The 72,089-nt window shown below is 41.8% G+C and overlaps 1 long non-coding RNA gene across 1 annotated transcript; it reads right to left on the bottom strand.

Annotated features, from left to right (window-relative positions):
* Window positions 1–13,121: 13,121 nt before the first annotated feature.
* Window positions 13,122–48,543, bottom strand: LOC110342406. The gene is made up of 3 exons (XR_002384464.2): window positions 48,470–48,543; window positions 25,106–25,399; window positions 13,122–16,465 (listed from the first exon to the last, which is right to left on the bottom strand). It is a non-coding gene; the product is annotated as an uncharacterized LOC110342406 (long non-coding RNA).
* Window positions 48,544–72,089: the final 23,546 nt, after the last annotated feature.

A 72,089-nucleotide genomic window follows, 5' to 3' on the forward strand; every position in this document is an offset into this window, starting at 1 on the left:
GTTAGCAGTCAGCATCCATAAGCTGTGGGGTTCTGGAGTGTAAATGTAGCTCTTATTAAGGAATAGCTCTTTCTGCCATCATCTTGATGTCTTCAGGCACACCATGTTTCTTACCACCTTCTGACTGAAGCTGTTCTCTCGGAGCTGTGAAACAGGATTTTCTCATTATGGGAAGACATTAGCTTTTCTGCTATCTTTGTCCAAGAGACCAATGTCTGACAAGTACAGGGAAAACAGGGGTTAGTGCTGGTTATTCTAAGGAGAGACACGTTTTTATTCTTTCTCAAAATCAGTGCATTATTAGAGGTACAAGAAGTAAAGTCAAGTGCTGATTGATGAAGAGATCCTTCGTCAGCAACCTTCAAACCTTGTAATATCTAGCAACTGGTGATGTTAAAAATACACCTTTCATCTCAAAAGGGCGAAGACATGCTCTATTTGAGGACACTATTTCAGTGACCATGGACTGTGAACAGAGCAAAATTTCAAATAGTTCCTAGCTGTAGGCAGCCAGAGACAATTCAAACTTGTCATATTGGCCGTGATCACAGATTCACGTTAAAACCAAACCCTGCTGGTAGAGCTGTTCAGCTGTGGATACCTTCACACATTTCCCTGGGTACCACACCTTGAGACTGCTTCGGAGAAGGGTGATTTCATAATAGCTCTCAAACTGCAAATATGTATATAATTTAATCCAGAAAGCCTTATAATGTGACCTCATTTGTGATCTGTATTGATAATTGGTATATTTAAATGTTGTTTATTCTTCATTCAGTGGCTGATGGAAGAAGAGGCAGACTCCCATGGTTAAATACTGAGCTGAACTCACGAAAGCCAGTAACAGAGAGGGAGGACTGATGACCAAAGGGATTAAGACTGGGATGGTTTAACCCCCAGAAACAGCTGACCTGACAAAGGTTAACTCTTGAATCCCAGGCATCATGCCTGGGAATCCAGCATGGGACTGATCAAGACCCCCTGAATGTGGGTGTCAGTGAGGAGGCCTAGGTAATCTATTGAGCCTTGAACAGTAGACCAGTACTCATCCCGAGTATACACACGGACTTTGGACTCTGATCCAACAATGTGAGATGCACTCTCACCCTGAACTCTTGGGGGAGGGTCTAGGACCTGCCCTGGATGAAATGACAGACTATGGACACCCCCATGGAGGGCCTCTCCCATCCTGGGGAAATGAGGGGATATTGGCGGGGTTGGGCAGAGGGCACGGGAAGAGGGGAGGGAAAGGGAGAGGGACCTGGGACGGATTTGTGAAGCAACCTTGTTTCTAATCTAAATTTAAACTGAAAAATAAATTTAAAAAAGAAAGATAAAATAAATAAATAAATGTTGTTTATTCTAGAATTACTTGTAAAATGAAAAGATTAAAAGTAGCCGAAGTGTCTCTTTATGGTATAGACAAATAATTAGCCAGCACATCTACGTAGTAGACTAATTCTCTCCAGTTTCTATTTTCCTTTATTCCTTTTTATTCCAGAAGTGTTTATTTACTGAGTCTCTAGTAGCACTATATAACCACAATGTCACATGACACTTGGAAGGCCCCTGCCCACCCAACCCCATCGTTCAAGGGCAAGAGAAGCAAGGAATGATCAAAACACAGTAAACACCAGGAGAAAGAATTTTCAGTGGATGGAAAGGGGTATGATTTCTTCTGAGCACCATCATGAAGACATTGGGGAAGCAAACCGAGCCAGATGTTGAAAGCCTCTGGCACAGCAAGAAGCGGGTAGACCAACTGTACAGGGCTAGCTCAGACAGCAGTGGGAGGGACCAACACGGCTAGCTCAGACAGCAGTGGGAGGGACCAACACGGCTAGCTCAGACAGCAGTGGGAGGGGCCAACTGTACAGGGCTAGCTCAGACAGCAGTGGGAGGGGCCAACTGTACAAGGCTAGCTCAGACAGCAGTGGGAGGGACCAACACGGCTAGCTCAGACAGCAGTGGGAGGGACCAACTGTACAGGGCTAGCTCAGACAGCAGTGGGAGGGGCCAACTGTACAGGGCTAGCTCAGACAGCAGTGGGAGGGACCAACACGGCTAGCTCAGACAGCAGTGGGAGGGGCCAACTGTACAAGGCTAGCTCAGACAGCAGTGGGAGGGGCCAACTCTACACGGCTAGCTCAGACAGCCGCGGGAGGGGCTGGAGTGTGAGTACATGAAAGGTTGCTGAAGAATGGGAAACCCCAGCAAGTGACCTGGGCTGTATAAGCCATGGACTGAGAGGACTGGCAGGTGACCATCCATCCCATCCTTGTGAGTCCAAAGTTCTATATGTAGCTTATCTTTTATCATAACTAATGAAAACTATAACTATAACTATCTGTCTTTGACTCCATCAAAGACCATAGAAGGATAATATATAAACACTAGAATTGACAGAGACATCTTGCTGCCTGGGCAGTTACCTGAAGTTTCTCTGTAATGTTGGGGCCTATTCATGTGTACCTTTTACATGCAGCCTGAATCATGTCATCCAATGCTTTCCAAATGCCTGTGCTTTAACCACACCCTAACGATGATAGTCAGTGCAATAGGGAATACAATATATTTATTTACCAGAGACAGAAAGAGAGAATCAGAAGCATGGCCAGCTTTCAAATGAGGAGGTCCTCTTTCGCTTCTTTTTATCTCTACCTGTGCTAATTTCCTCATCCATACCCGCCCTCATGGGCAGATAACTTTGTGGGGTTTACTCCTACAACACCCTGTAGCATGAGGTGAGGGACACTTGTCTACCTGTGGAATCACACCAAGAGTTCTGAATGTGTGGCATGTCACACTTCAGGATTTCAGTTTAGGCGTGCTAAAGCTGTGCTTCTCTCAGAGACCAGGCTGTCACTTTCCAGCGTCCGTTTCAAGATCAAGGTCAACTGCTGCCCAATACCTTTTAGGCCCTTCCTGGCCACACCTCAAAGTTCATGTGGTCCTTTGTGGTTTGCAGCTTTTCGAGGTGCATGCCTTCACCTAAACATCCCCAATAGCTGTGAATCACAGTTCTACAAGAATACTGCAGAAAACTGTTAAATCTTTGAGACCAATAGAGTGCATTGGCCTTGGGTAGTATTTACCCCTGGCGTAGAAATAGACATTGAATGCCCATGCCACAATATGGGAGGCTCTCTCAGCCGGGACTCTTGGGGGAGGGCCTAGGCCATGCTCTGAATGAAATGACTGGGGATAGGAATGGAGATTGGGTGGGGAGAGCAGGGAAGGGAGATGGAACTGGGATTGACATGTGAAACAAGATTGTTTCTAACCTAAATAAAAAAATTATTATTATTATTTTTTAAAACAAAAGAGTGCACTAGCGGTGGCAGTGCTGTGGGTCGTTGAGACGGGGATGGAGATGAAAACGTCTACCTGGACTGCCCAGGTGAGGGAACCAGGGAGGCCTTCCAGCCATCAGACCATTTCCTCCAGACAGTCCTACTCAGCAGGAGCAGAAATCACAGCTTCCAGCCAGATGTTCTGTTAGTCCATTGACTCAAAATACAAAAATGCTTTCGATATTTAAGACTGCGATGTCCTTTAATATTTCCTATTAGCGGCAGCCTAGCTGAGTCTAAGTTGGAACAAAAATGACTCCAGGAATTCTTTGTGAATTTGAGATGTTAGGCCAAGAGCTGTGAAAACCAGAGGAAGAAACAAAGGACAGAGCATCTCAGTGTGAGCACTGGGCTTTCTCAGCTGCTCCCAGGTCCCAAGGAATGGCTAACACATCCCGCTAATCACTGTGTTTCCACAAGCAAAGAAAGAAGAATAGCTCAGATTGATTTCTAGTAAATTGCTCACAAGTCCATCACCAATGACGGTCTGTTTCAATTATCTGCACTTGCCTGCATCTAATATCAGAAGCCCAACCAGAAAATCGGGGCATTGTGAACATGTCTCGATGATCCTCCAAAGTCTTCATATGGCTTTGCTTTTCCTAAGCAACCCTTAGGCTCAGCAGCTTCTTTGTGTCTTTTCATCACCAAGGATATTTCTTTGATAATACTTACTACCCATGAATTATTTGTCAAAAGGGGAAAAACTATATGTAGTTTAAACTGGTTCCTCTTAAACAGTTTAAAATGCTGCATGCTGAGTTTAATCAGGATAATTAATTCTTGAAAATAGCATATTTAAGATGTTACAAATGGTGCATACAGGAAATTCTGATCTAACGCAGAATTTCCATTCTACATGAAAACCATAGCCAGCTGAAAGATGAAATCAAGGCAAATGTGGTAGCTTTGATACTGAAGATCAAGGGCTGTGAGATCATCGAGGAGGCAGGCGGAACCTCTGTCTGAACGAAAAAGAGAAATCCTCAGAGATTGGAGGAAGGGAGGGCAGTTAAGATGGGCACCAGCTTTGAACAGGATTCTTCTCTAAAAGGGAAGGAAAATGTTAAATGCTAAATGTTAAAGAACCCATTCTGCCTTAACAAATGTAATTTCTCAGGAAGAAAGCATTCAGGCTAAACGCCAGGTAGAGGTTACGTTTAAAGGTGATAGGCAAGCAACCCCTGCATATTTGGTTGCAGTATCTTTGAAAAACACCCAACATGAATCTCAAGGGCAAGGCTGGGCTTGCATGATGTCCTCAGAAGGCTTCCGGATGTAGAACTCTTAGATATGGCAGCATTTCTCCCAGTCATTAGCTCTGGGTCTTTTGATTCTGGTACATTAACTTTTTCTCAAAAGTTTTAATTATTTCCCCTAATAGGTAGAGATATTTTATGAATCTTATTAGTGTTACACATAAATATTTAAATTTGGCTTCTTGGAATCTTATTAATGTTACACATAAATATTTAAATTTGCCTTCTTAGTCAATAATCACACAAATGTATCCCATTACTAATGATTTTAGCATAAATTTGTCTTTGTTCTTCTCTCCCCTCCCTTCCCCATCCCAACTCTCTACTGGATTACATAAGATGAATCATATTCAGGTACAGTAGCTTCAGTCCTATTATTTAGTATAAGCTTTGCTAATAAACTTCCTAAACAATTCATAAATGACACATAACATCAAACTACTATACTCTGATCTCAACAGGGCAAAAAATTAACCATTTTCTGGTACAAGGTTCAAGAAGGAGAAGAGAAATGCATGTTGCTCTTGAAGGAGCTATAATACTATCCTCTATAAGTTTTCAGGTGTTTATAAAGCACTCATCTTTCCCACGCATTCCTCAAAACAACCAACAATGGAAATCTGAAGCTATTTTCTCTATAATGATGTTCTTGATTGGCATGACTGACATTTGTCTCTTCAAAAGTGTTCATTTGCAGTCATACACACACACCCCTTGCCTCTTTGATACCACATGAGTCTGAGGCGCCATATAGTATTTGTCAACATATTGAGTTTAATCAGTATGAGGGTCTCCTGGTCATTAGACTAAGTAGTGGCAGAGCCTAATTCTTTCACATTTTTACTTGCTTCTTACTCAGCCTCAAGCTTTCCCTTCTCAAAAATTACAATATTTCTCCACATTATGCTCAACAAAAGTTCAAATCTTTGTCTGCAGTCTGTTGAGTACTAATAATCTCACTGCCAGCTAGGAATGTCACCACACTCTTCCTCTCCATTTATCTCGTAGCTCTTGGGTTCTTCTTCAGAGTGAGCTATTTAATGTGCTCATTTTCCTACCTTGAATTTCACCAATGAGTCCTGAAGAACATAGATAATTTAATCTAATTCTAGCACAGTAAGAACTCAGATATATGTAGATCAACTAACATATGCTAAAAAAATCCCAATAAAATAAAGGCCAGGCTTGGGACTCGAGACTGTCACTCTCCTTCAAAAGTAGTAGATGACAGAAAGCCATCAGTAGGACAGTCTGACTGCACATGAAGCTAGCAGGTAGCCCTTATTTATTTGCCAGTGAAGTGAGATGATGGCTTATATTTTTCCAATGCCTCGTTTTTTAATTTTTTAATTGGCCTTTACCCTTGTTGCTTTCCTCATTGCCATGACCAAGTATTTGTTGAGAAGCCAGCAATATAAGGAAAAAAGGATTTGTTCTGGCTTTTAGTCCAAAAGGATTCCACAACGGTGGGGACAACATGGCAATAGGAGAGAGAGAGAGAGAGAGTTCACAATACAACTGTAGTCAGGAAACAAAAATGAATAGAAGTGAGGCTAGGTTATAAAACCCCAAGACCTTCCTCCAATCATCCATTCCTTTAACAAGACTTCACTTCCTACAGGTTCTACAACTTTCCCAAAGGTCACCACCATGGGGGACATTTCACATTCAAAACCCAACACCCTTCCATTTAAGGAAATAAAGTCTAGTGTAAGTAGTTGAGCATGACAGACACTTCTAGATGGTGATACTTTCAACTCTTCATTCCTTGATAAAATACCTAAATTTTTTCTTTTTTATGGACCTAGGAATTCCAGACATTCTTTAAATTAGGTTGGTCTCCTCCATAGTTCTCAAAGGCAGGTCTCTCACTGCAGATCATAGATAACCTTTCCATGTTGTTTCTCTATTAATGTGTTGAAGAGTCTGGTATTATTCCTGGACCCTCAAGCAAGAATAAGCTCAGAGGGCCTGGGGGTTAGCAAAGCACATTGATTACCCAGTCTCAAAGTGGAGATAGACTCAACTAGTATCCAATGTGATCCATTGTAAAGTTCTCAATGTTGAGCTTAGTAACTGAAAAGACACTTTCATCATTTCTGGATAAAAAGAAATGTCTCAATATCTGCTTAATCATTTATTGGTCATATGCTTTTGAGGTAACATAACTCATCTCAATTTTTTTATAATTCTTGGGCACCATACAGAAGACAAAGTTCTGTGAGGTTCTTGTGTTCCAGCTGTAATTGGGTGTCTAGAATCAGCTGATCCAGGTTAAATTCCCATCCTTAGAAAGTGAAAACAATGGACTGAGAAGTATGGAGAAACATTTACCATTCACTACTGTTTCTTAAATGCCAAGATGTGGCCAACTCCTCTCTCTGGAAACACTATAAATGGGAATAATATCGATCATTATTATGTCTGCCTGACAGGAAGTCAGGAATGCCACACGCATATAAGCTCTTCCTCCACTGGGCAATTCTTTTGTAGACAAGAAAACCAACGACATATGGTTTGGTAATCTTTTTAAAGGTAGAGCTGTCAACAGAAATCAGCCTTAAAACATAGGGAAATGTTTTTTGTTGCTGCTGCCTTGTTCAAATAAGCAGAGCTCTCCACTCTCAGAAACCTGAAAGGATGACTCACTCATGTCTTCCAAGGCACTTCCTCAATCAGCCCTGTGTGTATGTGCGTGCATGCATGTGTGGGTGTGTGCATGTGTGCACGCATGTGTGTGTATGTGGTGCAGGTCTGTACGTAATTGTGTGAGTGCACATGAACCAAAGGTCAGCTGTGGGTATCATTCTTCAGGGGTTCTCCACTCTGTATTTTGGGTCTCTTTTAGCCTGTGGTCACCAGGTAGACTGAGTAAGGATGGCTGATCAGCCAATGAGTCATAGGGATCTGCCGGCCTCTACATCCTCATCACTGGAAGTGAACGTATGCTCCAGCATGCTTGGATTTTATACATAAGCTCTGGGGATTGCACTCAGGTCATGCTTGGCAGAAAATGATTTACTGAGTAAAGTGCATTTCAGTATCTCCTTATGCTTTTAGCTTCATTCAGTGTCATTAACCAAAAGATAACCATTTGCTTTATCTGCATTATCTTTATTAGTGGGTAAATTTGAATATAATTTATATAACACTATACGGGAACTGATAATAAAACTTAGTGTGTGACATTCTGAAAGAATTAGCAAAAAATACGTAAGCAAATAGCAAAAAAGGTTTCAACATCCTTAGCCATCAAAGAAAAGCAAATTCAAACTTATTTGAGATTTCATCTTACCCCAGTCAGAACTACTAAAATGAAAGAAAAAAAGGGGGGGGAATGTCAACCAGTGCAGGCCTGGATGTGGGTAAAGAGGGACATTTATTCACTGCTGACGAGACCGCGACCTGTGCAACCATTGTGAAAATCAGAGTCCTCAAAGATCAAGAAATGGATCTCTAGTACGATCTGAGCACAACTCTCCTAAGCATACTTCCACATGACTTCGTATCATAACTACAGAGCTGGAAATGGCGCACCCTGGTTAACCCAGCTCAAACCCAGAAAGACAAACGCGCATGTTCTTTTTCGTATGTGGGTGGCAGCTTCGAGTCTTTGGGTAAGTGTTTTTAAATGAGAGCACTCATTGAAACCACGCAGCTGTAGGAAACCATAGGGGTGGAGGTGCTGTCAGGGAACCAAGAGAGCAAGCAGGTAAGGTGGGGGCATGGGAAACCACGCTGCTGCATTGAAGAGTTCAAGCAAGATGGGGATGGGTAGACGGGGAAGGGGAGGGAGTGCGGGAAGAAACAGCTAACGCTAAATACCTCCGGAAAAGCCACATTAAAAATTCTACTACTGTAGGCACTTCTTAAAATACACGCGCGCACACACACAAACTGAGTTTAAATGGTCTAACCCTATCATCGGAGGACGATGCCTCTCATAGGCACCATGCGCTAATCAAATTAAAAAGCAAATGCCACGTATAGGTTGCCTCTTTTTTATACTTATTTTTATTATCTTTAAAACAATTTGGAGCTCATTCCCAATGGAGCTGGATGCAGGCAGAAGGACCTTGGTCCTGCCCAAAATGATGTAACAGACTCCCATGATTTCCCATGAGAGGCCTTGCCGAGGAATGAATGGTGCACGGAGTGTGGAGATAGTAGGGGAGTGGGATTGGGTTACCATTTTTGTGTCATTGGCCTCTCATAAGATGCAAGGGGAGAAAGTCATCAACAGTCTTATCCAGTTAAGAATCCTGCCAGAATAAAAAGAAAAAAGAAAAAGATTGTTGGCCTACTAGGATATACCACTGCTATAATAGTAACATGACTGCTATTGCAGTAACCAATCACTTTCTCATTATATAAATCATGATCTACAAGACAGAACTGTGGTATGCTATTTATGATTTATTAAAGCTTGCCTGAGGATTCAGAGTAGTTCAAAGCCGCACTGACTACATGAAACTGATCCAGTCCTAACAGAAACAGCTCACACAAAGATGATCTCAGCCCTTGGGATCACAAGCCTTTAATCCCAGCACTAGGGAGTTGGAGACAGGAGTGATATGGCTGGGCAGAGAAAGGAATAGAAGGAGGAGACAGGAATTCCGAGCCTTTTCCCTCTGAGGATTTGTGAAGACTGGATTGCCATTTCATCTGGGTAGAAGTAAGGTCTACTGGCTTGGCTGCTTTGCTTCTGTGATCTTCAGCTTGAAGTTTGAACCCCAGTGTCAGCCTCTGGATCTTTTATTTATTGCATTACATAGAACTCATGCTTGGTGTCATTATCTGCGCCAAAATGCCACGTCTGCCTAGGTCAGATTCCCTAGGGGAGAGCTTAATGCTATTATTCTTCTAATTGGGCATAGTAATAGTCTGTCCATATGATGGGGGATGTCCTTCTAAATATGTTTCTCTTATTGGTTGATGAGCAAAACATTGATTGGCCAGTAGCCAGACAGGAAGTATAGGCAGGCTACCAGAGGAGGAAAATTCAGAGAAGACAGAGAGAGTGAGCTGCCAGAGAGATGCCATGTAGCCACCATAGGAATAACAGGTCTGGGCATTCTCCAGGAGGCTAAGCCATTTCCCAAACCATTTATGATTGATATAAGCTTCTGTGTGTTTATTTGGGCCTGAAGGGTGGCCAGACTAGGCAGAACAGAAACTCTGTCTAAACCTGTAAGTTACTATCTTTATACCACAGATTAGTGAATCTTTCGCTCCTCATCAGCTGGTTTTTGTTTGTTTGTTTTTTGCAGTAGGTGACAATTAGTATAGAGGTCCACAACTATTCCACACGCAATGAATAAAGGACTATAGAGAGCTGGACTCTAAACAAGATGATGTCACAGCCTGTCCTCCAAGCCACAGGGAATTCTGAGGAAGATAAAGCTGAAAGATTCTGAGAGCTGGGGTAGTTGATGTCTTGAGTCAAACAGTGTTTGCCTGATGTGCTGTACATGTAAGCTCACAGTGGCTGTAACTGAATGCCCGCAGTACTTGACTTTAATCAAGGAAGCCTGATTTCATTCAGTCTCCTACTCAATTTCATCCTTGTCCTTCACTTTTACTGACATTGAGAGCTGAGACAAGATGAGCAAGAATGTTTGAAACTGAGCATAAATGGGTGCTTCAGTGAAGTTATTTGAGGCACAGTTTCATTTTGTTACCCTGTCTGGCTTTAGGACTCACTTTTTTTTTCTCAAAATTATGGCAATCCTCATGCTCCAGTTTTCCAAATGCTGAATTTACAGGCATGAGCCACTGCACCCTGGCTGGTATTTCTTATTCTCCTTTCTTTCTTTCTTTCTTTCTTTCTTTCTTTCTTTCTTTCTTTCTTTCTTTCTTTCTTTCTTTCTTTCTTTCTCTCTCTCTCTCTCTCTCTTTCTCTTTCTCTCTGTCTCTCTGTCTCTGTCTTTGTCTCTGTCTCTCTCTCTCCCTCTCTTTCTCTTTCTCTGTCTCTCTGTCTCTGTCTCTGTCTCTGTCTCTGTCTCTGTCTCTGTCTCTCTCTCTCTGTGTGTGTGTGTGTGTGTGTGTGTGTGTGTGTCTGTGTGTGCAGCCCTAGATGTAGGCCAAGCTAGCCTAGAATTCAGACTTCCTCTGCCTCCCACATTTCAGTTTAAAAGGTGACATTCTCTTTCTCTTTGCTAATGAAAATGCTGTTGCTACTATACATGATAGAACTTAGAAATTTTAGCCTAAGAGCAAGCTAATGCATTAAGCCCTACAGGAGCAAAACAAAAACAAGAACAAATAAAACAAGGTTCCACTCATGAACTGAACAAGGACACCAAAGAGACTATCAGACTGGATGGGGAAAGCCCAGGAGGCATCAACCCTACAGAAAGAACTAAGGGCCGGAAGCTGAGTAAATCAGGGAGAAAGAGGGTGGCAGTCACCATTAAAGAGCACTCCGATTGGTTGGTTGGTACCTTACAGCCCTGAAAACATACATACGTGTTACATTGACATGGACTCAACAGATCACATTTAGGAACACACATGTATATGCAAACATGTGCAATGACAATTGACGAGAAACACAGGTCATGGATGTGAAGCAGAGTGCGTAGGTGTGTACAGAAGGGTGTGGAGGGAGAAACGAGAAAGGAGAAACTTTGTGATTAAAATACAATCCCCAAGGTAGACAACAAAAGAGTTTAGAGTTCTGCAAAACAAAATTCAATGATAGCTAAAAGTTTGGAAAAAAATCTCTAGAAAAATAAGGCAAGTAATAGTTTTAGAATTGAGCAGGAAATATTGATTCTGGCCAGATTCCCAGCTCTTCATTAGTTTAACTCTCAAGAGAGCAAAGAAACTTAGGAAGACCGTAACTGATCCAATGGAAAATGAGCAGAGGAAAAAAGATATGTTACACACAACCTATTATTCTTTGCAGACAGATAAAAGAGTTTTTTCTTCTCAAAGACATTAACTAGGGTAACTTTAAATGGCTCTTTCTATAAATGCGACTGGCAGAGTGACAGGGTTAAATATGCACTGTAGGGAATTTTACCGGCCTAAGGAAGTCAGAAAATATGTTGAACAACATGAGGCAAACATCTTACCTACAGTTCTTCACCTTAAGGGCTTGCCAAGGAAGAAAGACATGCTCTTTTGTGAGAATGGAAACTTGCTTGAGAAACTATTTGAAGTATTGGAAGTAAACTACACTTGCAATTCATAAGCTTATAGACTTGAACTCTACCCATTCAGCGGTCTTACGTAACTGTGGTCTCTGCTCACTACCATACTGTCTGCTAGACAAGATGTTTCCAAAGGTATAATAGTGGAATGGTTGATCTGAACTAACCAACCACTTTGTGGCTGGACTTGAAGGACGTTGCGTGTGAATATGGACATACATACTATAAGCCTGAGCAAAAACCTATGGCTAGTGATGTCCCAGGCAAAAATCTGAGAAGAAATACTTGCTTAGCATTTGACTCTATTTGTATCACCCTCCACCTAGGGAACAACACAGAAAACAGGCAGAAACGCTGTCAGAACTGGAGGATGACGAGAAATCCTGTCAAACTTTCTGCTGAACAAGACGTGTGGCTGTGGCTACCTGCACAAGACCTGTCCCTGCTTCTCCCACAAGACAGGAAAGTATGAGAACAACTGGGAACTCCCAGCCTGGGCTCTTGAAGGAAGGCCTAGGCCGTGCCCTGAATGACATGACAGACTCTGGAGATCCACCATGGAGGGCCTCACCCTCCCTGGGAATCAGAGTGGAGATTGGGTGAGGGACTGAAGGGCCTAGTGGGGAGGGATGGTGAGGAGGGGAGGGAGAGGGAGCTGGGATTGACTTGTGAAACAAGCTTGTTTCTAACTTAAAGAAAAAAAGAACTAAAAAAAATAAAGGAGTCAATAGGAGTGGGTGAGATAAGAGAAGGTAACAAGTAGTGAATGAGTTCACAATTCATGGGATACATATAAGAAATTGTCAGAGATAAAAGGATAATGTTAAAATTAAAACTATATGTATATATATACATTATATATGTATATAATATCTATGTTCCAGCTAGAGTAATACTAAGACAAAGTGATTCTAGGCTTTTTTATTATTCAAATTATTTATAATTAAACTACGAAAAGAAAATGATCATTTTGGGTAAAGTCACTGTTTCATATTTTCAGTGAAATAAAAATTCGGTAAAGCAAAAGATAGGAAAAGCATTATTTTCTAAATATTAATATGAATGTGAACCGAGCATTCATGCCTTCCATTAGTTAGTACACTTGGCCCCGTCTGTTCTCAGCTTTGTGCCCTGGCTTGTCTGTCTTCAGCTTCTGTACTGTCACTCACACAGTATCAAAGGACAACAGAAACAAGGCATCAAGACAGATAGAATAACCCACAGATGAGGGTGAGATGAGCAGGCACTTAGCAAACTAAACTCCGTAGCCTCTGGGGGAAAGTATTTTATCCCCTTGTATGTGTTAAAATAAGTACGGCCCTCCTGGTATAGAACACACTTTATTGAGCATATATTTTGTATCTCTTTATTAGTCTAATTCTTTCAGTGCTGGAGCACAACACACCATTATTTCTCCATAGACCAGTTCAGTGCCACTGTAGTATGAAGCATCTATAGAAACACATAAAGAAGAGGGGTTGGTTGGCTCTATTTCAATAAAACATCAGCTACTAAAAGGCAGCCCACTCTCAGTGACACAGAATTTACAATTGTTAATATGATTTTAATCTCAAACTATTACATTTTCTTGATTGAACTATATCATGAACTCAGTGACTTTACTTGAAGTATCATCGATATTTTGTCTATAGACACTTGGTACTAGAAGGGCTTATTTGTGGATTAGTGAGTACTTCTTTTTGGGGGGTCTTCTATTCCTCTGACCCAGTGGTTCTCCATCTTCCTAATGCTATGACCCTTTAATACATACAGTTCCTCATACTGTGGCGACCCCCACCCATACAATTATTTTTTATTGTTACTTAACAACTGTAATTTTGTTGTTGCTATGAACCATAATGTCAATATTTGACATGCTGAGTATCTAATATGCAACTTATGTGAAAGGGTCATTTGACACAGAGGTTGAGAACCACTGTTCTGACCTGTTCCAAAGGAAAGCATCAAGTGTGTCATTATGGATGTTTGTTAAAGAGAAAAACTTGGGGGTTGATCTCCAATCTAGTGTATGCCTGTGTCACACAAACAGACATCCTTTATGGTTATAATAGTCTGAGAGGGACTGCGAAGTCATGGCATTCACTGTGTGGGGGCCACACCCAAAGGACTGGGATGAAAAAGGAAATAACGGAAATGATGGAAACTTTCACGATACCAAGAACATCAGAAGCATGTGGAGGTTGGGAAAGCGTGCTGCAGGTGCCCAAAGGTTGATTTAAAAAGCCATGTAACAGCTGAACAAAGCTGAAAGGAGGAGCCAGCAGCCAAAGGAACTACAAACAGTCTTTTGTAGACAACAAAGCACTGAGAGGTAGGGACCAAGAAAGAAATGATGCTGTGGTCCATTCTCTTTTCAGGTCACCAGAGTTTCTAAGACTTTCTACAAGTGGTCGGTTCTGCTCCTTTGTAGCTCAATGTCTTATAATTGAGACTGAGTCAGCAGCTCAACCTACAGGAAAATTCCATAGTTCCTGGTCAAAACTTAATACTTCTTCTCATGCCTATACTAACTCCAAGTAGTAAATCTTAATAATTCTTTTAAAGAGGAAGAAATACAGAATTTAGGTGAAAATACAAGCGCAAAATAAATATATGCATATATGCATGCAGCTAAAACTATGCAGGAGACTGTTATTACTGGGCCAGCATATATCCAAACAGGAGGTCTTTATTTTGGTAAAGAAGCTAATGGAATGTTTCTCTAGTTCATAAAACCCCCTTTTAAAGCATTTGTGAAAGGTAACCATTAGAGAGACTACAGGAATCTACTCTACGATGGAAAAAGTAACATCTTGAGATTCTTTATTTGCTTAGCTCGTTCTTTTTCTTTCTCCTGTACTTACAGAAAGAAAATCAGGATTTTCTCATTTAATAGGTTAATAAATCAAGGTTGGCTGTCTCTCCACAGTCTCCTAAGTGTACACACTACCTGGGTGGCCTCAAACAGAAGTAAATGGCACATTCAGATGGGATGAGTGACTGACTACATGCTTCGCACTTTAAACTGGGAAACTGAAAGTAAATACTTGTGGGTTTTTATTAAAAACCAGGATATTTTCTCAAGTACTATGTTTACCAGGAACTTTGTAGAGTGTTTATAGCAAATATTTATAGTACTTTCCTTATTTCCAGCGTTTCTTTGAACATAAGTGAATTTTGGCATATACCAATATAGCTTGCTACCTTAGCTTAGATAAAGCATACATTTTCAGTTGCACCACTTGATTTATAATATTATAATAGTAATCAAGCAATATTTTCTTCTTCTTTTTTAATCAGCCAAAAAAACTGGAAAATACATGTCCATTCAAGAAAAACCTTAATATCCTCATAAAGTACATCTTACATGATTTCAACTAACACATACTTACATATACCTTAGTGTGAGCTCAGCTTCTTTATATATTTTTACATCTAACAAGCCTGTCATTCATGAACAATGATTCCTATTATAAAAACAGTAATTTCATGGGAGTCTAAGATGTCTGAATGGCTGTCATAACCTATAACCCCTCTCCCAAAGCACCCTCCATTCTGTATCAAGTGGTTTGCCTTTTCTATCTCAAGCAAATCTTGGGCCATGATATAGGTACTCTCCAGAGCCCAAGGTACCTCTTTGTGACCTGATACTTAGAAAACCATGGTTCCATAAGATGCGTGGAGCCCCATATGGGGAGTTTGGGAAATTCTTTCTATCAGGGTTTAAGCAATTCATTTATTTCCCTGATTAGTTTCTTCAAAGAACATAGCAAGTCTGGATAGACATCGTCTAAAGTACGTCCGTTGCCCATACACTTCCTCATTGGTTGCATGCTACATAAACCATCATGTCCAAGCCATCATCATTTTTCTGTTGGGCTAAGGTCACAATCTCCTTACCCAGTTCCTCTCTGGGTCTCTCCAAATCCATTTTCAAACAGCCATCAGGATGTCCATTTTTTTTTATCGCGTGCAAGATTGCGTGTTTCGTCTGATTAAAATTCTTCTGAAATTTTTAGTACTAAATAAATTAAAAACAAAACCTTGTGATGAGATACACTTTGCCTGAATCTTTGTACCCCCCCCCACACACACTGTATTTCATCTACGCTGATCTCTGTGCCGTTTGGCATGCAAGCTGGAATCCCTCCTGCACCTAGACCTTTGTACACTCTGCTCCATCTCTCAAGGCCAATCCTCTTCCCCTGCTTCCTGTGTCGTCCCAATAGTGCCTTCACCTTTGTCTCCCTTCCGGATTCAGCTCATGTTTGTTTCGTCTTCAAAGTGTTTTCCCTATGCAGCAGTATTTCTCAGTCACCGTGTTGCCTGTACCAAAAGTCACTAAGACTCCTCCAAGGACGTTTCAACCCTGAGAAGCGTGACCTTTGCGTGAGAACCGAGCAGGCAAAACAGAAACTCTCTGAAAGCAATTCCAGTTGCAACCGCATTGCCGAGTCAAGGGTCTGATGAATCCCACCACGGTCTCTCTTCGTTCATGTCCCTTTCCCCATGCGTCATTTCCATCATCCACCTGTCACAGTCACGGTGCATGCTTCTTCGATTTGAGCGATAATTCTACGAAAGAGGTGGGATTTCATACCATTCGCTGTGGTGACCCCCAACTCCTAACTACTAGTGGGCCTGTAAACGGAGTGAAGGTTTCCAAATCAAGAGACTGGCAGGCAGAGCGACGGATCTGAAAAACAGCACAGAGATGCCGTCACGTGGAGGATACACGGGTAGGGAGTGAACGTGAGTGTGATAATTTTTTTTATAAGACAGAGAAGACGAATCTTAAGGATAGAAGAGACATGAGCATAAATCGCGGATCACAAAATTTCCTTTTAGGCCATTAATGTCTATGAGTGGATCTGAAAGCTCCTATGTGACCCCTAAGATGCGTCAGTCATCTCGGTCTCGGGAAACATCCTGCCTGCTTTGCTGACATACTGAAACTGGCTATTTCCCCCTTGTGTGTTAGCACAGTGAAGCCTTACCTCGGACCGGATGCTCCCTCTTTTCTTTGTTTTTGTTTTTTATTAGCTCTCTGAGCATTTTATACAACTTGTTTTAGCTGTGTCTACTCTTCCCTCAACACTTTTTGGATTCCCTTTTGGACACAGCCACCTTCATAGCTTTGCGGTTTTTGTCTTTCTAGACAAATTAGTGCCTGAACATTCTTAGATGTGTGTTCTTCCACGGGGGAGTGCTTTATGCGCCAAGTTTTCTTAGCGAAAACTGTCTCTTCCTCTCCCAGAAGCTAACAATTGCTAAGAGCTCCACGTGAGGGATCGAGTCTTGTGCCCAACTCTGCTCTCCATGTTGGAATTTGGCAGAGGGTTTATTCATATTATCCCAAGCACTATGTACAGGGGTCCCTACTGTGTCAGGAAGAAACTCTTTCTTTGTGTGGTGACTCAACCATTAAAGCTAGGCTTTATAGATATAGTTATAGAGATATAAAATTTATTATTTTATATTGAATTATCTTCATTAAATAATATTCTGATGGACCAGCAAGATGCCAGTGGGTAAGGGTGCTTTCTGTAAAAGCAGACAACTGAGTTCCTTCCTGAAGCTCACAGAATAGAAGGGCAGAACCAAGTGCCAAGAGTTACCCTTTGACTTTTACATGCGTGTGGCACACACACACACACACACACACACACACACACACAGAGGGAAGGGAGGAAGGGAGGGAGGTAGGGAGGGAGAAAGAGAAAGGATGGATTAATGAATAACTTTAAAATTTGTGAAGAATATTATAGAGTTTAGCATTATCTTGACAATCCTAGAGTTGTATACATAAAGTGTTTTAGTCTCTTTTTATCTTTTTTATTTAAATTAGAAACAAGCTTGCTTCACATGTCAATCCCAGTTTCCTCTCCTTCCCCTCCTCCCCCACCCACCCACCAACCCCCAAGCCCTCCACCCAATCCCCTCTCCACTCCCCAGGGAGAGTGAGGCCCTTCATGGGAGATATCCAGAGTCTGTCATTTCATCCAGGGCAGGGCCTGGGCCCTCCCCCATGTGTCCAGGCTGAGAGAGCAACCCTCATTGTGGGATGGGCACCCAAAGTCCATTTGTATGCCAGGGATAAATACTGATCTACTACCCAAGGCCCCGAAGATTGCCTAGGCCTCCTCACTGATACCCACATTCAGGGGGTCTGGATCAGTCCCATGCTGGCCTCTCAACCATCAGTCTGGGGTCCATGAGCTCCCCCTTGTTCAGGTCAGCTGTTTCTGTAGGTTTCACCAGCCCAATCTTGACCCCTCTGCTCATGACTCCTCCCTCTCTGTCACTGGGTACCAGGAGTTCAGTTCAGTGTTTAGCAGTGGGTGCCTGCCTCTGCTTCCATCAACCACTGGATGAAGGTTCTAGAATGGCATATATGGTAGTTGTCAAACTTATCATCAGGGAGGGGCATTTAAGGTAGCCTTTCCACTATTGCTTAGATTGCCACTTGGAGTTATCCTTGTAGATCTCTGGAAATCTCACTAGTGCCAGATCTCTCCTCAAACCTATAATGGCTCCCTCTATTATGGTATCTCTTATCCTTCTCTCCTCTATTCTTTCCCTGATTTAACCTCCTTGCTCCCCCATGTCCCCCTCTCCTCTCGTCTTCTCCCCCTCTCTTTCTCCCATCTCCCTCTCTCCTCTCCCCCTGCTTCCAATCCACTCAGGAGATCCTGTCCCATTCCCCTTCTCTGGGCTACCATGCATATCTCTCTTAGAGTCCTGTTTCCCAGACTCTCTGGCAATGGGCTTGTAGGCTGGCACACCCCGATCCATGTGTTTTAGTCTCTTTTATCACCTTGATATGCTTAAGAAATCTTGAAACACAGGAAACAGGATTTTCAAGGTTCTTGTAGCCACTTCTCTTTAATCTGTAGGAGTTATGATTTAATTGGCCAGAGATGTTGCTAGGATATTAGATCAGTTTGTTTCTTTCATTTGTCTCTTTTTGGTTCCTGACTGGTTCTAATATATGCCTCATGTTAAAATACATAAAAGTTTAGCAGGAGAAATTTTAAATGACTCAAAATATCTACCTATTTTTAGGAATGATCTTTCAGTCAGCCTTGGCTTTTCTACTTGATCTGTCTCCAGTTAATTTCCCTTGCTTCATTCCAACTGTATTTGCCAATACTCGGCAAATTCAAAATTATAAGTTTCCGTTTAATGGGCCCTCCATTTTTCTAATCGTTCTGTAGTACTCCTGTGTGAATACTAGAGTCGGAAGGGCTCCTTAAAAATAGTCTTATCAAGTCCTCCTTCATTTGCTAGCAAAAGATTTGAGACAGGGAAGTGTCTGGAGTTAAAAAGAAACAAATGGCACCACAAAGCAAGACATCTTGGCATTCTGAGCTCACTGAAGGAGACAGGGAAGGCCTCGGGAAGACATTCTGTCTCATCTTCTCTCTTTCCATGTTTCTCCACAAAAGGCATCAAAGAAATCAGAACTTCTCATTCTCAAAGTTGTTCATAGATATTACAACCCTTGTCCCCCAAAGCATGGCAAAACCTAAAACAGTCCAGAGCTCTCCTATCCCATGATCCGGGAAAAGGCCTGCCACACAGAAAAATGAAAATGAATCTGAGAAGAAGCCTCGGTGCATTTCTCTCCTCACAATTTGGCTCTGCCTTCTACATTACTGCCAATTCCTCATTAAACCTAAAGACCAAAATTAGTTTTCCCTGAAATGTAGTGTCTCCATTTCTGAAAGTTTTCATGATGTAAATTGTCATAGAATACGTAAATATGCATATATATGTGTGTGTATGTATGTGTAACTAACATGTACATAGTAAGACACCATCTGGCTAACATCATATACTGTGGCTCATTAATACTGGCCAAGAGCGCTGCTCCTCACAAATATCCTCACTGCACTTGAGTTTTCCCCTTAGGACACATCATAACTCTTTGTACTCAGGAATATTAGTAGGCAATTGAGCTCTATGCTTGCATTCAGGATAGGAAAGTCAGGGGCACATCTGCATAACCCTTGCACTCAGAATATGCTTACTAAAGATGTCTATAAAAAGAAACACACATTAAACAAAGTCATGTCCTAATTAGATGACAAAAATATAAATGAAGCCTTTGCAGAAACAGAGCCCATCCTTAGGAAGCAGAAATAGTTCAGTGCTGGGTAATTCTGAGCTAAAAGCAACACAGTGACATATAAATAACAAAAATTGACCGTATTGGAGAGTCAATCCAAAGCTTAAGTCAAGCTCAAACAATGAGGACTTGGAAGCAAAGTAAGATTGAAGGAGCCATATGTTGCTAAAGACAAGAGTCTTGGTGAACACTGGGGGACTTTTCATGCTCAAGATTATGATATTTACTTTTATACCTGTAATGTACTTCCTAATATACATATATGTGTGCATATACATATATATATATGATAGATGATAGGTAGAGATTATATAGAACATATATATTTATTTATATATATGTACACTCATACATGCATACACAGGGGGATTAAACTACATATCTACCTAAACAAAACCCAGCTAGTTTACTTTCATTTTACAAAGGATATGAGTAAGAAATCTAAAAGTGCATAATGTTTTCTACCAGTAGATATCTAGACATTCTGCCAGATAGTTATCACCAAGGCAGCATGAGTGTCAAAGTCAGTATCCATGTCTGTGACTGAACAGGTTCTGCATGCAAGCTTGTGACATTTTGCTTTCTGATATTTTGCCAGACATCCATGTACTTTGTCTACATTAGATAGTTTTGAATATTCATTTTATCCTAAACACAAATTGTTTATAATTTTCAGTCTGATGACTAATCATGTTAGATGCGGTCACTAAAAGTCTGCTCTACCAGGTTCTTAGAGAAGTCCTAGAGATACACAGGGAAAGAGCACATCCACACCTAAGCCCAGAGCCACCACAGGTCAAGGAAGACAGTGTCAGTCAGAGCCACCACAGGTCAAGGAAGACAGTGTCAGTCAGAGCCACCACAGGTCAAGGGAGGCAGTGTCAGTCAGAGCCACCACAGGTCAAGGGAGACAGTGTCAGTCAGAGCCACCACAGGTCAAGGGAGACAGTGTCAGAGCCATCACAGGACAAGGGAGACAGTGTCAGTCAGAGCCACCACAGGTCAAGGGAGACAGTGTCAGTCAGAGCCACCACAGGTCAAGGGAGACAGTGTCAGAGCCATCACAGGACAAGGGAGACAGTGTCATTCAGAGCCATCACAGGACAAGGGAGACAGTGTCAGTCAGAGCCACCACAGGTCAAGGAAGACAGTGTCAGTCAGAGCCACCACAGGTCAAGGGAGACAGTGTCAGTCAGAGCCACCACAGGTCAAGGGAGACAGTGTCAGAGCCATCACAGGACAAGGGAGACAGTGTCAGTCAGAGCCACCATAGGTCAAGGAAGACAGTGTCAGTCAGAGCCACCACAGGTCAAAGGAGACAGTGTCAGTCAGAGCCATCACAGGTCAAGGGAGACAGTGTCAGTCAGAGCCACCATAGGTCAAGGGAGGCAGTGTCAGTCAGAGCCACCACAGGTCAAGGGAGACAGTGTCAGTCAGAGCCACCATAGGTCAAGGGAGACAGTGTCAGTCAGAGCCACCACAGGTCAAGGGAGACATGTCAGTCAGAGGGAAGCTGAGCCTCCCCCGAGTTATGCGAATTTTCTACTCTGCTTTCTTTTGAACTAGTATGTAAGGTGTTACTGATGTGCAAGGATTCTCCAAAACCTCCATCTCATAGATTCATTCAGAATCTTCTGGAACTTCCCATCATCAGAATCATCTGAACCCATAATGATCATATTTCCCTTCATCCATACATGAATACCGAAGATGTGTTTCTCTTGTGAACTCTCATAATACCAAATGGGGATAAAAATTATGTAGATAATTTAGAGACTGAAAGAGATAGCATTCTTGGAAGAAAAAAAAACAGGTTCAAAGACCTAGAAGCACGAACACAGTGTTTTAGAAGAATTGAAACAAGCTAACAGCAGTAAACATACCTACTGCTCCGTGCAGCAGACTCTGTTCTAAGTTCCCTTCCTGTTATCACATGTAACCTGCACACCAAGAATGGTCCCAGATTTTTCCTCAAAGAGCAAATGAAGAGCACTGAGTCATGGAAAGTCTAAGTCATGCAAGAGGAATGGAAAGAAAACCCACAATCCACAGCTGAGCTGTCCGTCTCCCCATCATGGACTCTGACCATGCCCCTGACCAGGACTCCTTCATCTCCTGACATGGATCTTAGAAGGGAGTAGGGTTAGGGGTGCCAGATCCTGTAATGGCTCTGCATGTAACCTCAAGCTTCTTTCCTATTGTAAGAACAAGAACCAAAGAAAGACTTAAACTCTACAAGTGACAAGAGTACATTATTACTTTAAAAAGAGCTAATTCCTGAGAAGGAAATAGGATGGGGGAAAGTTAAAGATGGGTTGCGGGGGTGGGGGTGGGGGGAGGGCTTGGATGAAATATTTCTCTCTTAGTCATTTTGCCTAGACATCTAAGAGAAATTCAAATTGCTCCATGAAATGTTAAAAATAGAATCTTCAAACCACATGAGCTTTAAGCAAATCCGTTACAGAACGACCATGTTGCCACTCCTTGAACATGGTCACTTAGGAGAGCAAAGATAAGGAACTGTCATGTGGGAGTCTAAGGGAAGATTAGAGATGTTTGGGGGGGAAGCTTTTGGGTCACAGGAACCTCCAGGCCAAGAAGCACATCAGTGATCCATAGAGGACAATGTCAGCCATGACAGAGGGAAAAGATAAAGGGACATCACACGGTGAAGCTGCTGTAGTGTTAAGTTACCCTTACGACTGGACAGCCCACATGACTCAGTCTGTGTGGGGGAGAACTGAAAACTGTGATTACATTATTGTCTAAGCTGGTCCAGAATGTGTTCTGAAGGCCACACACACACACACACACACACAGCAAGAGGTCACGTGGATTAAGACTCAGTCAAGGAAATGTTTAGTTTCTGGGACTCGGTATACAACCGTTGAGCACAGAGCCCAAGTTTAGCAAAAGCATGAAATTGTAATTTATTGAAATTGTTTCAAAAGATGTATTTTTTTATTTCGAATCCACAAAGAATTATCCACAAGTTCTCCAAACGTTGTTAGTGATGCCAAGGGTTTAGAACCCACAGTGAAGCCTTTTATTTGCGGGGGGGAGGGGGATGTTGGATACCATAAGCATGCTTGTAAGCCATCAGTTGCCTCTAGTCCATTTTCCTGCTAAAGGCTGCAAGCCGGATATTGTTACTGAGCCTTCAGCCTGGTGGCTAGAATTTGTACTACTGAAGTGAGGACATGTTTGTCTGTGGCATCCAAGAAAACACAGAAGGATACTGGTTAACTTTTGAAGACTGTCATTCCTGTGACATGAGGACATGCTCAGGATCTAGGACGGAGCTCTCTTTAAGGGCCTTGCTGAGATAAGAAGACTTTCAGCTCCTCCTTAGTCCAGAGCCGTCATGTTCCTAGAGCTCCGTTGCCAGTTCTGTCTGGTAGGATTCTTGTATGTATATTCCTCAAAGGATTCTTGTATATTCCTCAATAGCTTCTTAACCAAAAGTCCCCCACCCCCAAAAATGTCTGAACTCAGGGTCACACCTCAGAAGTGCATTACTTTGGCTTTTAGCCTGTTTTATATCTCATGGAATTTCCCACACAGAGAATACAGTGTCCAGGACAAAGAGACCTAGAGCATCGTCTCACTTAAAACACAGTGTTTGGACAAAAGCAACATCTACCCACTTAGCAAATATGTCTTTCCAGGGCAACATATGAGAAATGACTCTAAACAATGTAAAAGTGTACATTTCTTTATATGTTATACATGTGCACATTTTTATTTTAAAGTTCATTTTAAGTATATTTCTACATGGCTTTTCAGCTATTCTGCACAAATTAAACCCAGCTAGTTTTAAATCTATTTTTAATCACTATTCTAGCCCTCTTAGGAATTTGCTGTCGCATAAAATAGATTTTTGTTGACTTTTCCTTCTTCCCTGGACCTAAACCTATAAAGGATTTTTCAAGGTTTATTCTGTTTAAAAATGATGTGTCTGTGTGTGGTTACGTACAGGTACCTACAGAAACCAAAGGGATGGGCCCTGGAATTATCAGCAGTTGTGAGTCACCCAACATAGGTGGTCACTGAAACCCAGGCCTTTGAAAGAGTCATGTCTCGTGCCCCAACCTATGAAGCTTTTGGCTTTTAATTTATATTTTATGCCACTAGTTAGCTATTCAGTAGAGGAACATGCAACGCACACACACACACACACACACACACACACACACACACACACACACATGCACGCAAAATAGTTACAAGGCACATAGACCTGTGTGCTTTCTCACAGAATGGAGTATAAGAAGATCAAGAAGGTAAAACTGCTATTTTCTGGAAAACTCATTAAAAACTTTGAACAGTGCAAGTGCTTTTTTTTTCAGCTACTAAATGGAATTTATTTCTTTTTGAGAATTGTTTTTGCTGTGAAAGCAGAAAATAAACCCAGTGGAAAAAGGAACCAGGAATGTGAGTAGACAATTCACAGTGGAAAAAAAAATGCCTTTAAAGGTGGAAATATGTTCAGTTTTTGTGACAATAAAATAGACTAAAAGTAAGGCCTTGTTTTCAGAAGTTAATCTTGCAAGGTTTAAACTGGCTTTTACAGTAATTTCTGAAGAAATAAGAAAATAAAACACATATATGTTAGCTGTGCTATAAATTAGTTTAAATTTGAAGCAAGTAGGTCATTTTCTAACAGTCACAGGGCTCCTTATCTTCTTTATCACCCTCTTGTCAAGGGCAAAGTTTAAAAAGTGTTCCCTCACCATCTGTAGCTGCATTTTCAATTTATCTGTTGTTTCCTCTACCGTGGTAAATTGTTTTTGCTTATTTTTAATTAAGCTGTGTTTACACGTTCAAGTCTCTATTTTGGTCATTGCCATAGTTTCCGACTGTGAATGAAAACTATAAAGCAGTGATTCTCAATCTGTGGGTCTTGACTCCTTGGGGGAGGGTGGGGGTCAAATGATTCTAGGGGTTGCCTAGAATCATTGGAAAACACGTATTTACATTACCATTCTTAGCAGCAGCAAAATGACAGTTATGGAGTAGTAATGAAAATAATTTACAGCTGGGGGGGTCACCGCAACGTGAGGAACTGCACTAAAGGGGTCTCAAGCTAACGCTGAAGGTTGAGAACCCACTCATCTAAAGGGCTTCCTTTTTTTATTCCGTTACATAAAGCAGCAGCAGAAACGCAACTCACTACTCTCTTAGAAAAAAACAGTCTCTACTCACACTGGCTTTAGGAGCAGCATGCTCAGTAGCTCAGCCAGTTCCTCCGGTAGACTCCGAGTCTCGTGACTTTGAACTCCGGTACCAGACACACAAAATGTGTTTCTAATAATGATTCAGCTTGCAGGGCAGCGAGGTTTCAACCACACAGAAACCCACTTGAACTTAGCTGCAGGGAAGAGCTGAGACTGAAGAGCAAGCCAGAAGCTTGGTGCCCGTGGACGCTGTCATTCCTGTGTGGGCAGCCCCTCTCGGTGTTACTACGGTTCGAGGCACTCCTTTGCCCAACATGAATTCCTGTTGGAAATTTAGAGTTTAACGTTATAATTCTTCATTAAAGCTTGCACAAACCTCTTCACCTTTTCTCTCAATTACATTCTTTGAAAAAGACTCATTCCTTCCTACACTCTTTTATTTCTCTTTGAAATTTAATGGCTGAGACACTCAACGTTTCAAAATTGTTCCTTTATTTTGCTCATGTTATTTTGCTAATGGCCTCAGACTCGCTTTTCCTTTCATGACATTTGCTTAGAATAAGTCTTTATTCTCCTATAAGCATATATGCATTATATATATATACATATATATATATATACTGAAAACCTGAAGTCTTAAAAATTTTATTAAGAAAGAAATCAGGACATAGTTTGCTTCATGTAAAGGTCGTAGCTCTTCTAGCTTCCTTGCAGAAAGCCATCAGAAGATTAATTAAATAGCTTGTTAAATTCTAGTTGCTTATATTTTGTGTTGCTTAGTAAAATGATAATATTTGATATTTCTGTCACAGTTACTGATAGATTCCCAAGCAGTCAACTGCTGCAAATCAAAAACAAAGTTCCAAGTGTCTCCAAGTATATCCCAGAAATATGTGTTAACATGAAAAATATTTCTGTAGTTTTTACTTAAATATATGCTGAGTTTTGGAATGCAAAATACAGAAGGTTTAGTTTGTGATAATTATGCCTTCAAAGCTTTGTTTTAGGACTCATGGTCTAGAGTCCAATAAGGAAGGTAGCATCCCATTTTTAAATGTGCACAGTGATGTTTGTAAGTCCTTTATGTTGTTAGAAAAAACAGTCTTCCATGTGTCCACATTGGAATATGTCTCCCTCGGGGTGCCAATAATGCAAGGCTTTCTCAGTGCAGACCAATTTTCCAGTGTGAAACAGGTGAAGGAAACATCTCCCACCAGGAGAGTGAGCAAACCTGTTTACCACCTTCTACAGAAAGTGTGGCTCTTCAAGTCCAAGGCCCTTCCTCTGATCCCAAGACCCTTCCTCTCATCCCTAGACTCTTCCTCTGATCCCAAGACCCTTCATCTCATCCCAAGACCCTTCCTCTCATCCCACGACCCTTCCTCTCATCCCAAGACCCTTCATCTCATCCCAAGACCCTTCATCTCATCCCAAGACCCTTCATCTCATCCCTAGACCCTTCCTCTGATCCCAAGACCCTTCATCTCATCCCTAGACCCTTCCTCTCATCCCACATCCCTCCCTTCCTCTCATCCCAAGACCCTTCCTCTCATCCCTAGACCCTTCCTCTCATCCCACATCCCTCCCTTCCTCTCATCCCAAGACCCTTCCTCTCATCCCTAGACCCTTCCTCTCATCCCACATCCCTCCCTTCCTCTCATCCCTAGACCCTTCCTCTCATCCCACATCCCTCCCTTCCCCTCATCCCAAGGCCCTTCCTCTGCACTCAAACTCCCTATGCACACAGCGCCTGGATCCTCTGAGTGGTGGCCTCCCTTCAACAGGCCTTGGGAACCAACTGAAGCTCATTATACTTGCCACTTACTGTGCCACCAGTAAAATGGCTTTGTCTCTGTCCCAGGATTCGCCTATATTCAGCCAACATTTGTGAGACAGTAACAATGTTGTTTTTAACCTTATAATAAGAAAACCCAACCAGAGAGAGAGAAGCAGAAACAGAAATACTGAGATTTAATCTCAGAATAATTCTAAGGTAAATATTCCAACTATTTTTCATACGGAAAGAATCTAAGGCACAGGCTGAACAGCTGTCTCAGGGAGTAACAGCCCTAGCTGCTCTCACAGAGGACCGATATTCAGATCCTGGTACCCACATGAGGTGCCTCTCAATTGCTTGTTAATCCAGTTCCAGGGGACCTGACACTCTCTTCTGGCCTCCACAGGCATCTGCACACACATGGCACACATACACACAGGCACTCACAAGTGCACATAAACTAAAACAGAGTATTTTTTAAAAAAGAAAGAAACCAAAACAAGGAAAAGAGTTTTGTCACACCATCTGTTAAAGACAAGAGTGTGGACTGGAGCCCAGGCAGAACCCACCTAAGTTCATGATCTTAGCTACTATACTTTGTCACTGCCTTAGGAGATGAAAACTTTCACTTTCTCTGTATTTTAAAAGACTTTCAGCTCCTTTGTGGGTGCAACATGTATGAGTGTTTTGTCAACTTGTAGGTACGTGTACTGGTTATGTGCCTGATACCCTCAGAAGTCAGAAGAGGGCACTGGATCCCCCAAACTAGTCACGGGTGGTTCTAAGCAGCCATGCAAATGTTGGGAACCAAACCCATGTCCTCTGAAGGAGCAGCAAGAGCCCTTAAGCTGTTTTCCATCTCTCCAGACCCAGTTTTGCTCTTCCTTAGAAGCAAAGTCCAAGCCAACTTCACCACGGAGCACAGACAAAAGTAGAACCTCATTCTCCCATGGTTTTCCCGTAGAATCATGATGATGTAGATTATCCCATGCTATCATTTCTTAAAGTATGATCTGAGTATATGAAAATGTTCATACTCCCCTGAATAATGTGTCTTGAATACGTCTGTTAGGGACTATTCCAATAATGCTTTCGTTGTTTAAAATATTTCAGTGTTTATCCCAATAGTCAAACCCCTTGACCTAGAAAACTGGTTTGCTCCTATTATCCTTTCTCCTTGCTTTCTCAAGCAAGCAAACAGCCTTTACCAGCCAGCCTAGTAAGAAAAGGTGGAAAACATTACATTTCAGAGACTTAAAACAATAATAATATACACACCACCTCCTGAAGTTGCAGCCCGTACTAATGACAAACACCTCTTCAGTAACCAAAAGAGCAGTGATGGTTTTCATTGGGGAAAGACTTCATCAGTGTCCCTGACATTTCTCCCTCGTCAGCAGGGCTAAATTGACCAGTGCTGTATAGCTCCTCTCTGTGTGGAGTGTGTGTGTGTCTGTGTGTGTGTGTGTGTGTGTGTGTGTGTGTCTGTGTGTGTGTGTGGCCACTGCCACTATCAAGCACGTCTTCGGATGGAAATCTAGCTAGAGCACATGTGTATGAATAATCCTAGCCACTGCCTTTCTGGGATGACTGTGGGGAGATGACATGCTTCTACTGTACTCAGTTTCAGTTTGTGGACCCCTGTCCTTGCGGCTATTAAAAATAGTCTCCATCTCTCCCTAGCCCAAAGGAGCAACAAGCTGACAAAACCATAGTAACAGCTTACTGTGTTTTCCACAAGATGCTACCAAACAAAATCTAGCAAACCTGCCTCTGCTTCTGAATTCCCCAAACAAGGTGTCAGTTTTGTTATTTCTTTTAACTGATTTAAGCAATTACAGAAATCCCCGAAGGGTGATTTTGCTATAATTATTGCATCATAGATTCTCCAGATTATTAATACAAAAGCTTCTGGTAAAAAAAAAAAATAGAAATGGTCTTTCAAAGCGTCCTAGGAAACTAGGATTTTCTGCCTTTTTTACTTCCACCTGCTTTTGTTGGGAGCGAGCCCTGGTACCCTCTGCCCTCACACTGGTTAGCAACTTCTGCCTTGTTCTTTCTGCGGTCTCCCTGTTTTATCAGCCTCCCCCAGCGCTCCGTCTCCTCACTAGGATGCAAGCTCCACCAGACCAGAGTTCCTGCCTTCCTGCGTAGACTGTTCCTCATCGGAGCAGGTGTGTGGGTCGCCAGTATTCACTGTTGCGTGGGTGGTTTACTTACTTTGTAGTGTGCCTTGGTTAGCGTAAGTTGAATGTACCATGTGAGAGGAGAGCTGTAACCTTACACCAGGAGCACGTGACTGATACCCTTGACTTTCTACGTATATTTCATAATGCTCACTATGGCCTCTGAATGGAACAGTGCTCCCCAAAACAGGAATTTTGCTCTGGGGAAAGGAAAGAAAACACGTGGTTTGCCAGCAAACATCTGGAATTGAGGTATGCGCCAGCCATCCAAGAGGTTGCGAGAACTCGGAACCATCGACATGGAAGATTTGCAACTCCTGAGACACGGTTTGGTGCACAGATTCATCTATCTCACTCTCTCTCTCCTACATGCATCTGAAACAGATTGTGGTCGGCACATTATGTGATCAAACCCTAACGCTTTGCAACCTCAGAACTGGCTGAGACCGAGCACCTGTCTGGACCACAGCGCGACGCCGCAGTGTCTGCTTGGCTCCTCAGATCTTCAAAGGCTGAAGTTTGGGGCCCAAGCACTTTTTGAAATTTAAAAAATCTCATAAATGTTGCTGTTAGTTTTAAAACAAGCTCATAGACCTCTGTAAACAGTAAAAACTGAAGAGATAAATCAGATCAATGCCCAGAAAAACAAAACAAAACAAAACAAAACAAAAAAACCCCCCACTTAACCACTACAGGAAGGAAAGTTGATCACTCGACAAAAGACCAAAAAAAAAAAAATCTAGACATGGCACTAGTTCAATCTATACCAAAAAAAAAAAAAAAAAGTATACATCCTTAACAAATGAATAAATTCTCACCCAAATGTGCATGTTAATTAGAAACATAGGGTGAGCCAAGGGAGCTAGACGCATAACTTTCAAGGGAAAATTCTGACCTGAGCCTCTGGTGCAGCCCCGGATGTGCATCGGGAGATGCGTTAGTGCAGAAACAAGCCTCACCTCCCTGCTTCATTGTCTGAGCTGCGGAGTCTGCAGGGGTGCGGGAGTGAAGAGTGGATCCCCACAGTCATGATGGTTCTTTATTCCAGCGCACGGTTAGAACAAACACCCTCGGCTGTTTCTCTTAGTAAGACAGATGCTGTGTTGATCCCAATAAGCTGGCTTCGTTGTAATTTTAGCTATCTCTATAGTTAGATTGTCAAATGCCTCCCGGTGTCCACTGAACCATCGCGAGGCTCAGCAGTGGCCCGGTGCCCTCGAGTTACCAACTTCCCTTTGCCAATGGTTTACTGGAGTCCTTTCTGTTTGTTTATTTCCTTCTCCTTGTGAAGCCACCCTACGGGACATATGGACTTGTAACAAGGCTCAGCTACTCCTCGAAGCATAGCCATCCTCCGTTTGCCTAGCATGGATAAGCCACTTAAACTCAGTTGTGTCACCAAGGATCCAGACATTCTGTGCCTGTCTGCAAAGATGTTTTTGGCTAAATGTCAGCAGCAGTTACAAACATTAAGCGCAAGCAAAATCTCATGAGGAAATTGCAATGGATCTTTCCTGAGATTAAGGACAGAAGCTTTTTTTCTGGTGCTTCATTGGCCCTAGGTACATGATTTTCCAGGAGTAGTTACATGGTCCATAGTATATTCATTTCCTAGAGAAAACAATATCCCTGTAGAATTTGTTAATAGCATCATATCACTTAGCTTTCTCTCACGTAGTTCTACTGTTTGCGAAAGATAATCTGCATGAAAGAGGGAAAAAGAAATAGTAGAAAAGCTATCATCATTTTGTATTATGTTACCCATGTTATTTATATAAAAGTTAATTCTAGCAAAGTAGCACCATGGATAGCTGGATTTCAAAGATGGTTACATTGTTTTAAAAAAAAATAGCCTTTCATCTCTGAAACTTGTAATTCTGACTGGTTGCCTTGGGTAGTGATGTGCCCAGGGAAAGCTGTCTAAATGGGCACTGGCATTTTCTAAAATGTCTACAGTTTCCTGAATTTATCAGGACATAAGGATTTGGTTGGAATCTCCACATGCTCAGGGCGATGAAAATTAAGCTAAGGGTCCTTGGATGACTTACTAAAAACAAAAGCAATACATGAAATTATTTACACACAAACAAAAACTGAGACGCTCATCAATATGAGGCTTAAAATACGTTCTAACATGAGTTGGTGGAGTATGAAGGACTCCTCCAAGGCGTGTGTTGGCTTTGCCATTGTAGGACAACGCAGTGGCGGGCCCTTCCGAGCTGATGCTGTCATAAGGGGATCGATGTCTACCAGCCAACAAGGGTTCCAGTGCAGAGAATGGGCTCAGGCCAGTTTCTCCACCTCGCATGCGTGCGCTTGCCCTTTTCATGCTGTGACGTAACAACCAAGCTGTCCCCAGACATGGACCTCACTCTCGGGCTTCCCAGCCTGCCCGCTGCTTATCATTCCCCCGGTGTAAGACAGTCTAACCGGAAAACACAACGAATAAATTCAGAAAGGCAGAAACAGATGGGATCCAAAGGCCAAACGTAAATGAAAGTACAAACAGGCATAAACTAACCTCACCTTCCATGATAAGTAATATGCAACTCTGAAATCTGGAAGGATCTAAATCTCCAATATGCCCTCGCGGTGCTAGGTTGTATTTCGTGGGCACACTGTGAATGCGAGAGAATTCGTGGGAAGAAATTGCCTGCAAAGACAGATTGGCTGACTGGAGACCGCAGTGCTGTGCAGAGACTGAAATGCTGCGGGTCCCCAGGCTAATGACCTTATCTTAAGGACTATCTCCCTGAACAGCCCTTCCTTGCCAACCTTGCCAACCTTGGTATCAGAGCCAACACCCCGTCATTTTTAGATAAAACCTTTGGAAGCTGTCAGCTTAGCAAAGCCCTACCTTCCACCAACCCAGAAGCTGAGAGCCGGTGGCATCTGATGGACACGATAGGAAAGTTGCTCTCATCTTGCCAAATCATTTTCAGTTTGCCTCGGTTTATGATTTCTTTGTTCTGTAAACCATAATACTTCATGAAGCCACTCCTGCTCTGCTATATGGAATTTGTGGTAACCTAGATCTGTGTTCCTGGGATACGGCCACTCAAAATGACTCCAGGATAACCTGTCTCGCTTGCGCTTTAAGACGAGAGCTGTGGTTTTGGTGCTGACAATACTTGATTGCAATGTCCTCCAGGCTAGGTGTGAAAGACCCACGGTACTCAGGGAAGAACGCTGTGTTTAGACTGGAGTCCAATCCCTAAGATCTCTCACAGTTTGTGTGTGAGGGTTTCAAAGAAGGAACGCGCTCGAAGTGTGAAATATTCTGGCCCACAGCTAAGGTACCCCAAACGTAAATGTTAAAAAAAAACACGTGAAGGAGTGAAGGGAATGCAAGGTTGTAGTGTGTGCGTACCAGCACCAGTACGTCAGTTTTGCTTCGTCGAAACATAACACAAGTCACAAGTGTGACTTTAAATTTTGCACTGACTGGTTTTTATAAAAAGTGAAACTAAATAAGGGAGTCAACCAACAACGTGCTGTATTTATCCAAAAGGTCTCCACCAGATTCTGTAGAAGCAGACTGAGACAGGGATGTGGGCACTGGTGTTTTACCAAAGGAAGCCAGCGGTGACGGCGGAAGGGTTGAGCTGGGGTCTGTCCACGGGCGAGAGCAGCGTCTTTCACTCTGCGACTCTTCCACGCAGGCACTTACTCATCCACTGCTATTGACCACTGAGACTAAGAGTATGACGTTTCGCTGGGTTCCCTTTGGCTAAGCACCATTCTCCAGAAGAGCCGTGATAAAAAAATCACATGAACACTCTTGGGGGCTGGGGTGCACATGCGCATGCCAGGTGTAGGGCTTCTGGCCAGGGAATGCAAGTGTGTTATCTTCATACCTAATAATTTTAAAAGTTCATTTTACCACTTGCAAACTTCAGTGAGTGTGTGTGTGTGTGTGTGTGTGTGTGTGTGTATACAGTGATTAAGATGAGAGTTTCTAGCAATTTCTTTGACTTATTAGTGTTTACTACTGGATTGTAGTAAACACTGCAGCTATGAGTGGCATCTGGATTTGAAATGCGCTTTAAATTGAGCTTTACTCTTATAACCAGTTTCAAAGCTTAGTACAGAAAGTACATCTTATTAGGTATTTTACGTTTAATATTTATATAATAGTTGACTCAAGAGGAAGCAGGAAGAGAAAAGGTAACCCAAACAAGTGAGACAGATAGAAATGTAAGTAACATTATGGATATAAACCTTAAGACACTAAAATGGAGTCATTAACTGTTAGGTGATGAATACTGCGAGAATGGAGAGCATGCTCTTCACACAAGACCACAGCAGGGTGTTCAACTCGATTCCATTGGTCTACCTGTCTATGTTGGTGCCAATACCAAGCTGTTTGCAGGACTATAGCTCTCTCCCTGGAGAGTGGAGTGGGGATTGGGTAGGGGGGTGAGATTTGAAGGGGGCAGGGGAGGAAGAAAGGGAGAGGGAGCTGGGACTGACATGTGAAGCAAGCTTGTCTCTAATTTAAATTTTAAAAATAGATTTGAAAAACAGAAAGACCACAGCAGGTGCCTCGTGACTGCAGCAGATAACAAGCCAGCCTCCTAAGAGGCCACACAGATATGACCTCACACACTTATTGGATGAAGGCTGGTTTTGAGACACTAGGGCAAGGCAATACATTAGCAGCATTCCTAAACCACTAAGGAAACTTTCATAATAATGAGTCCAAACACAAGAAAGATATAAAATGTCCAAATATCCAAGGTCGTATGGGCTAAATAGTACAATTTTACAGTAAGTAATGCAAAGTAAAAACACTTTTGAAAGTGTGTCACAGAGCAATAGAATCAGTCATTTTGTCAATGGTATGCTGAACACTGCAAAGTAGACCATCTGCTAAACACTCTTAAAAAATCTGAAACTTCATCTTTTCACACATTGTATGGTCATAATAAAAGAACAAAAACAAATACTTCCAAGATTAATGTAAATTCATCAGAGGACTGAAAACAAACAAGCACTTTGATTTTTTTTTCTCTCCCTCTTTTTCCTGGCTGCCTTTCTTCTCCCCTGCCCCCTGTGCTCCCAATCTGCTCAGGAGATCTTGCCTCATTCCATCTTCTCTGGGGTACCATGCATATCTCTCTTAGGGTCCTTCCTGTTTCCCTGACTCTCTGGCAGTGGGATTGTAGCCTGGCACTCGCCTGATTCATTTCTAAAATCCATATATGAGTGAGTACATACCATGTTTGTCTTTTTGTGATTGTGTTACCTCACTCAGGATGGTTTCTTCTAGTGCCATCCATTTGCCTGCGAATTTCAAGATTCCATTGTTTTTTCCACTAAGTAGTACTCCATTGTGTAAATGTACCACACTTTCTCTGTCCACTCTTCAGTTGAGGGACATCTAGGCTGCTTCCAGGTTCCGGCTATTACAAATAATGCTGCTATGAACATAGTGGAACAGACAGATTTCCTTGTTGAATGAATTTGCATTTTTGGATATATGCCTAAGAGTGGAATTGCTGGATCTTGTGGTAGACTGATTCCCATTTTCCTGAGGAATCTCCATACTGATTACCTAAGTTACTGTACAAGTTGGCACTCCCACCAGTGGTGGGGGAGTGTTCCTCTTTCTCCACATCCTCTCCAGCATAAACTGTCATTGGTGTTTTTGATTTTAGCCATTCTGACAGGAGTAAGATGGTATCTCAGAGTTGTTTTGATTTGCATTTCCATCATTGCAAGGGATGTTAAGCACTTTCTTATGTGTCTCTCAGTCATTTTACTCTCCTCTACTGAGAATTCTCTATTTAGTGCTGTACATCACTTTTTAATTGAATCCTTTGGTGCTTTAGACTTGCTTCTTGAGTTCTTTGTAGATTTTGGAGATCAGCACTCTGTCAGACGTGGGTTTAGTGAATATCTTTTCCCATTCTGTAGGCTGCCTTTTTGTCTTGTTGACTGTATCCTTTGCCTTGCAGAAGCTTCTCAGCTTCAGCAGGTCCCATTTATTAATTGTCGATCTCAGTGTCGGTGCTACAGGTGTTATGTTCAGGATGCTGTCTCCTGCACCAATTCATTCAAGGGTACCTCTCACTTTCTCTTCTAACAGGCTCAGTGTGACTGGATTTATGTTGAGGTTTTTAATCCATTTGGACTTAAGTTTTGTGCATGGCGATAGACATGTATCTATCTGCAGTCTTCTACATGCCAGCATCCAGTTATGCCAGCACTACTTGTTGAAGATGCCTTCTTTTTTAGCTTCTTTGTCAACAACCAAGTGTTCATATGTGTGTGGGTTAATATCAGGGTTTTCAATTCGATTCCATTGGTCTACTTGTCTATTTTTGTAATACCAAGCTGTTTTCAGGACTATAGCTCTATAATAGAGCTTGAAGTCAGGGATGGTGATGACTCTGAATGTTGCCTTGTTGAATAGGGTTGTTTTGCCTATCCTGGGTCTTTTGTCTTTCCATAAAAAGTTGAGAATTGTTCTTAACAAGGTCTTGGAAGAATTGTGCTGGGATTTCAATGGGGATTGCATTGAATCTGTAGATTGTTTTTGTTGATCCTACCTATCCAAGAGCATGGGAGATCTCTCCATTTTCTGGTGTCTTCTTTAATTTTATACTTTAAAGACTCAAAGTTGTTACAATACAGGTATTTCTCTTGTTTGGTTAGTGTTATCCCAAGGTATTTTATGTTGTTTGTGGCAATTTTAAAGGGTGATGTTACTCTGATTTCTTTCTTAGCCCTTTTATCATCTGTATATAGAAGAGCTAATAATTTTCTTGAGTTGATCTTGTATCCTGCCATTTTGGTAGAGTTTTTGGGTCACTTATGTAAATTGTCATATCATCTGCAAATAGTGAAAGTTTGACTTCTTCCTTTCCAATTTGTATCCACTTGATCTCCTTTGGTTGTCTTATTGTTCTGGCTAGAACTTCAAGTACAATATTGAAGATGTATGTAAAGAGTGGGCAGCCTTTTCTTGTTCCTGATTTTAGAGGAATTGCTTTGAGTTTCTCTCCATTTACTTTGATATTGGCTGTTGGCTTGCTGTATATAGTTTTTATTATGTTTAGGCAGGTTCCTCTTATCCCTGGTCTCTTCAAGACCTTTATCATGAATGGGTGTTGGATTTTGTCAAAGGCTTTTTCAGCATCTAGTGAGATGATAATGTGATTTTTGTTTCTCAACTTGTTCATATGGTGGATTCAATTGATGGATTTTCATATGTTGAACCATCCCAGTATCCCTGGGATGAAATCTACTTGATCATGGTGGATGAGTTCTCTGATGTGTTCTTGGATCTGATTTGCCAGTATTTTATTGAGTATTTTTGCATCAATGTTTATGAGGGATATTGGTCTGAAGTTCTCTTTCTTAGTTGTGTCTTTGTGTGGCTTGGGTATCAAGGTTATTGAAGCCTGGTAAACAGAGTTTGGCAAAGACCCTTCTGCTTCTATTGCATGGAATACTTTGAGAAGAATTGATATAAGCTGATCTTTGAATTTCTGATAGAATTCTGCACTGAGGCCATCTGGACCTGGACTTTTTTTGGTTGGGAAACTTGTGATGACTGTTTCTATAGGCCTATTTAAATTGTTTATCTGATCTTGATTTAATTTTGGCAGGTGATATCTATCGAGAAAGTTGTCCATTTCCTTTAAATTTTCAAATTATGTGGAGTACAGGTTTTCAAAGTATGACCTGATGGTTCTCTGTATTTCCTCAGTGTCCGTTGTTATGTCCACCTTTTCATTTCTGATTTTGTTAAATTTGCATGTTCATCTGCTGTTTGGTGAGTTTGGATAAAGTTTTGTCTATCTTGTTGATTTTCTCAAAGAACCAACTCTTCATTACATTGATTCTTTGTATCGTTTTCCTTGTTTCTACTTTCTTGAGTTCAGCCCTCAATTTGATTATTTCCTGGCACCTACTCTTCAGGGGTGAGTTTGCTTCTTTTCATTCTAGAGCTTTCAGTTGTGCTGTTAATTCTCTAATGTGACTATTCTACATTTTCTTCATGTAGGCACTTAGTGCTATGAACTTTCCTCTTAACACTGCTTTCAATGTGTCCCATAAGTTTGGGCATGTTGTGTCTTCATTTTCATTGAATTCTAGGAAGTCCTCAATTTCTCTTCTTATTGTATTTCTTCTTTGACCCAGGAGTGGTGCAATTGTGGATTATTCAATTTCCATGAGTTTGTAGGGTTTCTGCAATTTGTGTTGTTGTTGAACTCTAACTTTAAAGCATGGTGAGCTGATAAGATACATTTTTTATATCTTTTGAAGTTTGCTATGTTGTCGGGTATGTATTCTATTTTTGAGAAGATTCCATGTGGTGCTGAGAAGAAGGTATATTCTTTTGTGTTTGGATGAAATGTTCTGTAGATGTCAGTCAAACACAATTGTGTCATAACTTCTATTAGTTCCTTTGTTTCTTTGTTAAGTTTCTGTCTGGTGTTCCTGTCTAGTGGTGAGAGTGGGGTGTTGAGGTCTCCCACTCTAAGTGTGTGAAGTTTTATGTGTGGTTTGAGTTTTAGTAATGTTTCTTTTATGAATGTGCATGCCTTTGTGTTTGGGGCATAGATGTTCAGAATTAAGACTTCATCTTGGTGGATTTCTCCTGTGATGAGTATGAAATGACCTCCTTCATCTCTTTTGATTGATTTCAGTTTAAAGTCTAGTTTGTTAGATATTAGGATTGCTACCCCTGCTTGTTTCTTGGGTACATTTGATTGAAAAATCTTTTACCAACCCTTAACTCTGAGGTAACATCTGTCTTTGAAGCTGAGGCGTGTTTCTTGTATGCAGCAGAAGGGTAGATTCTGTCTTTGAATCCATCCTGTTAGCCTGTGCCTTTTTATGGGTGAGTTAAGACCATTAATATTGAGGGATATTTGATTGCTCATTCTTGTTTGTTTTGGAATGCTTGTTGTTGGTGGAATTGTATGTGGATTTCCACCCCTTTTTTCTTTTGGCTGTTGGTAAAGTGGGATTATCTATTTCTTATGTTTTTCTGGCTGTAGTTAACTTCCTTGGATTTGAGTTTTCCTTCTCGAACTTTCTGTAGGGCTGGGTTAGTGGATATGTATTGTTTAAATCTGGTTTTGTCATGGAATATCTTGTTTTATCCATCTATATTGATCGAAAGCTTTGCTGGGTATAGTAGTCTGGGCTGGTCTCTTAGTGTTGATACAATATTTATCCAGGACCTTCTGGCTTTCAGAGTTTCCATGGAGAAGTCAGGTGTAATTCTAATAGGTTTAGCTTTATATGTTATTTGACCTTTTTCCTTAGCTGTTCTATGTATTCTTTCTTTATTCTGTATGCTTGTGGTCTTGATCATTATGTGGCAAGGGGACTTTTTTGTGGTCCACTTTATTTGTTGTTCTGTAAGCTTTTTGTACCTTCATTGGCATGTCTTTCTTTAGATTGGGAAAGTTTTCTTCTATGATTTTGTTGAATATGTTTTCCGTTCCTTTGAGGTGGTTTTCTTCACCTTCTTCTATACCTATTAATCTCAGGTTTGGTCTTTTCATGGTGTCCCATATTTCCTGGATATTTTGTGTTAGAGATTTGTTGGACTTAAGATTTTCTTTGGTCGATGAATCTGTTTCTCCTAGTGTGTCTTCAACACCTGAGATTATCTCTTGTGTTTTGTTTGTTATGCTTGCATCTGTAGTACCTGACCATTTCCCCAGTTTTTCTATTTCCAGCATCCCTTCAGACTGTGTTTTTTTTATTGTCTCCATGTCAGCTTTCAACCCTTGTACTGTTTGAATTGTTTCTTGTAAATTTTGCTTCATGTTTTCCTCCCTTTCTTGCATTTGTTGGATTTTTGGTTTGCTTTTTTCTTCCATTATTTAAGGGATTTTATCATATCCTGTGAGGGCCTTCATTTTCATGAAGGTGTTTTTAAGGTCATTCCCTTCTGCTTCATCTGCATTGGGGTATTCAGGTCTTGCTGGTGTAGAATCTCTAGACTCTGATGGTGTCATATTTGTTTTTTTCTATTGCTGAGTGTGTTCTTATATTGCCTCTTTCCCATCACTTCTTCCAGTGGGTGTAGAAAGAGCCTCTTCCTCTCCTGGTGGGTAGGTGATCAGGGTTCCCTTTTGGTGGGTGCAATAAAATCCAATATTTTCTGTCCTCTGCCCTCTGCCCTGAGTGTGGGCAGAAGTGGACCAGCTCTCTCTGCAGGCTCCTGGTCGCTTGGTTGTCAGTCCGAGGGCAAGTTGATCTGGCTGCAGTCCCCAGGCCAGGAGATCCGAGAGAGGATGAGCAGGAGGAAATCAGGTCTAAGATGGGGATCCAGAGCTCACCTCTGCCCTCTAACAAGCACTTATAAATAGATAATGAGTTAAGTGATACAAATATACATATATATACATATATATATATATTAAATGAACTAAACCATATTTCAGTACAATGTCTGAAATGTGTGATTTAGTTTTTATTCTCTGAAGATATAAAATTTAAAATTCACACATTACAAAAGGAAAAAGAACAAATAGTTAATTGTTTGGGAATTCATTCCAATAAACTAGAAGATTTAGTACAAGAAAGAAGAAGAAGAAAAAACATAAGAATAAGTAATGAGGAAAATGACTAAATAAATGAACTTTTAAACTTACAATAAAACTGTTTCAATATCAAATTTGATTATTATGAATCAACAATATACAAGAATTTCAAGGTGTTTTATTTTTATTTTATTTTTGAGATTGTAACATAATTACATCATTTCCCCTTCCCCTTTCTCCCTCCAAACGCTCCCATACATCCCTCCTTGTTTTCTTTAAATTCAGGGTTCCTTTTTTCATTAATTGCTGTTAATATATATATATATGTTAAATTGTTTTTCATTAATTGTTGTTTAATTCATACATACACACACACACATATATCCTAACTATGACCTGCTCAGTCTGGATAATGTTTATTTTATGTATGTTTTCAGAGCTTATTGTTTGGTATTAGAAACCCAGTTGGTCTCAAGATGTAACAAATTTTTAAGAGATCATGTATATTGCAGGGCTGTGGTGGCACATGTCTTTAATCCCAGCATTCAGGAAACAAAGACAGTTGGATCTTTGTGAAATTGACGCCATCCTGGTGTACTGAGAGAGTTCCAGAACAGGCTCCAAAGCTACAGAGAAACCTTGTCTATAAAACCGAGAGAGAGAGAGAGAGAGAGAGAGAGAGAGACAGAGACAGAGACAGAGACAGAGACAGAGACAGAGATCATATATCTCTTTTTCACACATATGAAGGTCTGGAAGTCAATACTGGTTCATTGGATAAGGAGAAAACATGAGAGCCGCCTGTGTCTGTTGAAACAGCTGGGTCAGAGATGAGTGTATGGTCCCAGAAGCACCACATTACATCACCTCGGGTTGTATCAAATTTATCCTTACTAAGCACCACAAACATCTTGTGGCAGATTACTTTAGCCACATTCTGACACAGAACCATGTGAAATCTGAGTAAAATGTTTGGTTCAATCTAGAATTTCACTAACCAGTTTATTCACACAGAAAAGAGATGGGAATATGGTCAAGAAAATGCAAACTGTTTGGGTTTTTATTCATCATGCTATTTCTCCCTCAAAACAGCAAAACTGTATAATACAATACTTTTGCTTCTACAATAGAAGATTCTTCTCACACACTTTCCCCTCTTGGGTGTCTGTTCTCCCGCCCCCCTCTCCCGTTCTTTCCTTTCCACTCATTGAAAAATAAAACTGATTTTACAAAAATAAATACAGCAAAAGAACTGACAGTCCGTTAACATGAAGGAAGGTAGACAATCAGTGCTGTTTCGAAGACACAACTGTAAAATTACGTCTGGTTGTAAGCAGGATAGAATTCTGCTATGAATCAAATTGGTCAATTTAGCTCATTTTTCTCTGAAGCATTATTAAAAGAACAAGTCACTCCTGGGAATAAAGCCACAAAAAAACCAACCCTAAGTGTTGGCATAATAAATTTTCTCAAATAATGTTAAAATCTCTGGCAGGATTTTGTTTTGGGGTTTTGCATGTGTGGACAGGTCTGAGAGCTAAGTGCTAAACAGTGATCTTCAGCCACAACAAACCTTAATAAACTTTCCAGATATTCAAGTAACAAGCGAATCCAATAAACATTTGTCTTATATACACAAAATGCATTGCTATAAATGTCTATTTGTTTATCTTCTAAAATAAGAAAAGTACACTTTATATTTCATTCATGTTTTATCATTTCCAACATTTCTATTTCATCATGTCAATTGAAGACTTTCCATCTGACATATTTCTTCTGCTTAAATAACTTTTTTACATAATTGTAATCAATATGCAATGTGGGTGCTACAGACAGGATGTAGGCAGACATACACATGGAGACCTATAACACCTAAGGACTCTGAAAAATGACCCCATGCGAACTTGCATAAATGTGGAAGTCAGTCACTATGGGAAGGATGATTTTTCACTGTTTTAATCCTGGTAACTGCTGGGTTGAAGCAAAAACTCTTTATTGCCAATCACACTTCTTCCCTTGTACTTTTCTATTCATGCTTTTTTTTTCTTATTTCCGTGTATTTTTTGGCATCTCCTTTCTCAGAAGGAGATACACATAACAGGTGATGAGCAGATTTTAAAGCATTACTAATAATCAAAAGAATGTCTAAATGGCAATTCTACCTGGTGAAAGTATGTATTTAAGTGTATACATGTGCTCTAAGATTTCAAAAGAAAAAGAAAACATTTAACAAATGTTGGCATCGATGAGAGGAAAGGGAAGCACTCACTTTCGATCATAACATAATACAACCATCATAGAAACCAGTGAGTTTGTGTGTGTGTGTGAGAGAGAGAGAGACAGACAGACAGACAGACAGACAGACCAGGTTGGGTGGGAGACGAGCCAGACCAACCCAAGTCTTTCTCAAATACTCTGATTAAAGGATGTATAGAACTTGAGTTCTGTGTCCTTGCCCAGGGTTGGACTTGGCAAGGCCAGTTTATAGCTGGAGCCAGCACCTCAGAGTCCTCCTCAAACATTACAGGCTACTGTGATTGCTGTTTCACCTTCCAGAACTTGATAGTACAGCTCTACTGCTGAAGACACCATGTATGGGAAGCACAAGACATGAGAAATCGAGCTGGTCCTGACCTGAAAGCCTCATCTCTAGTGGGTGATTTCACAGTGCTGGAATTCTGTAAACGGGGGAGGGGGAGGGCAAGGAGGGGGAGGAGAAGGGGGGAGGGGGAGGGGAGGGGCAGGAGAGGGACAGGGAGGGGGAGGAGGAGGAGGAGGAAGAAGAAGAAAAGGACATTCTTGACCAGCTGTGCACTCTAAGAGCAACAATAACAACTGGAATGACAAAATATGCCCACTGGCGCAGATATTATGGAAGTAACCAACCACTTTCTGCGCGAGTTTAAGGTTCATGGTCACAAGACAGAACATGGGCCTGGTGCTATTAGCTGGGCCAATAACCTGTGGCTGGCTAGGTCAAAGGCCCTCGGGGGCAACCTAACACTATGGTGCTGTGGACGCGACAATAAACTGCCCTCCAAGTTCTCATCTTTACGCTCACAAACGATCAGTGCATCTCTCAGCCCTCATCAGAGAAGCTCAGCTCCTGCAGCAGACGGCAGTGAACAGAAGAGAATCAAAGCCGTTCTTTGTGTAGGGAATAAGAGACCGTGAAGTTAAGCATGGAATGTGCAGATCACATCCACTCCCCTAGCCGGAAAGTTCGGGAATCATTGCAGAAGGAGGAAGCCTTACAGGTCAGAGGAGCCAGGAGTGGCAGACATTTTCAAGAAAACAGTATTTGCTGAGGCTTGACGGCAGAGTCCTTGCACATGGTCGCTGTGATTCCATTCGCAAGGCCTGCAGCAGATCACGCCACCCAAGATCCGAGTCTGGGTGGGGAGAGGGTTCATGAAGTCCTACCGCTAGCTAAGAAGCTCTTGGCAACTGAAGGCTGCTGGGCGTGGTGTAGTGAGGGGGTCCGTTTTCTCCAGGACTCAGGCCCCTGAGAGGCTACCGGTGCGCACAGAGGCAGCACCAAGTGGACTTAGTGGGTGTGGTGGTTGGAAGGAAAAATGCCCCCTCCCGTAGGCTCATAGGAAGTAGCACTATTAGGAGGTGTGGCCTTGTTGGGGTAGGTGTGACTTTGTTACAGGAAGTGTGTCACGAGGGGGTGGGTTTTGAGGTCTCAGAAGCTCAAGCCAGTTCCCTTCCTGCTGCCTGCCCATCTGGACACGGGACTCTCACTCAGCTCCTTCTCCAGCACCCTGTCTGCCTGCAGGCCTTCGAGCTTTCTGCCATAACAATAGTGACTAAACCTCTGAAACTGTAAGCCAGACCCAACTAAATGTTTTCCTTTATAACAGTTGTGGTGATCGTTGTGCCTCTTCATAGCAATAGAAACCCTAACTAAGACATTGGGTTTAAAAAAACAAAAAACAAAACAACAACAACAACAAAAAAAACAGAGGATGAATGTGATCAAAACACATTATATCCACATATAAAAAAACAAAAAAATTTTAAAGAAAATGTTTTACATCTACTAGTAAGTTTAGACCAGCTAACAAAACAAAATATAACTCTAATCTGTGAGTTCAGAAAATAAATGAACTTAGAAAGGTGTTTGTTAAGACAAGACAAAAGATAAAGTTTAAATAAATAACAGGAATAATAATTATTATTTTAGATGAGGAAAATAAAGGCCTCCAAACGCAAAATGAGTCCATGGGATAAGAAGCAAGATGACTCCTGAAAAGATGAGAAGTTCAATAGTGATAACTAAATATAGATTATATGAAATTTGGGACAAAGAATTCAAAATAGTAATTATTAACACACTGAGAGAAATTTGAGAGAAATCAAAGAACACGAAAATATAATACTAAATGAATTCCAAGAGACCACAATCACATGGATAAAAATTTGCAAGCTGATACATATTATGAAAATACAATTCAATAGGGATATAGAAATTGTGAAAAAGACCCAGACAAGCTGAAATAGTGGAAAGTCTGACTCATAGACCATGTGAGGAGAACAGAGCATCAATCAGGCCCTAGAGAAAGGGAGAAAGGGAGTAGATGAAAAGAAACTATGTTTTTAAAGTACTATGGGACATGCGAGGTCTGGGGAACACTATGAAAACACCAAACCTACAAATTTTATACATATGGAAGAAAAACTGATGCTGAAGGTGTAAAACACATTTTCAGTAAGATTATAACAGAAATTTCCTAAGTCCAAGGAAAGAAATGTCCGGTTAGGTTCAGGAGTCCCCAAATAGACAGAGTCATAATAAATTTTACATTAAGATGGAAAGTTTCCTGCATCGTGTAGGTAAATTACTAAATAAACACCAAAGGAACACAGTAAATGCGACAAGAGAACGGACCAGGTTACAGTAAAGGCAGGCCGAGCTATACTAAAGGATCTGCAACTGACTGACCCACAGGAACTTTAAAGGGGTAGCAGCAAGGGAAGGGTGCGTTCTCAGTTGAAAGACTGTGACTGTCTTTCAGAACCAAATGGAAAAGGAAATTTTCCATGATGAGAGGAGGCTAAAGGAATTCATGACTACTAAGCCAGCATTTCAGAGGGTCAGGACAAAATCTTTCAGGCTCTAGAGAAACATAAACACATCCAGGAGGATACATGGAGGAATGAACTCTAGACATTTGAGATTTGCCCAGCAGTTATGGTAAAAAAAAAAAAAAAAACTTGACAAATTCCACTTGCCTATAGAGCTAGAGACCAATTTACAGTTCCTAGACAGAAATTAGGGTAATAAATAAGCTACATGGTCTAAAACAAGACTGCCTAGCTTAAGCTCTGATTTTCTTTCTTTAATTTAATTTAAATTAGAAACAATCTTATTTTACGTCTCAATCCCAGTTCCCTCTCCCTCCCATCCTCCCATGCCCCCCACTGACCCCTCCATCCCATCCTGTTTCTGCTCCCCAGGAGGGTGAGGCCTCCCATGGGGGATCATCAAAGTCTGTCACATCATTTGGGGTGGGGCCTAGGCCCTCTGCACTTGTGTCTAGGCTGACAGAATATCCCTCTATAGAGGGTGGGCTCCCTAAGTTCGTTCATACACTAGGAATAAATACTGATCCGCTACCAGAGGCCCCATAGACTGCACAGGCCTCCTAACTGACACTCACGTTCAGGGGGCCTGAATTAGTCCTATGCTGGTTTCCCAGCTGTCAGTCTGGACACACACACACACACACACACACACACACACACACACACACACACACTCAAAATTAAGAAAGAGAAAAGCATAGCAAACTTTGTTGATTTTTTTTTAAGGCTAAGACATATATATGTGCCAAATGTTTTTTGTCTACATCTGCCAGTTTACTGGCTTTGGGGAAAAACACTAAAAGTAAGAAATGTGCCTGTCCACTAATGAAAAGAAAAGCATGAAAGCAAAATCACGTCATTTCCTCACACACCGGATGTGCACGCGAGTATCCAAAAACAGGGCTAGGAGTCATTTCTTAAAGTTAGGATGAGGGAAACTCTGTGTCGGCTAAGCATCAACCATCTCCAGCAGGTGTTGCCACCCTTGACCCCACAATTCAGACGTGGGAAAGGGAAGCTGAAGCGCAGCCATGGATGCTCAGCCACGAGGAACTGCGAAGTCCACCCCGAGTCAACCTCCCCATTTGGTTTTTGCCGGCTGCCATAAGCAGTGAATTTGATGATGTTTTCGCATCTACTGATATTTGTTGTTTCACTTGGAAGCCTTAGGCAAGACTGCTCTGCCCAGGACTCTGTGGGAAACTGAGGCAAGCTGCCTTGAGGGGTCTCCCTAGTTAATTTCTGCTGAATGTTTTCTTGTTTGTTCCTTTGGTCAGTTGGTTTGGTTTTTCGAGACAGGGTTTCTCTGTGGCTTTGGAGGCTGTCCTGGGACTCGCTCTTGTAGACCAGGCTGGTCTCGAACTCACAGAGATCCTCCTGCCTCTGCCTCCTGAGTGCTGGGATTAAAGGCGTGCGCCACGACCGGCCAGCTGCTGGGTGTTTACAGAGCACAAATTGATGGTGTTTTGTTATCCATAATCTATCTATCACCTGTCTGATCATTTTTTATCATCTACGTCTACCATCTATCTATCATCTATGTACTTACTATTTATTTTCTCCTTGGCTTGTCATGTATTTAATATTCTCATTCAAAACTTAAAGTTTGGCTGTTGTAGATCATCCTTTGCACCTTAGAGAAGATCATAACCCAGCAAGCACAATCTACACATTTTTAAAATAAATAACGGCTTTGGTTCAATTAAAACTTTAAGCAAGCTGGGCAGTGGTGGCGCACGCCTTTAATCCCAGCACTCGGGAGGCAGAGGCAGGCGGATCTCTGTGAGTTCGAGGCCGGGCTGGACCGATAGCCTCCAAAACAATACGGAGAAACCTTGTCTCGTAAAAACCAAAAAAAAAAACAAAAAAACTTTAAGCAATACTTGCTTAATGTATTCACTTTAAAAGTATAACACACACACACATATATGCACACATGCATGCACATGTGCACACCCATGCACATATAATATGAAAAATAACCTGTGTCATAAAATCTCAGCTCAAAAGCTTCCAAGGCTTTAAGCAAGGAGCCATTCATTCCTCGATGACCCTGGACTGAGAAAAGCACCTCCTTGTAATCAAGAACTCCCAGCACCTATGATAGACTTTGACACTAAAAAGTTGCATCTTTGCAAACTCCTCCACTCCGGGCAGAACCCTGAAAGGGATAGTTTTATCTGAAGAATTTTAAAATGTTCCTCTCCTTTCTCTCTCTCTCCCTACCCGGCCCCCGCCCTGCGGTTCTGGGGATCCGATCCTGTTGCATGCAAGGCAGGCACATTCCCACTGACCTTTAGCAGGGTCTTTAAGACCCCCCCAGCAATCTGCGTCTCTTTTACACCAGAGAACAGGGATGAGACAGAGCGCAGAGGAGTGGGCTTGGCTGAGAGAAAGATCAAAAGCCGCTCATGTGGCTTACATCCTCAGTGATTTATTTCTTCAGCTGGAAGAGTCACTACGTGCTTAGACATGAGGACTGTGCAAATGACCTCATAACGGTAAAATGATTTTCTTCTCTCCCCTTACTCTTCTTCTTAGATGTCTACACATGCTCACCTCCCTATGCCCATGTGATGTATGTGTCTTGACCTCTCCATGCCCATCTGACATATGTCCGTTTTTTGAACCCAGTTGTAACAATTCACCTGTGCATTGTTTTACCCCTTGCTTCTCCGCTGAGCAAATCTTGCAGATCACATTCCAAAGCCATGCATATAGATCATGTGTGTTTGTTGTAAGGACGCAAAGCCTAGCAGTGGGTAGATCTACGTGGTGACTCAAACCACTCCCTCACCAATGAACACGTGTGTTTATGAAAAGCTCAGCAGCCTTTCACTACTCTGGACAAGACTGATCTACCGCCTAACACACACCTCTTTGGACTGATGAGCCCAATAGAAGTTGAAGAATGCTTGACTTTTAGCAACTCTGCTTTTCTTATACACTCTGTTAAAGGGGCTACACATACACACAAACCAACAAACAAACCCCTTTAACCTGTGAGCTTTGGACAACTGGATTCTTCCTGCTTTGTTTTATCAGTAAGCAATCTTCACTTTTGTTTCTTTTTAACACAAACCTTATCACTATCCTTTAGGAGACATGGATGGTTCCTAAACTCCTATAAGACTATTTACTGTCATTTGTGCTCTGTTTTTTAGTAACACTGCACCAACACCTTTAATACAGTACACAACACATCTGCCTCCCAAGTGCTGGGCAGATTGTGAAAAAAAATAAAAAGCACAGCCTAACGAAAGCTCACTCTGCAATAACTTGGCTTGGTTTATAAAGCAAACAAGTATTTAATCATGGTCTTCCTGGGACCATCGCAATGAATGCTTTCCTTAATTGTAAACAGGACTCTCCCAAAAGCGAACTAAGACGTGGAGGCACTGGAATTTTAAATGGTGCTTGGCCAAGGAGCCAGCGCCAGCATGACTAGGAAAGCAGCCGTGTGCATCCTTCTTGGATCAGTTCACTCATACATCTGCAGCATAAGCAGCCCACGCGCCACGTGGGTCAAAAATGCAACAGCAGTCACATCCCCACGCAGAAACACACTGCGCAGCTTACTCTTACTGCATAAGAGACTGCAAGGCGTGCACAGCCAGCCAAAATGTAATTTGCTGTAAATATGGAACTTCAGCGGTCCCAGACCTTATCAGCTGGTGTTTATAAAAGAGATCACGTTACTATAACAGCTTACGTGTCACTGGCCCCATTTCCTCTTGCACATAACATGTCCAAAGTATTATCCCATGACTACATATATATATATATATATATATATATATATATATAATTCTATAAGGAGTTACCTTTCCAAAGATGGCATCCTGATACATCTTCTCTTCCCCCGGGATCACATGGAGACTCCCTCTCTTGACTACATTTCCCAGAATCCTCCTCGACTCCTAGTCCCACCTATCTTGTTTCCCTATTGGCCAACAGTGCTTTATTTATAATCAGACAAACATATACACAGAAAGACTTCCCCTTTCAGAGGTTCATATCCATGCATGCCATACACTTGCACTTACACGCAAAGATTAAAAGATATTTCTTGGTTGTGTTTATTCCATTATGTAATCCAGACCACAGTAGCATTTTTATCCTAAACTCTGTCGGCAGTTGAATCTTTTGGCCTGGCAAATCCTTGCTGTCGGCACCACAATGTGATGGAACACTGCTGTGTGATGTCAGGTATTGTTTTCTGAAAAAAAAAAACAAAAGTTCTGTCTTCATATTGGACCAATGCTTTCATGTGTTCTGGAGAAATGTTGGTCTGCAGTTGACAGCTCATTTGGTTTGGTTTTATTCCTTTCCTGGATTATTCTGACAGCCTGACTGGAGTGTTCCTTCTGTTTATTGACTATTATTAGTCCAAATAACTCAAAAGCTGAGTGCTCTCTCTCTCTCTCTCTCTCTCTCTCTCTCTCTCTCTCTCTGTCTCTCTCTCTCTCTCTCTCTCTCTCTCTCTCTCTCTCTCTCTCTCTGTCTCTCTCTCTCTCTCTCTCTCTCTCTCTCTCTCTCTCTCTCTCTCTCTCTCTCTCTCTCTCTCTCTCTCTCTCTCTCTCTCTCTCTCTCTCTCTCTCTCTCTCTCTCTCTCTCTCTCTCTCTCTCTCTCTCTCTCTCTCTCTCTCTCTCTCTCTCTCTCTCTCTCTCTCTCTCTCTCTCTCTCTCTCTCTCTCTCTCTCTCTCTCTCTCTCTCTCTCTCTCTCTGTCTCTCTCTCTCTCTCTCTCTCTCTCTCTCTCTCTCTCTCTCTCTCTCTCTCTCTCTCTCTCTCTCTCTCTCTCTCTCTCTCTCTCTCTCTCTCTCTCTCTCTCTCTCTCTCTCTCTCTCTCTCTCTCTCTCTCTCTCTCTCTCTCTCTCTCTCTCTCTCTCTCTCTCTCTCTCTCTCTCTCTCTCTCTTTCTCCTCTCTCTCTCTCTCTCTCTCTCTCTCTCTCTCTCTCTCTCTCTCTCTCTCTCTCTCTCTCTCTCTCTCTCTCTCTCTCTCTCTCTCTCTCTCTCTCTCTCTCTCTCTCTCTCTCTCTCTCTCTCTCTCTCTCTCTCTCTCTCTCTCTCTCTCTCTCTCTCTCTCTCTCTCTCTCTCTCTCTCTCTCTCTCTCTCTCTCTCTCTCTCTCTCTCTCTCTCTCTCTCTCTCTCTCTCTCTCTCTCTCTCTCTCTCTCTCTCTCTCTCTCTCTCTCTCTCTCTCTCTCTCTCTCTCTCTCTCTCTCTCTCTCTCTCTCTCTCTCTCTCTCTCTCTCTCTCTCTCTCTCTCTCTCTCTCTCTCTCTCTCTCTCTCTCTCTCTCTCTCTCTCTCTCTCTCTCTCTCTCTCTCTCTCTCTCTCTCTCTCTCTCTCTCTCTCTCTCTCTCTCTCTCTCTCTCTCTCTCTCTCTCTCTCTCTCTCTCTCTCTCTCTCTCTCTCTCTCTCTCTCTCTCTCTCTCTCTCTCTCTCTCTCTCTCTCTCTCTCTCTCTCTCTCTCTCTCTCTCTCTCTCTCTCTCTCTCTCTCTCTCTCTCTCTCTCTTTCTCTCTCTCTCTCTCTCTCTCTCTCTCTCTCTCTCTCTCTCTCTCTCTCTCTCTCTCTCTCTCTCTCTCTCTCTCTCTCTCCCCATCTCCTTGGCTTATTTTCCCCAGTGCTATGAAAACTGTTTTGTGGTTGTTGTTGTTGTTGTTGTTGTTGTTGTTGTTGTTGTTGTACATTGATAAAAGCCTTGGGGACATTTTTCCTGTCATTGAACTGAAACTGAGCAAGATGGACTTTAGCATGATACTCCTAAAATTCAGGAAGTGGGAAACGTGTTAGTGTGTCTGTCTTAGGGTTTCTGTTGCTAAGACATCTTAGAAACCGCAGGCCACATGTGTGCAGCACAGGAGACCCCTACAATACCAGAGCTTTGCCCAAGAGCAAGATCAGGCGCTGCAGCTTCTCACACCACCACTCCTCTCTGCCTTGGGCGCCGTCTCAGAACCTGACGGGACTGAGCACAAGGACAGCGTGGGATCAGAACACGGAGCTGTTTCATAGACAAAGGAGCAGATGCACTCCAGTCTCGGCTCTAAAGCAGGCAATATCTCAGAGAGGAATTACCATCAAGTGTCGGGGAAGTGATTAAGTGCATAAATAAATGCAGTACTTTTATGAACTGAATATCTCAAGTGAGGGGAGTGACACATTTATGCACAGAGAAACTGAGCAATCCTCCCTTTCCTCGTGACTTAGTAGTGAAATAAATCTGGGCTTTTACGGGACTCCGTCCAGGGATCTGTGTCTATCCACAAGCAAGTGCAGAGTCCTTCCTTCAGCTTCTGGGCTAAGGAGGCTGGAATCCCCCCCCAGGACTGAAGACTGTCTCCTCTCTGTCTCCTTATCCTCCAGTTTTCAACTGTACTGATCTCTCCATTTACATGTCAACAAATCAATATTTCTGTAGAACACACATCATGCCTTGTAAACTACCATTTAATAAGTGAACTTCTTGCTCTCTTTAATTTTATAATCACCTCTTTTTTTTTCCAATTTTGCCACCATCTTCTAGAGCAATGGATACGCGAGCCCATCAGAGTCAGCTTACACCTCGGTGCTAGCATACTAAAACCTCAAACCTCCGTCCCTCCCATCCCCCTCCCTTTCCCTCTATTATCTTTACCTTTCTTGATTTTTTTGCCAAGCCTTCATACTCATTGCTTATTTGTCCTCTTCTCACTGTTTCTATGAGTTCGCTACCCACGTGTAATATCGTTTCATCAAAACCCCCGTGAACAGGCAAGGGAAAGAAAGACAGTATTCTCTGTAAGTGACCTTATCTGCTTCCTCTCTCCCCAAAGGAAAATATAGTGCCAGAGGCCCTTTTACACCATCTCCAATCCAATGGCTGTGGCGGCTCACACCGGCAATGCCAACACTCAAGAGACTGAGACAGAACAACCACGAGCGTGAGGCCAGCCAGGAGAAGACCCTGTCTCAGAAACCCGCCAACCAGCAAATCTCTTATGCCTCTAGCACAGACCAGCGGCACTTAAGACCTGTGCAAATATCTGCATGTTTTGGTAAGGTGCCCGCGCATCATGAATTCCTTCAAAAACAGATCTTGCACTTAACCACAGCTGCTTTCCTTGAGCCAGGCCAACCAAAACTCCTCCCTGGAGGTTTTGTGTGGCACAAGGCTGTTCTACACACCTCACATCTTAACAAGCGTTCTTGGCCAGCTCTTAACCAGATCTTTCCTTACTACTTACGTTACTTTCGTAATATTTTTTTTTTTTGCAAATAATCGTGGGTAGAGATGGCAGGCACCATTGTCACCTGATTCCTCTACACCCCCTGAAAAATCCTGCTTGTAAGTTGCTGAACTTCTCCCTGGCTTATCTATGGTTACACAGTGTTCCCATGTTGGTCACGGACAGCCCGCCAATTTGCTATTCTGTAGAGAAATCTTGCTCAAATCCAAAAGCTCATTAGGTTTGTTTTTTTTTTTCCTCCCCAGTTTCCACTGGTTCGACCATTTGCTTCACCAGCATGTACCATAACGCAACTTTCCTGGCCTTGTGAAAGCAGCTTAGTAGGCTCTTTTCCCAAGTTTGCTATTATTTCCTTGTCACTCTTAAACCCTGTGCCTGCCCCATGACTCAGAAGCCTGCACTGTGACGTTATGGAGTTTAGTGAGTCCTATTCTGCTTCAGCGACCCAAATACCTCATCTGTTGTCTAGTCTGTAAAACAAACCACACCAGAGCTCATTGGTTAAAGTGGCAGCCACTACCTAGTGCTCATACATCCTCATACAGGACACACGTCCCCACAACCTATGGCATCACATGCTAATTTAGTAAAAACTGCTCATGATCATGCGAAACTTGAGAAGCAGTCCCTGGGTGTGCATGAAGTACATAGTTTGAATTTGTTCCAAGAAAATGAAATCCCAACTGTGCCAATTGTGATGACATATTTGGAACACTTCAAATACTATGTATAATGTATTATGGGTCAGAGGAATAAAAGTCTTCCAAGTATGACCCTGTAACATCTCAAACAAAGCGAAAACTGAACCGGCCAAGCTAAAAGGGTTTTGCATAAACAATGTGAAATGAAATTTTTACAGACAAAATTAAGAATGTATGTGAGAGTTAAAGGTCTTAGAATATTTTCAGACATCCAGGGCTACGCGGTGAGAAATGTCAAAAAACAAAAAGAAATAAACAAAAAGAATGTGTTCAAACATGGAAGAAATTATTGGCAAAAAAAAATTAATCTTTGCTAGCCATGTTACCAGTAAGAAATTTGTTGTTACTAAAGATATTATCATAGGCTTTCAAAAGCATGATGTAAGATCTTCTACATACTTTTGTACATTTTAAACTTTAATTTTTCTGAAAAGTCAAAAGGGGAAATTCCAATGAAGAGCTCAGTAATTTTTACAGCAAATGTAAAGAGGTTTTTTTTTCCTGTTTTTATTTACAATCATTTAACATATCAATCCCCCCACCTGTTTCCTCTCCCTCCCATCCTCCCATGCCCCCCCTACCAGCCCCCTCAAGCCACCCCACACCCACTCCCCAAGGATGGTGAGGCCTTCCATCTGGTATCGTCAAAGTCTGTCACATCATTTAAGGATGGCCTAGGCCTTCCTTCCTGTATCTGGGTTGAAATAGTAACCCTCCATAGGGAATGGGCTCCCAAAATCCATTTGTGTAGTAGGAATAAATACTGGTTCCACTGTTAGAGGTCCCATAGCCTGCCCAGGCCTCCTGACTGGCACCCACTTTCAGAGGGCTTGGTTCGGTTTAATGCTGGTTCCCCAGCTTTATGACTAGGGTCTCTGTGCTCTCACTAGGTCAGGTCAACTGCTGCTGTAGGTTTCTCCAGCACGGTCTTGACTGATTTGCTCCCTCTCTACAGCTGGATTCCAGGAGAATGGCTCAGTGCTTAGCTGTGGGTGCCTGCTTCTGCTTCCATCAGCTACTGGATGAAGACTCAAGGTGGCATTTAAGGTAGTCATCGTTCTCATCATAGGGGAAGGACATTTAAGGTAGTCTCTCCACTATTTCTTAGGTTCCTACTTGGGGTCATCCTTGCGGATCTCTGTACAATTCCCTAGTGCCACATTTCTCTTTAAACCTATAGTGTCTCCCTCTATTGATGTGTCTCTTTTCTTGCTCTCCTGTATTCTTCTCCCAACTCAATCTTCCTGATTCCTCATGTTTTCCTCCTCCCTCCTCTTCTCCCCTCCTCTTTCCCCTACTTTTCTCCTCCTCCCCCCATGCTCCTAACTTGTTCAGGGGCTCTTGTCTTTTCTGCTTCAGTGGGGTACTGTGTATCTCTCTCTTAGAGTCCTCCTTGTTTCTTTGCTTCTCTGAAGGTGTGGATTGCAGGCTGGTAATCCTTTTCTCTATGTCTAATATCCATATATGAGTGAGTACATACCATGTTTGTCTTTCTGTGACTGGGTTGCATCACTTAGTATGATTTCTTCTAGTTCCATCCATTTGCCTGCAAATTTCAAGATTTCACTTGTTTTTCCTCTGAGTAGTACCCTATTGTGTAAATTTACCACATTTTCTCTATCCACTCTTCAGTTGAGGGACATGTAGGTTGCTTCCAGGTTCTGGCTATTACGAATAATGTTGCTATGAACATAATTGAACAGACATCCTTATTGTAGGAATATGAATCTTTTGTGTATATGTCTAAGAGTGGAATTACTGGATCTTGAGATAGACTGGTTACCATTTTCCTGAGAAACCGACATACTGATTTCCAAAGTGGCTGTACAAGTTTGCACTCCCATCAGCAGTGAAGAAGCATTCCCCTTTCTCCACATCCTCTCCAGCATAAACTGTCATTGGTGTTTTAGATTTTATCCATTCTAATTGATCTAAGATGGTATCTCAGAGTTGTTTTGATTTGCATTTCCCTGATGGTTAAGGATGTTGAGCAATTTCTTAAGTGTCTCTTGGCCATTTTAGACTCCTCTATTGAGAATTCTCTGTTTAGTTCTGTACACCACCTTTTAATTGGATCCTTTGGTATTTTGGAGACTTGCTTCTTGAGTTCTTTGTATATTTTGGAGACCAGCCCTCTGTCAGATGTGGGGTTGGTGAAGATCTTTTCCCATTCTGTGGGCTGCCTTTTTGCCTTGTTGACTGTGTCCTTTGCCTTACAGAAGCTTCTCAGTTTCAGGAAGTCCCATTTGTTAATTGTCAACCTTAGGGTCTTTGCTACTGGTGATATGTTCAAGAAGCTGTCTCCTGTACCAATTTGTCCAAGGGTACCTCCCACTTTCTCTTCTAAGAGTTTCAGTGTGTCTGGATTTATGTTGAGGTCTTTGATCCATTTGGACTTAAGCTTTGTGCATGGCAATAGATATGGAGACAGTACAAAGCATCCGGCAACCTCGGCTGCCATTCCTGTCTTGCCCCTTCACCTTCCAGGAGAGAGAGAGAGAGAGAGAGAGAGAGAGAGAGAGAGAGAGAGAGAGAGAGAGAGAGAGAGAGAGAGAGAGAGAGAGAGAGAGAGAGAGGCGTGCCAGGGGCTCTCCCAGCGCACCTTTCCTTCTTTGAGTCTCCTGACCTGCGGCCAACAGCCAGCCACCCTCTGGGAGAGAGAGACTCAAAAGAGGTTTTTAAACACTGCGAAGGAGAAATTATATTAATGAATGTGAAAATAAATTTCTAGAGAGAATTATTTTCAACACAGTGTTTCTTAATATGGAATTTTGCTCAAAGCAAGATTTGAAGCCAATAATGATCAACATGATTTTGGATTGTGTTATTATTATAAGGCTTAATTGGAAGAGTAAAATCTCAAAGCATGACAGACTGAAAAACCTCTGTGCATGTGTGTGTGTGTGCATGTGCGCACATGTGTGTAAATTGCTTGTGAACAATGAAAGCCATAATATACATTGCATGAAGATGAAGACTCACTTTACCCAAGATATGAACTGTCATCATGTGAACTACATCATACCATAAAAAAGGTATGAGGATCGCTAAGCTCAATTCTTAATTTAAACATTGCCCTTGAAAATATAATTATTTTAAGACTTTTAAAAATAACTTTAGTAGCTACTACCTCAAAGGAAAGCTCATTTAAACTGGAGTTACCGGAAGCTTCGTTTAACGAGGCCTAGCAGGTGCCTTGGCTCTTAGGGGCACTTGTTTCTCTTTCAGTCCCCAGCTCCCACACAGTGGCTAAAACCGTCTCTAACTCCAGTTTCTCTAGGGATCAAGCTCTGTCTTCCGGCCTCCCCAGGAGCTGCGTGGACATGGTACATACATGCACATGGTACATGCATGCACATGGTTCATGCATACACATGGTACAAACAGGATGGCAGAGCAGTCACCTGCATAAAAGCAAATAAGAATGCGCAACAAAGCTTCTCCTTTTTAGGCATTAGATTGGTTAGAATGAAAAATCACATGTAAAATTTAACTGTGACAGCACTGATATCTGGTTGAAGCATGGAAAGGGCAACTGAATTTTACAAGACAACTGGGTTTTACTTACACACTTGTGTTCACTTTAAGTCATTTACCCAAGACTGGTCCTGTTTCAACTGAGCACTCGCATCTGTGACCACAATAGTTCACAAGAACAAAGCTACCACTTTTTTCATTTTATAAACACCATAAATGACACGTAATGTTCTCTTCTGTGCCCCTATTAAACTATGTGATGTACATTGCTACCAACCCTTCTATGACAGCTAGAGCCCTGTGCCTCACTGTAGCTAGACTCTTTCTCCCAATGTCCCTGTGTTGGCATAACAGCCACGTAGGGAATTTGACTTTTGCGGCGTGTAACCATGACAAAGTTTCATGTTATTACATCCTGAGTGAATTGGCAATAAAAGTACCCTTGTCACTCCTACCCCCCACCCATAAGATTCTCTGCTAAGCTATAAAGCCCCAAGGAAACCCTCACCAGAGGCAGCCTCTTGGTCCTCAGCACCCCATCACCAAACCTGTCCCAAATAAATCTTCATGTTACAGCAGTACTAAACACTTTTAGCTGTATACATATACATACCTTTTTTCAATTGTTTTTGGTTTTTGTTTTTGTTTTTTGTTTTTTGTTTTGCTTTAAAGGCATAGTCATTCCTCAAAAGTTAGACTAGACCAGAGCTGGCGTTAAGGATACTAGAATAACCCGCTGAGTTCATAGACATGGATGAATCATCACAGCAAAGAAGCCTTCAGAAAGTCTGCAGAAGCTATTTCCTTTCAGACTCAGTCCACATACAACGATGGTGTCCAGTCGTCACAACTTGTTTGAATTGCAGCCAACACCAATTCCCCACTTTGTCCTTTGAATTATGCTTGAAAATGAGTTGTAGATCTTGCCACTTATTTCCTCAAATTTCAAGAAGGATCCTAAATTAACATTTTAGTTGCAATCACATAATTTCTCAGATTTATGAGGAAAGCAACTTTTTCATGACAAACAAATAATGTCATCAACAAATATGCCTTAAAGTTTCCTCTAAACAGCAAATTCTGAAGAAATCAGCAGTCTCTGCACTAATCTTCTGTTTCATACTGTCTACTAGAATCCTTCAGATTGTGTGCGTGCAAGTATGTGTGCATCTGTGTGTATATCCATATATGTGTTGTGTGCCCCATGCTAAAACTTTCGATATCTTGGTATACATTTTATTGCATTTCACAAATCTCATGAATGTTTTGTCAAGTTAAATATTTTATTCCCAAAGGAAACTAAATAAGGAGTCATCTATCTCATTGAAAGCTCATTGATATGCATGAAAATTCGCCACCTTTCATGCTTAAGAGAAACAAGAGATTTTATTCAGAGTACAGCAGAAGTATCCTGCAAACCAAGAAACCAGTCTTTACCTCTGTCTGCCAATTTGGCCTGAGTTCAGTGAGCAGGGCCAGACTGACTCCGATAGACACGTATCGAATTGAGCAATCCCAGGCAGGGTTTCCAGAGGACAGGCTGGATCGTGTCATGCTGTTAACTAGAAAGTCTTAGACAAGCCCATTCCAAACAGTGAGAGCAGATGGAGGGCAATGAGCAGAGCCAAGTGTCAGCACCGGGAGGGACACATCACCCATGGATTGAAGAGGCAAGCAGAAAATCATAGCACGGTTCTAGGCCGAATGTCAGGACCAATGAACAGGAATGAAAGGGGACAAAAAAATGTCAGCAGGAATGAGGAATGTTGAGCAGAATACAATAAGAACACTGCCACACAATGTGTGTGACTTCAGCTGGAGAGACTTGATGCTTAGAAATCACTCCGCAGATGGATGGAATTTTCTGAAGTCTCATTCGCTCACATATTTAGCATTTGATGCTGGCTATCAACTGGAAACTGGGCTGGAGCTGTTGACAGTACCTCACATGGCCTCTCCATTTGCCCTGGAGAAACATAACGTTTCAGGCAGTCAACTTTTTATGCTGTCGTTCTGGGATCCGCACACAAGGATCCCCAGGAATGAGGCAGAAGCAGAAGTATCGACGCTTTTCATAGCCTAGTGTCAGGATCCTGACCGCAGCATGCCACCATCCTTAGCCAGTTATAAGCAAATTGTTGAGAATCCAGGGATGATTACACATGCCTCAGTGGGAGGGTGAGAAGGTCACATTGTTACAAAGCATATTGGGGGGGGAGAGAATTTTTTTCAGTCATCTTTAAAAAATAGAATAGATCATACTACAAATACAAAAATTTAAACTTCATTTCAGACCTAGCAAAACTGGAAGGTCTATGACAATGGCATGGAACCATCAATATAAAAACTAATAAACTCACCGGGCGGTGGTGGCGCAGGCCTTTAATCCCAGCACTCGGGAGGCAGAGGCAGGCGGATCTCTGAGTTCAAGGCCAGGCTGGACCAACAGCCACCAAAACAATACAGAGAAACCCTGTCTCATAAAAACCAAAAAAAAAAAAAAAAAAAAGAAAACTAATAAACTCATCTCTGATAATCTTTTCAAATAAATAGTGTGTGTGTGTGTGTGTGTGTGTGTGTGTGTGTGTGTGTGTGTAATAGTGACTCCATTGGACGCAACTCTTTGGGCCTTTGGGCTGTCCAATACACAAATTCTCAAAAAGTTACACAAGACTATGTAAAAAATTAAGTCCTTAAGGACAAACAAGAATGCATGGACTAGAGGAACCTGAGGACTCTGCACAACCCAGGGCAAAGGTCATCACCAAAGGAAGACTGAGAGTCCGAGCTGTCAGCTGTGCACCAGGTGAGGTAAGCCCAGTCAGCTGTCCTGAGAAACTTGTTCATACACATGAGATTGACAGAATATAGGATGCCTGAATAGAGAGGCGGTCTGGACAATTAGCGACAGCTTGTATTAGAAAAGCACTGTTCATGAAATTTCACAGAAAAGCATCAAAAGCAAGATCAGCGTGATATGATATTTTCACATTTATTTCAAAAAGCTGGAAAGCAGGATTTTCAATGCTTCCCCACAGGGAAATTATAAATGTTAGAGAGACAGATATATGTGAACTGATTTGTTCATAATACCACTTGCACACGTATAAAAAACATTATTCAGTACCCCATAATATGTATAATTTCTGTTAAAAATGAAGTCTAATTACTAACTTTACAAGGATCGTGAATTGTGCAATAGTCAGCTGTAATAAAAATCACCTATAAACATAATCTGCATATTAATAAACATATTTAATGAAACAAAATTTGCTGCAATGAGCATTATTTAAAAAATGATTGTGAGATTATATGACAGAGCTCGGTCTTCATTTTTCATGACAAGAAATTAACATAAAATGACTAAATCTGGGGAGTACTTAAGAATCAATGTAAACTGTTATTTAGAAATACACAGGAAAAAATCAAACAAGAACAATATAGCATCACTCCTCTGCAATGAGGGAATAAGACAGCTGACTCTTGTTTTGATCATAAAGTCTGTAGAAGCACCTTGTGTACACACATGACATTACTGAAAGTATACAAAATCAGTGAAAGATAAGCATAGAAATCCACCAGGTAGCTGGGTATGTCTGTGGAAGCTTCCGGGGTCTTAAGTTGGAGTTGATGATGCTGGGTTTGAGGGAGTGCTCACATGGTGTTGGTTGAGGTTGCTAGGTCCACCCTGAGCTTTACTTACTCCAGAGAGTTTTTCTGAATTGCCAAAAGCAAGGCATGGGAGAAGAGGCGCCACTGGAAAGGACTAGTGGCGGTTCTCTGAGCAAAGCTGAATGACAGTTATTTTGAGCTATGTTGGCCAAACATGGTCTCTATCACGTAATGTGCCCTTCCTTGTTTGGTTCTCTCCAGCAATCCTTTACCCAGTGTAAAATCCAAGATTAGCTCTTTTACCGATGTTACATAATAGAAGTGACTTGTAATCCCTGCCCTGCTGTTACATAACAGAAGTGACTTGTAGGCCCTCCCCTGGCTATACCAACCTCACTTTCAGCAAGCTCTTACTTCCTCTCTCTACTCTTGACTGTTTTCATTTAATAGTCAAGAGATGTTAAATTAGCAAGGGCTTTTAAGAGACAAAATTCAATGCTAAAGGTGAGAAGAGTAAGAAAAAAAGGTAACAGTAGATAAGGGATGTTAGCAGATGATAGGAAAATACAAGTATAAAGGAAAGGCCAACAAGAAAAGTCAGGGGGAAGCTAAAGATGGGCCCCCGGATAGGTAAAGTGTGAACCGAACCAATGCCCGTATCGATCTTCGCAAAGTCTTAAGATTTGAAAGCCACAGGACAAAGCATAAGACCAAAATCTAAGCGCAGCAAGTCTCTACTCATTTCCACATCCTCTAGACAAAGGATCCTAGGGTTCTCCACTGTGAAACCAAACAACCCGAGATCTATCCTGCGATGCCTCCAGTATGAGGTCTTGCTGTCCTGACATCCACAGGGGAACCGCCCAGGCACACATTGCACCAACACACATCTGCTTCTCAGTACCCCCTACGGAATGTGAGTGGCACACAGAGTCTCCAGGTATGTGATAAGTGTTTATAGTGTAAAAGCAGGTCCGAAATCACAGGAGATGGTACCCAGAGAAAAAGGTAGACTTATAAGGAAAGGAAGAAAACCTCCCCCAGACAGACCACTAATACCTTCAAAATATTCAAACACATCCCAGTCGTGAAGGAATAAGAGGTTATTAGAATGGAAACAGGTAAAAAAAAAAAACCTCAAAACCACCGAAGGGAGAATAACCAGAAAAAGCAAATGTGAAGATAAAGTTGTAGAAATGCTGTTGAAACTGGAATGAAGGGACAGATTAAAATATTTTAAGTTAAGAATGTGGAAAATTAGTATAGAAAGCCCAATATCTCAAATAATAGGAATCCACAAGAAAGCACAAATAAAAGAAAAATCAGCAAAGGAATATAGAAAATACTTCTGGGATCACTGTGCAAAACTCTCCTCCAGAGAAGGCTTTATTTATACACAGCACCATGGATTAGCTAAACCAAGGCACATTTCAATGAAACTAGACTCCTGAAGTATAAAGAAGAGACCCAAAAGAGAAGAAAACAAGTGTTTGAAAGGGTTAGGACGTCAAGAAGCAGTCATTTGAGCAGTCACATTAAATAGAAGAATGGAGACAAACACTGAACTGAACTCCTGGAATCCAGTGTCAGAAAGAGATAACTGATGGACAAAGAAGTTAAGAGTGGGTTAGTTTAACTCACAGAAACAGTTGATCTGAACAAAGGGGAGCTCTTGGACCCCAGATTGATGGCTGTGTGGAGAGCATGGGACTGACCCAGATCCCCTGAATGTGGGTGTCAGTGAGGAGGCCTAGGTAATCTATGGGGCCTTGGAAAGTAGATCAGTATTTATCCCTGGTGTACAAATAGACTTTGAGTGCCTATGCCACAATATGGGAGGCTCTCTCAGCCTGGACTCTTGGGGGAGAGCCTAGGCCCTGCCCTGGATGAAATGACAGTTACTGGAGATCCACCATGGAGGACCTCACCCTCCCTGGGGATCGCAGTGGAAATTGGGTGGGAGACTGGGGAGCCTGGTGGGGAAGGCAAGGGGGTGGGGAAGGAGGGGAGAGAGAGGGAGCTGGGCTTGACATGTGAAACAAGATTGTTTCTAACCTAAATAAAAAATTATTATTATTATTATAAAAAAAGAAGAAGAATGGAGTAGAGTAATGCTCTCTGATCATAAATCCTCAGGAGATTAAATAATAGTAATGGTAATAGTAGATAGCGCAGGAGAGGAGATGAAGGCTACAGAGCATTTGAGAACATTGGTCATGGTACACTCCACACTCACAGTCCTCTCTAAAGAACAGTTTCTGAAGTAGAGTAGTCATAAATGGCAAGGCTTAAGACTCCCATTGCCCCCCCATCCCTTTCCCTTCAAGCATAGGTATCACACATCTACCTAATTATCATCCATCCATATATATCCTTCCACCCACCCACAAACTTCCATGTGTGTGTATTCAGTTTTTTAATATACTTGACAGAAAAATGAAGCAGCAGAAGGCTTAAGAAAGTCTTAGCATAGTGGGGTGTTGGTGGTGCACGCCTTTAATCCCAGCATTAGGGTGGCAGAGTCGGGTGGATCTCTGTGAGTTCTAGACCAGCCTGATCTACAAGAGCTAGTTCCAGAACAGCCTCCAAAGCCACAGAGAAACCCTGTCTGTTGGGGAAAAAAAGAGCTCAGTTCTCTTCTGGACTGGGGGAATGACTCAGCGGTAAAGAGCAGTGACTCTTCTTCCAGAGGACCCAGGTTCAATTCCCAGCACCCGCATGGCATCTCACAACCGTCTGTAGCTCTCCAGTTCCAGGGGAATCCGGCACTCTCGTACAGACACACATGCAGGCAAAACACCAATGCACATGAAATAAAAACAAATTTTAAAAAAAAAGGAAAGTCTTAGCATAGTGAATAAGGAAACCAGCGCTACGGAGGAAACAGCTGAATACAAGCATCAAGAGAATAGTCTATCAGGAAATGGGGAGAGAGGAAGACAGAGGGGAAGACAGACAGGGAGACAGGAAGTGGGGAGAGGGAGTCAGCTGAGGAGACAGGAGGGAAGGGTGGGGGATACAAACGTGAAATCAGAAACTGCAGCTTCCTTGTGGAGAATGTCCAAGGTAACGGAAGCAGAACTACAAGGAAAACAACCCTACGGAGGCTTTGTTTAAACCATTTCCACTCTGTGGAGCTGTATTCTTAATCTAATAAATTAAAGAACTTTAGTGAGCGAATTTCAAACCTTGGCTTCTAAACTATGATTTGGCTTGCCATGCACTGTAATGGAACGGCCAGACACCACACCACCTCCGTCTTCTCCCGGGAGTCACTGTGAAGGCACATCGTCTCAAATTTGCTGGATTTTTACCAGGCACATCTGATTTTCTTGCATCCATTTCATAAAACCACATTTCAGATCACTGTAAAAAGTCAAGAACATGACTTACATAGAAACACTGGGAGTTTATGAATTTTATTTAATCTAAATCCTGTCAGATATAACAGGATTTAAAACAAACTTCTGGGGGCATTGAGAGCTTTTTGTTGTTGTTTGGTTAGTTTCTTTTTTGTTAGCACTCTTTTGCACACACTGCAATAGCTCCAGCCTGATTTCCACTCTGGAGAACTGACATGCCTGTGGTGCCTTCTGCTGTAGCTTGAATAAATGTCTTACAATAGCCCTCCAAGTAAGCTAAACTGTAGAGGTGGTTGAGCGTTCAGTTGTGGGCAACCGAGAAGAGTCTCAGAGCATCTACACGGCTGGCAAGTATACCACGGATCTGCAGTATTTTGCAGCCTGGGAGGATGTGCACCAAATGGATTTCTAGTCTTTGATCGTGCAGGTACACATTAGTTAACACTACATAAAACTGCCAGCAACTCCAAAAAGCAAACAAACACTCTCACTCCGAGCCACGAATACCTTCCGGACAATCCCCAAAGCAATGCACAAAATTCCAGTTTCTCTTCAGAACACATGAGCCATTTGTCTTTTTATCAAAGGCATCACGTGTGTACATAAATCAACAATACGAATCTGAGCCTCCATACCATGGCTAAAACAACTCCACATTGTAAGCCAGCCAGATGTCATGGGAGTTTCATAGCTAAACTGGGGTGTGGTGACACAACGCAGCACACTCTTCTAGTGAGCCAAGGTTTGTGACTGCACACAGCCAGTACAGGTGTGCCACAAAATAATGCTAAGCAAAGGAATTCAGGCAAAGACGTGTGTTCTGCACAACTCCACTCACCAGCACAGAGACACACGTCAGTAGAATTGGCAGTGCTCTGCTTTCTGTTTTAGGGTACACATGTACATTCCACTCAGGAGAACCAGTAAGATACACACTAAGAGATATGTATATATACCTTTCTAAAAGATACACATGTACATATGCTTGTTTTTTAATACTTTTGCTAAAATTTTTATAGATTATTTGGTTGTTGTAGTGGGCTTTATTAACAAAATTCATTCAGTGCAAGTCTTGCAATGCGTTCACTTGTTCTTAGGAAGTCTTCCTCACCACACCACTGACATGAATCTAAGTTAGAAAAATAGTAGGTTACTAGCCTTTTGCCTCCAAATTTCTCTCACTGATTTTCTTCTTTCATGGGTAGTCAGAAGGATGAACAGAAGGACAGATGATGAGTAGATAAACACATAACAGATAGATTATTAATAGGTGGATAGATGGATGGATGGATGGATGGACAGATAGATAGATGCATAAGAGACAGCTATATCTACAAGTACATCTATTGAAATATGTATAGAAATGTATATAGGTAGGTAAATTGATTTTGTAATGCTGTTGAAATAATCTTAGGTTAGAGCTGCAGTCAAGAATCATGTAGTGTTCCCCCTGAGATATGGATACCACGAGAATAGCCAGTGGTGTGGAGAGGTTAAAAATTCACTTTGACCGTAATGAGGGAGGGAGAGGGACAAGGGAGGGGCAAGAGATGGTTGGGAGGGAAGCGGTGAAGGGTTTCCCCGGGCAACAGTCTCTAGTTCCATCCTCAAACTACAAACTCCCAAGTCGGGTGAACTTAGCTATTTGACCCCAATTCTTCAAATAAGGAACAAGAAATAAGAATCAGGCAAGTCTCACCCGCATGTCTCCTCCCCCTTTTTCAAGACGGACCACAGGAGCACTCCCACTATGGGAGCACTCCCACTATGATCTCCCAGGAGCACTCCCACTATGATCTCCCAGGTTACAGCAGCCACCCCTCACCGGTGGGGGCAGCAGTGCCTCCTCCACAATCGCACTGGAGTTCACTTGAAAAAAGGGTAAGGTAGGAGTCAGTGGCTGATTCTGGGATCTACGTTAGCAGACTCACCCTTACCATTCGCAACGCCTTCCGAGAGCTGGGAGGCTGTGCCATCTCAATCTGCCTTGGTATTTTTCTCTCCACTGTTTTTTAAGAGTAGGCAATAAAGGAAAGTTTGTTCAGTGTGTGTGTATGTGTGTGTGTGTGAGAGAGAGAGAGAGAGAGAGACAGAGAGAGAGAGACAGAGAGACAGAGAGAGACATAGAGACTTCAAGTGACAAAACGAGCGTCAGAGCTGCAGTATCTATCACTGCTCTTGTGATGACTTTACCCTTATTCTCTGGTTCCTTCGGAGATTATTTCCCCCAGAAACCTTGCTGCCTCTGAAACAGCTATAATAATTTCCAGTGTCCAAGACTTGACTCACGCTCTTTGTGGCATGTAAACTCAGTTCAGAAAAACGTTTTTACCTGTTGGTTCCGTTCCAGGTCCTGGCAGGCTTGGGCAAGTGGGCAGAACGATGTTCTAAAAGCTGTGTTTGTATGCTGGACATTTTAAAATTAAGTTTCCTTACGGAAACTCCTGTTCGGACTCTAAGGTTACCAGTGCTAATGGGAAAAACAGTCAGTGCTGTTTGTTTAAATTGGAAATAGACACCCCTCTCCCACCTGTGAGTTCCAATGCATGTTCCAAAGACCTGGGATTCCAGTTACAGCTTAGCTGTGACCTTCCACGTCTCCCACTGTGGCTAGGTTGTAGAGTGGGGTGTTTAACTATAACCATTCTAATCTCATTACTTTAATGGGTGAGAATTAACTGATGGGGGAAGTCCTTCTGTGTATATGTTTGTCTTATTGGTTGATAAATAAAGCACCATTGGCCAATAGGGAAGCAAGATAGGAGGGACTAGGAGTCAAGGAGGATTCTGGGAACTATAGATAAGGGTAGAGATTAGCCATGTTGTCCCAGCAGGAGAGGACGCACGAGCCTGGTGTTCTCAGTAAGATGAAACCTTATAGAAATATATATATTAGTAGTCATGGCTTATACTTAAGACAGAACTAGCCAATGAGAAGCCCTGGACATCAGCCTACAGCATTGTAACAAATAGAGTCTCTGTGTGTTATTTGGGGTTGATGCGGCTCTTGGAGGGGTGCCTCAAGGCCATTGTAATTCGTGATTTCAGATCTCTTGGCAAGATAACACTGTATCATAGGAGGAAATAATTACTGAATCACTGAGGATAATCACTGGGAAACCACAGAAAATAGGCAAAGTGCCAGGATGCTGAAGAATGGAAAATGTTGCTTCAGTTTCCAGGACAGAAAGATGATGGATTTGTCGAGTTAAGGGTCAGAGTGTTAATAAAAATTAAAAAAAATTTCTAGGTTATTCCTTAAGAGAGTGCTTGAACCCAGGGAAGGGAAAGAAGAGGTGACCAGCTAGAGCAGCCCCGCTGCAGACATACCGCAAACACTGCCGTGTGTTTCACGCTTTGCTTTGCTTTCCATACGACAGCTACACTGATACATGGTATACGACAGTCACATTAACCCAGAAGACAGAGGTGGTGTACATCATCCTTCACCAGCTAACTAGCAAGTGTTTCACGAGGCTCTCCTTTGCTTGGTGGCGAGGCAATGAGCTGAATACTGAGTACATGAGTTTCAGTTTGTTCTGCGTTGTTGAGATAAAACACTGATGGAAAGCAACTTGGGAATGAGCGGATTTATTTACTCTTATGCTTAACAGTTTGTCGTACAAAGAACCAAGGCAAGAACTTGGAGGCAAGAATTGACATGGTGAGCACGCAAGAGAGTGTGTGTGTGTGCGTGCGTGTGCGTGCGTGTGCGTGTGTGTGTGTGGTGTACAGTATATGGATATATCAATTTCTTTCTGTCTGTCTGTCTTCCTTCCTTGTTTGCTTTTCTTCCTGCCTTTATTTTTCATTAGTGCTTTGAGGATTTCGTATAGTCTATTTTGATCATATTCAGATATTCACCCCTTCCTCAGCTCTCCTCAGATGCAAATGTCCCCTCCCTATCCACCTAAGTTTGTGTCCTCTTTTAAAAATCTAGGTCCAATTTGTCTTACCCATATATCCTTGGATGTATGGCTGTCCGTTGGAGTGGCTGGTGCATTACAAGCTACACTCTGAAAGAAAGCGACAGCTAACTCTTTTGGAGCACCTGTGTCGATAGCTGACGTCTCGCTCCGAAACTCTGAATGGGACTTCATGTCAGCATCCCTCCTCTGTCCGTGATGGGACGTGGTCTGGGCTTTCACAGATCTTGGGCATGCTGCCACATCTTCAGTGAGTTCCCTGCTGTGCCCGGCACACACTGTTTCTTCGTCATCACCCAGTGTCGCTGGCTCCCACTCTCTTCTGCAGTAATCCCTGGGCCTTGGGAGGAGGATGTGTGACATTTAGGACTGAAGTCTCCTACTGTCTACATCTTAATCCATTGCGAGTTACTACACTAGTCAGCATTAGAAGCTGCAAATGGAAGCTTCTCTGATAAGGGTTGAGATATACAGTGATCTACGGGTATAATGATAAGACGTGAGAATTCAGTTTAATACTATGCCTGTTTGGCAGAATAATAGTAGTAGGTTCTCTCCTAAGGCCTGTGACCTCTCTACCCATAGGTTCTTGGGCCCATAATGGTGCCAGGTACGAGGTTCATCTTGAACCTGAAGTCCAATCAAAAAATGGAAAGGGTACATACACATCATCCTTGTCACTAATGCATTATACACATCATCCTTGTCATTAATGCATCAGTGGGTGTGTTTCATACATATCATCCTTGTCACTAATGCATCAGTGGGTGTGTTTCATACATATCATCCTTGTCACTAATGCATCAGTGGGTGTGTTTTACCAAGCCAGAATTTACTGAGGCTCACAGAGTTCACAGCTGGGTAGTACTGGTGACTGATTTTCTTCTCCAGTAGCATGGGTAGTACCCTCAAGCACTGTAAAAGACAGCCAGTAAGAAGGAAACTTCCAGGTCAGTACCAACTTGATTTGTCCACGTTCTATTACTCAAAAACGTAGTATCATCAGCAATAGAGTTTTACCATCCACTTTTATCATGAGGGTAACCAATGACACTGGCAGTAGTGTGTAGTCTTCGGGGTCCATGGCGCCTCCCTAACCAACAACTCTTAAAGATGTAATACATTTCTGATACCCAGACTGTTATCTATTATCCTGTGGTATGTCTAAAAATCAACGTCTTTAGCCATCAGGGAAGTGCAAATTAAAACTACCTTGAGATTTAATTTTATCTCATCAGAATGGCTAAGAAAAAAATTGAGGGTGAATGATGGTATAGTTGTGTGGAAAATAGAGTATCTATTCAATGCTGACAGGAATGCAAATTGATACAGCTACTATGTAAATCAACGTCAGGGTTCCTTAAAAAGTCAAGCCATATTACTCTTAGGCATACACCCAAAAGCCTCTGTGTTGTACGACAGACATCTCTTTGACCTTTGACAATTTCGTGAATATACACACAGTCTTCAGACTGTGTCCACTCCCCAACCTCTTATTTGTTAGGTAAGTAGGTAAGTTTGTGCACAGGACGTCTCTGATGAGCCATCCTGCACCTATGTCCTATTTGTTTGTTTTTAAGCCTTCACAACTGCATAAAGTTTAGGTCTCACAAAACCTTTATCAGACCCTGAGCAAAATAAACTTAAAATGTAAAAAAAACAACCAAGAAATTAATAGGTAGTGTAAAAATAAAAGAAACCAGAATTGCTAAGAACCTGTTGCTGTTTCAAGTTCTTCTTAAGATCCTTCTGTATGCCAAGTGGCCTTGACCTACATCATCACCTGAAATCAACCTAATAGTAGAAGAAAAGCATCATATCTGTGTGATCACCATGGTTTAATAAAAGCAAGGTCCTGTCTACATTATTTGATGCAGATAAAATTGAATTCTAAACATTGAAACAGTGTATTTTCTCTTCCCCATTTTCCACCTCTCCTCTTATCATTCACCTCTTTTTCTTTTCCCTCATTATGCAGAAATCATTTTCTTAACATTCCACTCACGTTTTATTGTACATAGACCACATAAGGTAATAATTCACTACCTAATTCAAAAAGTGTTACTGGGGCATTTAATGTGTTTTATTCGGTACTGTATAGAGAAGCTCTGAGACACTTCCCAGAAATGTGTTTGGCCCAGATCAACTTCTGAGACTTTATTTTTCATTGGGACTGGATGTCCCTATAGATATGCTTTGATGATGGAATTGCTGACTAAGAATAGAATCAGCACGAAGCGTTCATGAACCAAAAGTATCTACAGCTCCCTGTGGCATTATAATGGCCTGTTCAGCAACGTGACCCCCCCATACCTCCCTACTTTCCTAAGCCAGAGCCAACTGATTTCTGTGATATATATATCCAAATTAATATGGCCAGGTATGTTTCCAAAAGAAAAGACTGGCTATTCTGAAGTAAGTCAATAACAATGTTACTGTAGTGTTTTGGAAGACCCACAAAAGTCCCTTAAGCTCTCCAACCCATACTCCCACAACCCCACCCAGAACACGGGCCAGTCCCGTCCCAGCCATACATCCCCATGAGCTTGGCACCAGCTTCTGTCTTAGGTTCCTACTGCTGTGATGAAACACCATGGACAAAAAAAAAGCAGCACAGAGAGGGAAGATTTTATTTCAACTTACATTTCTATATCACAGTTCATCACCCAAAGCAGTCAAGGCAGGAACTCAGACCAAGGCAAGAGCATGGAGGCAGGAACCGATGAGGCCGTGGAAGAGCACTACTCGCTGGCTTGCTCATTATGACTCTCACTCAGTCTCTTTTTTATAGCATCCAAGGTCACCAGACCAGGGGTGACACCAACCACAATGAGCTGTGGTCTACCACATCCATCACTAATTAAGAAAATGTCCTAAAGACTTGCCTACATCCTGATTATTTTTGGAGGGATATTCTCAATTGAGGCTCCTTCCTCTCAGATGACTCTAGATGGTTTAAAGTTTTCATAAAACTAGCCAGCACTACTACATATGTGCTCACAGGCAAATACATTATAGGTTAATAGTGTCAGTTAATACTATAAGTTAATCGTAGGTTCTGATGACTGTCTTTTAGATCATTGTACTACTATTTTACTCTCCTCTTTCCTTTTCCTATATTTTTGTCCCTAAATAGCACCCATATTTTTCCCAGCATTTTCAGCCATTAGGTTGAAATTATTATAATGCTGATCAATAATTTCATAAAATATAAAATCACAAACAAAGCTATTCAACAAAATGCTTGCATGTGTATACGTGTGTGTCATGCATGTGTGTTAGCTTCTGTGTGGGTTCACTGTAAGTGGGTGCATGTGCACATGGAAGTCTGGTATTCTGATGACAGACAGTCAGCATTTCCTCAATGCTGGTAAGTAGCAAGAAGCTAAAAGTCACATTACTATACCTCATGTGCTTAAATACAATGTATCCATTAGGACATGGGAGGCACAAGGACTGTGGTCTCAAAGAATTATAGTCAAAGTTCTAACTCTTGAAGCTTTTGCAGAAACTCCTGATCCATCCCAGTGGACACTCTAAAATGTTAACCTCTGCTCTGCAGGAAAACTGAACTTGAGGTGGCTAAGGAAGTAAAAAACACAGACAGGCAGAAAGGCGGTTGGTTCGCAAGTCTCCATAGCCCCAGGGGCAAGAATCCCATTTTCACTTCTGCTTGACACTGAGAATCTATGGTTGGTTCATGTAAAACATTACTGTAGTAACGCTTAGCTAATAACGTAGGCCAGTAGTTACATGAAGTTTCCACTCTCCCATCTCAGCAGAATGGCCTCACTTCAGTTATTTTCTTAAGTACTTTGGTCCTGTTAACTGTAAGCTCCCGAGGAGCTGAGGCTGCTGAACATGGTCACCCTTTATGCATGGAAACTGAGCCGCCATTGTATCCAAAGAAAAGGAAGAACACATAGGAGTGTGTGTGTGTGTGTGTGTGTGTGTGTGTGTGCATACTGTGTGTATTGTTCAGCATATCTGTCTAATTCAGAACCTCAAAACACTAGCATACCTTTCACATCTTTGTAGATAACACTTGCCCAAGAAATGCCCCTTGGTTAATGACCAAACATTCATATACATACGACTAAAGTTTTCATAGGAAATATGTTTTTGTTCTGAACACAATACAACACTTTAGATAAACCACCATGCAAAACTCTTCATGTTACATCCCAAGTGTAACTGATTGAAAATCAAGATCAAATACATATTTTGAAAAAGGTAACTTTTATATAAAAAGGGGTATATATCACTGCATTGATACAGCATTGAGGATAACCATAGTAACTGCCCAGTGATCAACAAATTGTGTTTTAAACAATTTCTTCCAAATTTTACTAATTTCTCCTTATGTTGGTGTATATATTTTGAGAAATTGGTTAGAAATTTGGGACTGTTGGGTAACAGGTTATAGTTTTTATTAAAACCAATGAAAAATGGATTTTCAGACATTTTTAATATTTCTTACATGAAGCAGAAGACAGATTTTAATGATCAATTCTAGAGAATGTTTGGATATCTCTTCAAAAATAACCTCTGCCTCGCTTTCAAAATCCAGAATGCTGAGTAAAACTTCCCCTCCCCAGCTCCAGGTCACAGCTTCTGTTTTCAGTTTCTTTCTGTCTTTTCTCCCTGTAGACTCTGTCATTTCTCTCTCTCTGTTTAGTAAATCTTCTCCCTTAATCTATAAAATATACCTTTTGGGATCCTATGCTTATTATATTTGTTTTTCCTTCTCCAAAGTTGTGGTCAGATTCTTTTTTATTTTTGTCGCTTATATTTTGTTTAGTGGTAGCAACTTTCATGGTATTTGATGAAACTCACAATTTTTTTGAAACAGGTACAAATCTTGACAACTGTTTGATACAGAAGTCAGTCTTTATTTTAAAAAAACTTCAAACCAGCAAAAGATGCATTTCATGTAATAATAAAACATAAAAAAGAAGACAGCTGAAGGGATGAAACAGCCAGCCAGGCAATAGATGTAAGAAATGTCAGTGTCTGTCCACCTGACTCTGCCTTCCACTGAAGCAGGTCTGACGAGACTGAGATAGCCCTGAAAGACCTACTTGGGGTTAAAAAAATTACTGAAGAAAGTGTTTAAATGTTTTATGGATAGT

This window comes from Mesocricetus auratus, unplaced genomic scaffold (assembly GCF_017639785.1).
Source record: "Mesocricetus auratus isolate SY011 unplaced genomic scaffold, BCM_Maur_2.0 Super-Scaffold_100011, whole genome shotgun sequence".
NCBI classification, from domain to species: Eukaryota; Metazoa; Chordata; class Mammalia; order Rodentia; family Cricetidae; genus Mesocricetus; species Mesocricetus auratus.